The 71,430-nt window shown below is 37.3% G+C and overlaps 4 protein-coding genes and 2 long non-coding RNA genes across 11 annotated transcripts in view; 4 read left to right on the forward strand and 2 right to left on the reverse strand.

The window, feature by feature from the left end:
- The first annotated feature begins 1,802 nt into the window (after positions 1 to 1,802).
- LOC131781144 (uncharacterized) lies at positions 1,803 to 17,685 on the forward strand. Of its 2 annotated transcripts, none has more exons than XM_066167636.1 (13): positions 1,803 to 1,925; positions 5,995 to 6,934; positions 8,047 to 8,417; positions 8,732 to 8,818; positions 9,127 to 9,820; positions 10,515 to 10,611; positions 11,127 to 11,376; positions 11,868 to 12,668; positions 12,979 to 14,212; positions 14,399 to 14,494; positions 15,286 to 15,542; positions 16,163 to 16,430; positions 16,678 to 17,685. In XM_066167636.1, exons 2-13 carry the CDS (start codon positions 6,010 to 6,012, stop codon positions 16,680 to 16,682), a joined length of 5,085 nt encoding a protein of 1,694 aa, XP_066023733.1. In that variant the 5' UTR covers positions 1,803 to 1,925; positions 5,995 to 6,009; the 3' UTR covers positions 16,683 to 17,685. The 2 variants fall into 2 exon arrangements, with proteins under 2 accessions (XP_066023733.1, XP_066023732.1); XM_066167635.1 differs by having other exon boundaries at positions 1,804 to 1,925; positions 10,512 to 10,611; positions 16,678 to 17,684.
- Positions 17,686 to 18,788: 1,103 nt separating this feature from the next.
- On the forward strand, positions 18,789 to 22,855 carry LOC131797868 (uncharacterized). The gene is made up of 4 exons (XR_009341243.2): positions 18,789 to 18,944; positions 19,774 to 19,844; positions 21,820 to 21,927; positions 22,459 to 22,855. It is a non-coding gene; the product is annotated as an uncharacterized lncRNA (long non-coding RNA).
- A 4,228-nt stretch (positions 22,856 to 27,083) lies between these two features.
- On the reverse strand, positions 27,084 to 39,350 carry LOC136280800 (tetratricopeptide repeat protein 28-like). Its single transcript, XM_066166500.1, has 9 exons — positions 39,283 to 39,350; positions 38,278 to 38,345; positions 37,029 to 37,094; positions 34,200 to 34,268; positions 33,898 to 33,963; positions 32,773 to 33,540; positions 32,269 to 32,700; positions 28,307 to 32,199; positions 27,084 to 28,012 (listed from the first exon to the last, which is right to left on the reverse strand). The coding sequence occupies exons 4-9, from the start codon at positions 34,264 to 34,266 to the stop codon at positions 28,001 to 28,003; spliced, it is 5,238 nt and encodes a 1,745-aa protein (XP_066022597.1). The 5' UTR covers positions 34,267 to 34,268; positions 37,029 to 37,094; positions 38,278 to 38,345; positions 39,283 to 39,350; the 3' UTR covers positions 27,084 to 28,000.
- An 8,314-nt stretch (positions 39,351 to 47,664) lies between these two features.
- The window catches only part of LOC131781146 (leucine-rich repeat protein SHOC-2-like), a 45,929-nt gene continuing 22,163 nt past the window's right edge, over positions 47,665 to 71,430 (forward strand). The window contains exon 1 of the mRNA XM_066167671.1: positions 47,665 to 47,776. The gene's annotated coding sequence lies outside the window, so the exon portion shown is untranslated. The remainder of the gene's footprint in view (positions 47,777 to 71,430) is intronic.
- LOC131770579 (uncharacterized) overlaps positions 51,807 to 71,430 on the forward strand; it is a 101,481-nt gene continuing 81,857 nt past the window's right edge. The window contains exons 1-12 of one of the 5 annotated variants that reach the window (XM_066167630.1): positions 51,808 to 51,924; positions 55,985 to 56,927; positions 58,044 to 58,465; positions 59,041 to 59,761; positions 60,361 to 60,469; positions 60,976 to 61,225; positions 61,725 to 62,528; positions 62,830 to 64,063; positions 64,254 to 64,349; positions 65,204 to 65,460; positions 66,100 to 66,367; positions 66,649 to 67,376. In XM_066167630.1, coding sequence (XP_066023727.1) covers positions 56,000 to 56,927; positions 58,044 to 58,465; positions 59,041 to 59,761; positions 60,361 to 60,469; positions 60,976 to 61,225; positions 61,725 to 62,528; positions 62,830 to 64,063; positions 64,254 to 64,349; positions 65,204 to 65,460; positions 66,100 to 66,367; positions 66,649 to 66,653 — 5,094 coding nt within the window. In that variant the 5' untranslated portion in view covers positions 51,808 to 51,924; positions 55,985 to 55,999 and the 3' untranslated portion in view covers positions 66,654 to 67,376. Of the gene's footprint in view, positions 51,925 to 55,984; positions 56,928 to 58,043; positions 58,466 to 59,040; positions 59,762 to 60,360; positions 60,470 to 60,975; positions 61,226 to 61,724; positions 62,529 to 62,829; positions 64,064 to 64,253; positions 64,350 to 65,203; positions 65,461 to 66,099; positions 66,368 to 66,648; positions 67,377 to 71,430 lie in introns of those variants that run through there. The other 4 variants (XM_066167634.1, XM_066167631.1, XM_066167633.1 and 1 more) reach the window with 4 other exon arrangements.
- Positions 68,284 to 71,430, reverse strand: part of LOC131789065 (uncharacterized) — a 5,918-nt gene continuing 2,771 nt past the window's right edge. Inside the window, exons 2-3 of the long non-coding RNA XR_010717640.1 lie at positions 70,728 to 70,826; positions 68,284 to 68,701 (exon numbers count right to left, since the gene is read on the reverse strand). This is a non-coding gene — a long non-coding RNA (uncharacterized lncRNA). The remainder of the gene's footprint in view (positions 68,702 to 70,727; positions 70,827 to 71,430) is intronic.

The following is a 71,430-nucleotide window of genomic DNA, read 5'->3' on the forward strand; positions in this document are numbered from 1 at the left end:
GCAAGCATTTAGTTTAATGTTTGGAGAAAGGTCGTTTTTGAACCTTTACCGCGATAGTCGAACACCGCTAGATTCAATAAGAGACATACTTCTGACACTGATTTATTTTGTTATTGTTCAATGCTCGAGTGTTGGGACGACATGGTACGGTGCGAGTTGTGCGAGGAATGGTTACGCGTGAGCTGTGAGAGATGTAACAGGGCCGTAACGAGGTATATTTTTTCGTCGCTGATCCCGTATTTTTAGGCAAATTTTTAATCCCTGATCCCAAAAGTGATGAAAATTTTGATCCCTGATCCCACAAAATCTAGACGCCTGATCCTTGAGCCCATGGAAAACACGCTGATCCCGATCCCGAGGGCTTTGATCCCGGATCCGAGGCTGTGATCCCTGATCCCACCCTTTTTTAGGCCTTTGATCCCTGATCCCATATACCTCGTTACGACCCTGATGTAAGGCTGCCCCTGCATTCGTCTGCAGACCGCCAGACCTTAGACGTCTTTGTAATTGTTAAGGTGTTATTTCGGATCCCTCAACAGTTAATAATCGTTAAAATTAGAAAATAAGATTGAGTTCGATGTAATAGTCTCCACTTTTGTTAAAACGTAGACATTAATGTTGATTTGCATCCGAAAATAAGCTGAGAGTTCCAATAGTTCAGAATAGACACATTTTTATTTATCTTAGGTTTTACGAACGACTTGCAGCAGGAGTAGTTACTTCGTTCTTGTTCAGAAACTGTTTAATGTTATTTAAGCACAAAGTTATTTTTGTGACTGGACGCAATAGTCTCCACTATTGTTATGACGTTTCGTATCAATGTTGATTCGCATCAGAAGAAGCAAAGATTTATTGTAATAATTTCAATAATTCGAATGCAGTAGTTTGTTCACATCTAATTCTTACTTATACTGTACGACTCGCTCTAATAAATGCGGCAGAATTAGAATGAAATGGCTGTTTTCTTTACCTTTATTGAGAAATATTGTGTTGTGATTGAAAAGAACATCGACAAAAAGCTTGCAAATAGAATTAGTCACCAAATATGATACGAACGATTCTTAAAAGGAAAGTTTGGTAGGGGGGTCCAAACCGCTGTGACACCGGGTCGTATTACAGACCAATTTTTCTTTTTTAAAAAATCGGCTGGAAAATCAATTTGCTTCAGACCGGAAATGAAAATAGATTGAGCTCATAAGGTCGCATTTCAACAAGTGAAATGCAAGTGTGAACCACACGGGGGAAATTTCAGCAGTGAAATTGTGTTCAGTCACGACACTTGCCATACGGCCGAACAAGGTAACAGTAACTCTCAGGTTTTCTTTGTTCGGCGCCCACAACAGGCCAAATTGGGGATGTGTTGCCCAGGTCCTGAAGGAAGGAATACTGCTCACTTCTCGTCATTTAATGGCCGTAATAAGGAAAGGGAGAATCTCGCTTGTCCATGCTGTAGCTTCGAACCGCACGCGATGAAAACGTTAGTGTGAATGATGAAACTTCGCGCTCTTTTCCACGTTCGTGACTTTGCCGTCAATATTGGGAGTCATTACTTTCAACTGTTGACAGCTTTGGCGGCGGGCTCCTTTGGTTTTTCGATATTTGGAAAAATAGGTCAGCCCCATCCAAGCACACCGGTGTCTTTGATGTTTTTTCCCGATTTGGGAATTTTTGAGAAATCACAAATGTGGGTTCGCATTCGAAAACTGATGCGTTGACAGATTTTAGTCCCTGGAGTAAACAATTTTCTGCAAAATTGTCTGTAATGCGACCCAGCCCTTAATCGCGTGATATTTGAGAGGCCTGAAATATTTTGCGGAGGAAGTTTTTCCTCCTCAGAATTAAGGAATGTGCGAGCGGTTAGATTGTCCACAGTCTGTCTTTGGTTTTTGTTTGTTCGCAGCAGTTGTTTTTCATTTTACTGAGAGGTAAGAATTATGTTCAATATAGATAAGAATTTCGCTCACTTGTAAAGTGTAGCCCCGCTAAACTTCTGCAACGCGAACAAAGATAATTCAGCGAAGAACTCACTCTCCGCTCGATCGAACTGAAGTCATTTCCCCTGAAGTGCTTCTGCCGTCGTTTCTGTCAGTTCACTCAAACTCTCTGATATCTTCAATAATCGCTGGTTTCCCTTTGTATTTTAAGTTTGTGGGTTTCTGATCTATTATAATTACAACTTTACCGACGCTTGTCAAATGCAGAACACAACGATTTTAATAAAGTAAAACAAAGGCGCGTTCAGTCCGCCTTCTGCAACAGACGAGTTGAAGTTAAACACTCTTAGGAAAAGGGAAAAGGAAAACAGTGATTGTAGGTTAAGATGGCCTTAACGGGAACTTTTGAAAGAAGATTGTGGTGGGAATGGAAAGAATAAGGGTACAAACTGTTTCTGATCGTTCTGACGTCAATCAGCTCTGATCGTTAATCATTCTGTCTGGTTGTTGTTCAACGTCGATTAGTTTTCAGTTTTTCACGTTAAGCAATGGACGTGTTTGAACGGATGACAAAATACTCGCTTTATTCCACGGATTGTACTTGATTTTATCTGACAGAAGTTAAGTCAAGTTTTGACCTGGATTTGGACAGAAGATGAACTTTATATGAATCAATAAAAGTCATAAACCAGACCTCTAATGGTCCTTGAACAAATAATGTAAGACATTCTGTCATCATTTGTGACATAAGACTGGTCAAGACTAGAAAAATTGAAAATTTAGTTAGAGAATTTGGTCTCTTACTTTCATGTGAAATGTCTCAAATGCACGGACGTGAAAAAATTTAGATATTATTTGTAATGTGTGAAAAGGCCAAATATTTTTATGTTACTGAGTTTAACAAAGGGGTAGAGGCTGGGTAAACTCTGACATTGAAAAGATACAATTCAAATCCTTGGAAACCTTTGAGCTCAGTTATTTGTGATTCATTGAAATCATTCTCAGTAAGATGTATAAGTAACCACATCATACTTGTAATGTGCATTTCAAGCCAGAAAATTTTAATTCCAGTATTTGGCCAGTTGTCTCTTGTTTGCAAAAAGAACAAAAACTTTCCTGCACACATTCAATAATTTTGATTATTACACACAAGACTTGTAATGAAAAAGCTGATTGGTCAAGAGCATTCAATCAATATACAATAGTGTATAATTTATCTTCTTGAGATCAATTTCTGCCTAGTTTCCAGGGCCTTTTGGTGTAGTATTCTCAAACTTTTGCAAACTCAGAGAGAAGCTCAAAATAGGAGAGTGCCTCTTGAAAATGTATAATTAAACAATTATTGAATTCAGTTTTTTTACATCATGCTCAACCTCACCCAATTGCTTATTACCCTAGTGTTAAGACCATGGATAGATTCATGGCTCTGCCATGGTTGTTCACAGGACTTCCTGTTGTCCAATGCTGTTTTTAATAATACTCTTGATTATCAAATCAAGCGAGTGTGATTAATTAATCAAAACTATGACAGAATTTGAGAAGAAACTAGACATCAGTTATACATTTTCATAAAAAACAACAACAACAACAATTAACAGAGACAACAACATGTGCACATGACATGTGTTTTCCACAGGCATGACATGATAATTGTCCCTCTAACTGTCCTATTACACTGTCCAGTTACAAGCATGGCGCCTACACTGTACTATTAGTTCTCAAACTGGGCTGGAGATAACCAGTCATGTTGAAGAATTTTGTCATAGTTTTGATTAACAGATGAAAAGTAATATTTTCAGATGAAAGCTTTTCTTCTTCGACATTTTTTAATTCTGATATTTGCAAATTATTAAGGTCCTGCAAAATAAATAAGGATTTTTGTTTTTTTTTTGCACCGCGATGAGGTAGCCTATATATAAGATCCATGGTTTCAAATTGTGGTTTTTTTTTTTGCAAGTCAATCCTGAGTTTTTCTTTAACCAGTACTTGTTAGTTTGAAAAAGCAACCAATGCATTCAGTACATATTTGGGGACATGAATTATTTTGTTCTTAGGTAAACACTCTCATTCCCTTGACCCTTTCACTCCTAAGATCTCTTTAGTAATTCTCCTTACTGTTTGCCATACCATTCTTATGATGTAAATTTGGAGAATTTGGTATTGGATCAACCAATAATCCTCTGACTGATATTTACCTTTACTCATATCACTTACTTGCTTGATGTTGAATTGATATTTTGTAAGGAGGATTCCTGTCTTGGTCACTCATGCAAGTTGAAGGGTTAAATAATTGTTAGGAGTTTTGAAATTGGTTTATGACTGCTGTTGTAAAATTTTTGACTTGAATTAATTCTGCTGCAAATTAAATGCTTAAGAAGCCAGGCACAATTTATAAAGTTTTGGAGACAGTCCTTGATGGATTTGCAAATTAATGGTGGATCTTAATTTATTTTACAGTAAACTCCCTGTTAATGGACACTCTCATAAGCAGACAGCTCTATTTACGGTTACGTTTTCAATTCCCCATTTTCCTGCCTAGTCAAACTCTGTATTTACACATTCCTGTAAGTGGACTACGCACTCTCTCGCAAATGGAAGCAGACACTTTTAAAAGCAAAAATCAGATTTTGCTCTTTTTTTTGCACTCTCTTGTAATTGGACACCCCAAGTATGATAATTGACTTTTGGGAATGAAAATTGTCTGTAATTTGCAAATCCACAAAAATATGACCTTTAACCGAGCAACAGAAGAGTGGGGATTGGTTTAGTCAAATCTCTATTTGTTCATGGGAAAGCAAGCTGTTAGTTCATTTCATATTAACAAGAATCAGACATAACATTTGTAGTGTCAAGTTAAAGCCATGTTCATTATGGTCCACTTTCCTTCTTGTTCCCCCATAAGTGGACAACCACCCTTCTATTTCTTTGGTGTCCACTTATGGGAATGATTCTTGAGGGTGGACAGCACCACTAACAGACACTTTTACCTACTCCAGAGGGAGTTCTTTTGGGAGATAGTTGACTGAACCAATTGTGTTCTTTATCACTATCCTCAGTTAATTGATATATACTTTTCCTTTTCAAATTCCCTTCTTGGTTAAGCTTTTATTGATAAACATGAATAAAAAATTACAACCAGTTTTCTTTACTCTGTAATTTTGTTTATTTCATCAATAACATTCAATACATAACATAATGAGTACAGCAACTATGGGTGATTTGGATGATATTTCATGCAAAACATGTCTTCAATTAAAAATTGTAGTCTTAAAAGCATCATGCTGCCAGACAAACTCTGTAAAAAAACAAAACAAAACAAAGAGATCTCATTCTGATTATTTTTGTATCTAAACAGTGAATATGTCAGTGAGAAGGACTTATCCAATCAGTCTCTATTAAATGACTTAAGGACCATATTCTGATGAATTCACTCTGTTAATTGCAAGTAAAAATGCCTTACAGAGGATAAAATCAAATAACAGGTTTGACAATTAGCAATTTGATCTGAATATCTACAGCTTAGAAATAATTCCTGTTTTGGTTTATTTACAACTGTCTTTGGTTATCACATCAAAACAAAACCAACCATAGATTTGCACTAATGATTTCTTTCTTGCTGGATATTAATTCTGAAATGAAAGTAGTTCATATGTTTTTGGAAAAGCACCTTGGAGAACTCAGTATACTTAAATTCAAATATCTTTCTTGTTCATGATTGCCTTTTGGTTAACTAGCAAGTATAACTCAAGCAGTTGTTTATGAACACAAAAAATTATACAAAGAGATTTAAGTTGAAATGTTTCTGATGAAAATAAATAACTCAAGAGCCTTTACACATAAGCATCCTTTACTCAAAATGTTTAAAAGAACACTGAAAAGTTGATGGCTTCCAAAGATAATGTACTACGAGGAATAACTTATTACCTTGGTTCAGTAGATGTTAAATCATAAACCTCACTTTTGCCATTTTTGGTTCAATGGTTATTATAAATGCCACAAGAAAGTTAGTTGACAAGTTACTCCCCTTTAATGACAGCTTGTTCATTTTTCATTCTGACAGTCACATTTCGGAGACATGGATTCCCATATTTCTAAAGAAAAGCTGAGATGTAAGATTGTAACAACTTATGGAAGAAAGAAATTACATCTGTCAGAGTGGGATTTGCTTGAGTTGCCTGCAGCTGTGCTGGAATTAACTGAGTTGGAGGAACTTGACCTGTCAGGGAATAAACTTAAAACAATACCTGAAAATCTTGGAAAACTAAATAATATTACAGTGCTTCGTGTAAGTGGAAACCAGCTGTCCATATTCCCTGCAAGTTTGACGCAGCTGAAGAAACTCGAATGGCTGGACATCTCACATAACAAACTAACCACCATCCATGATGATGTTCGTGAGATGGTGGGACTGTGGGGACTGGATCTGAGTTACAACCAGTTGACTGTGTTAAGTCCAGCTATAAAACAGCTGAAGAAACTCAAACGGCTGCGCATCTCACATAACAAACTAACCACCATCCCTGACGCTATTGGTGGGATGGTGGAACTGGAGGTACTGGGTCTGAGTTACAACCAGTTGACTGTGTTAAGTCCAGCTATAAAACAGCTGAAAAAACTCAAACAGCTGAGCATCTCACATAACAAACTAACCACCATCCCCGATGCTATTGGTGAGGTGGTGGCACTGGAGGTACTGGGTCTGAGTTACAACCAGTTGACTGAATTGAGTCCAGCGATAACACAGCTGAAAAAACTCAAATGGCTGGATATCTCACACAACAAACTTACCATCATCTCTGACGCTGTTTGTGAGATGGTGGAACTGTGGGGACTGAATCTGAGTTACAACCAGTTGACTGTGTTAAATCCAGCCATAAAACAGCTGAAGACACTCCAATCGTTGTTTGTGAATGGGAATCCTTTTACAGTTGAAGGAATGAGTAGTGTTATGGAGCTAGAAGATAGAAGAATGATTAACGGAGTATTTTCAGATCTTCAAGGTGAGTAAAGGAAATTTCTATTCACATTAATGTTGTGACATGTGCGTTTACTAAATTGGTTTTAATGATTGACTAGCAAGTGGTTATTCTGCTTGTTAGTGATTATTACAGGCAGCTGGCAATTGTAACACAATAAAGCCTTACAAGAATATGAAGTAAATACTGTCACAGTTACTGTATGATTTAACAACGTTGGCATCACTTAAGAATATGTATTAGAAGTTTTTGTTACTTAACAATTTGGCTGACATTGAAATTTAAGTTCATCAATAAGGAAATATGATTTGATGTGGAATCAAGAGGCTTAATGTTATTACAAATTATTCTATGCAGTTAGGAATTATTGTTTTGAGTTTTGCTTTCTATTTGAGTGGAATTATGAAAGTATAAAATGTATCCCTGAAGTCATTTTACTGTTAGGAATTGTTGTTTTATTTTTGCTTTCTATTTGATTCATTGGAAGTATTTAACAGTTGAATAACTTTTGGCTCCTCAAACAAAATTTATAAACTAATACAAATTGTGAATTAAGTTACAAGAATAAAACTTGAAGTTGTATTTAGTGTGACTGAATTCTGATTATTATTTCCATATAATTTACACTGGTGTTGTCTGCCTAATCTTTTTTAAAACTTACAGTTGTTACACTTTGGAAATATGCGCTTTTTCTTTTTTTTCACAAACAATTAATTGGTTATTGACTCCTCACTACTTTGCAGAATTGATTTAAGTCATTTCCTCTCTCTTGTGTGATCAGTCACGAGTGGTTTTAATTCTTATTGTTATAAAACATTGAGTCAGTTTAGTTTTTAGTGCATGTTCACCAAACTCATCACTACATTTTATGTCAGAAGAATTATTTTGATTGACTGTGTAATTTTTACGTGAGAGTGGAATGTGTTTTCCAAACTAACTTATCCATTAATATCAGAAAAAAAACAATTTTTTTTGTTTAGTTTTTATATACCAGCCTTTAACTCCAATACTATCCATATTAGGCATTTATAGTAGTTGATTTGTCAACTTTTACCTTTGCTTTTTTTTCATTTGTACAAATTTGTCAATGCACAATTTACTTTTTTCTTTGTGTTGTGAAAACCTTTTCTAATTAGGCCAAATAGCAGATCGACGTAAAGTACAGCTAGCTTATGAAAGGGCTTTGAAAGATGGATATATCACAGTTTACCGCAGTAGAATATTACTCATTGGTCAGGATCGAGCTGGTAAAACCAGTTTAAAGAAGAGTTTCCTAGACCTTCCATTTGACCCTGAGGAACAAAGCACTGAGGGGATTGAAGTAGATCCTTCAAAGTGTGAGATTGATGTTCATCAAGCTGCAAGGAACTGGCAGTCCATTGGTGAGAATAAACCAGGACTGTTGGAATGTTCTAAAGATGTGGCAAAGACTGTTGTAGAGAAAATTTTTATACAAGATGAAAGTTCAGAAGATGCAGAAGAGGGATCTTTTTATGTCTACAAATTTGTAAGAGTTTTACAAATATTCTTCACAAACATGTTTAAGGCAGCTTTTAATGACAGTATAATTAAAATATGCTTAATATCAAATAAAGATTATGTGAACCTTAAAGTGAAGCAAAAATTGAATTTTTTTTTAATGATTTTTTTACTTTGCAGTGGTTTTAGCAATAACTTCTCTCCCAGTATAGTACTTTTGTTTGGTTTAATTTACGTCAAACTTTGGCATAGTTATTTCAGAAGTGTAATTAGTTCGCCGGCTAAACTGAATCACTGTGTTACTTAAAGTAATTAATTCACCTTATTTGATACTTTACTCAGGTTGAGAATAGAGATTACTGGTCAGTTCATGCTATGCAGAACATCAGCATTGAACAGACAATGGACTGCATCTCAGATGAGCCCAAGGTAATCATTGATGTTGCTCAACCCCCTGATACTGTGAAGCATGTTCATCAGTGATTGAAGTATCTCCAAGGCAAAGACATCAAAAGTGGTTTATTCAAAGAAGAATCCTATGTTATGGATATTTGGGACTTTGCAGGGCAGCACCTGTACTATGCCAGTTATCCTATCTTCTTATCACAGCAAGCATTGTATTTAATTTACGTCAAACTTTGGCATAATTATTTCAGAAGTGCAATTAGTTTGCTGGCTAAACTGAATCACCGTGTTACTTAAAGTAATTAATTTCCCCTTATTTGATACTTACTCAGGTTGAGGATAAAGGAGATTACCCATCAGTAGATGCTATGCACAACATTAGCCTTGAACACACAATGGGCTGCATCCCAGATGAGCCCAAGGTAATTATCGATGTTGGTCAACCCCCTGATACTGTGAAGCATGTTCATCAGTGGTTGGAGTATCTCCGAGGCAAAGATGTCAAAAATGGTTTATTCAAAGAAGAATCCTATGTTATGGATATTTGGGACTTTGCAGGGCAACACCTGTACTATGCCAGCCATCCTATCTTCTTATCACAGCGAGCATTGTACATATTGGTGCACAATCTCAGCAAGCCTTTGGATGCTGCAGCTGAGCCCTGCATGAGACAAGGGAGTAATGATGTGAAATTGGAAAACCCTAACAGTGAAACAAACATGGAGAATTTGCTGTCATGGCTGGCTACAGTACACAGTGTTGCCCTGGCAAACGATGACAAAGATGATGATGCACAACATAGGCTTCCCTACCTCCGTCCCCCGGTGTTTATTGTTGGAACACATGCTGACAAACCAGTTGAAGACATAGCAGTTGTAAAAAAACAAATACAGGAGAGAATTTCTGGTATGGAATATGAGAAGCATGTGATCAGACCCTTATTCTGCATTGACAACACTGAGAGGCCAAACTTGATCAAGAAATTTATCCAGAAGATTCAAAAGCAGAGAGGAAAACATAAAACAGGTAAGATATTTGATGTCATACTGTATCCTTGACAATGTGTTACTTGCAGTAATTGATGGTTTTATATTTGTTTACTATAGCTTGTCTTTACATCAATTCCAAGAACACTTAATTTGTGGCCATTTTTTTGTTTAATCAAAGACTCATTTCTGACTCGCCATGGGAAAATGGACACTAATGGTTTTCATTTAAACTGCGAAACCATTTACTATCTGTTTAAATCCATTTAAATGGTTCATGAAAGTGTTTAAATGATTTGCTTATCCATTTAAAGAAATTTGCATCCATTTAACCCCTATGCTAAAACGTTTAAGCGTTGTGCTTGTCAGTTTAAAAATTTTGCATTCATTTAGGTTGGATTGGTAAGGGAAGGATACCATCCTGTTGAATGACTTTAGGCTTATAGTGCAAGCTTAAATTAGAGTTATTTAATTTTTTTATTAGCTGAAGTCTTCCTAGCTTTCATTTAATTTATGTACCAGTATCACCATGCATACTGGGGCATATAAATTTTTGCTGACAGATCCATTAATTTCAGAGTTTGAAATAAGGAACAGAAGATGATTTGGGGAGCTATGTTGTCAGCTATAACATATCTGCAATCACACATGTATGATACAAACTATTCTCATTGTAATCTCATGTTTCTGTGTTACATTATGTTTTGCATTCATTTTCTAAACATATCCAGCAGAGGAAGAAGGAAAAGCAGATGGAATAAAAGAATTGCAGAACAAAATCCTGGAGGTGTTGAGGCAGGAGCCTTATATGGGGGAGAGGATACCTGTCAGGTAAGCAAAAGTAACATTTTATCTGGCAAACCTCAATTCATGGACTTTGGGATCAATGTTTTTCATGTATTCAAGTGGTTATGAAGAGTTTTTTTGAAGAGCAGTCAGTGTTTTCAGTATTACTGTATATGCATTTAAATGTATATGAACACAAAAATATTGTACCTACCCTAGTTTGAAGTTCATCAAAATTCTTAAAACATAAGACTGTACGAATACACAGCAGTCATATAAATTCCAGCAAATAAAACTCTTATTCATGACATCGTGACAATATTGTGTTTTTTAGAAAGGTGTGAATGTCTGATGGATATTTGAGAAGGCACAGCTCTTTGAATTGAGATTGCTTATGTGAAAAAATATAACCATGTTTGAATTCTCCTAATGTGTGGAGAAAGCTAGATCAAGAGAATAGATGAATTACCACTGGAAGACTACAAATAAGCTCATGTCTGATTGAAGTTTATATCCAATTTTAAACCCTAAAGCATTTTAATTATTCTGTTGCCTTCTAGATGGTTTTTGTTCGAAAAGGTGATTGAAGCTTTGGTGGCTAAACAGATTTATCACAGAAATCTGCAACAACTTGAGCACTATGCAAAGAAAGATTGTTTCATGAAAGATGCAAAAGAGTTTGAGTCCATGATCAGTTTTTACCATGGCCTGGGGATGATAATCAAGCACCGCAGTACAGTTGTACTAAAGGCTCAGTGGTTGATTGATCTGTTCAAACAGCTGATAACCATTCCACCTTTCAATAAACAGGTAGGAAAGAAATTTCATTTTTGAAAGGACCTAACTTAGAAAATGTTCGATAATTTAGACCAACAGAAAATGAGAGTGATATATTTTTTTAATAAATCAGCAACTAATGCAACAGCTGTAACTCTTTGATCTTTACAATTGTTGGACCTCAAATTATTTCATGTACCTTTTGCAGCTTTTCAAGTCATAAACTGATTTAGCCTTTTTGCTTTACAAGAGATTTGCATTAACTTGCCACCACTAACAATAATTGTAGTCACACAAGTGAACAGTTCTTTTTACTTGTGCTTAATGGCTTGTGCGGTGGTAAATAACGACTAATAATCACCTCTGAGGAGCCTGAGATACAAAATTGCACATTAAGAGTGTAATTTCCGACCATTTAGATACATTGATTTTGTAGTTCTTGTACATACGTGTTGAAAACATTCAAAAGGAACATTTAGTGGACTTCTCTTATTTGGAATTCCTGTTATTTATATATTTTGTAGAATGCTCGATATGCTAATTTCTGGCGGGAGCTTGAAGGAAGTGGCATCCTTAGCATGGAACATGTTGATTACGTGTTCTCCAGCTTTATTCAACCAGGAATCATTAGAGAAGACATTCTGGACATGATGGAGCAATTTGGTTTGATCGCTAAGTTCTCAGTTTCCCCAAATGAGGAGAAGTACTTTGTACCAGCTCAGTTGAAGTCATCACCAGTAGAACTCTGTAAGATGGAACCATCACCAACTGATCCATGTCCATTGTATCTCCTCTTTGTCCATGGCTTTGTCCCTCATGGTCTCTTCTTGCAGCTTGTCTCGCGATCCATTCATTGGTGTTCAAAGACATGGGCCACACATCAACCCACCCTGTACCAAAATGGAGCATGGTTCATCATTGGAAAAGATATTCATGATTTTGTCCTCATATGCAAAACAGGATTTGTGAAGGTAATCTTGAGACAAAAAGCACAAAGTCATCAGGTTGTAGGACAGAACTCCATCGAACTAGCAACTCTTGTTCGTGAATTTCTTGAAGACACCCTAAAGAATTTGTCACAAGAAATGCCCTACCTGAGGGGACTGCAGTATAGGCTGTGTGTTGCATGTCCTAACTGTCATCAAAGGACAGATGAAATGCGTCGTGCATGCTCAGACCACATGAAAACCACTTGCACACACAAGGACTGCCTCCACCTCATTGATGCAAACGAAGGTCAGCCGGACATCTGTAAGCGAAAACCTTGGGATATGATAGAAACAGTTTGTGGATTGAAGAAATGGTTCTTGAAAAGAAGAAGTCAGGTATAATTGACTGTAATGATCTTTCAAGCAAAGATTTCTAGCCTCAGTTTCATGTTTGCTTTGCTCCTCTAATTTACTTGATGTGAATATCAATTGGGCTGTTATCAGTGTTGAGAAAGGGAGCCCTGATAGGTTGTCTTCAGTTTTAAATATAAGTCAGAGAATTTGTAACAAGATGAAATTATTTTTGAATTCTATACTTTTTCGTCTTACCTTGGTAAAGTATTGATCAATTAAAATTTATATGACCACAACCAAAGTTTTTTCAATGTAGTTACCATAATCTTATATGACCCTTTTTTTTCTTCAGGGTTTGTCCTCTTCAAATGTAGCTGCTAGATCACATGATAAAGCGAGTGAAATCAATCCGATGAAGTCTGCCACAGCATTGAAGGTGACTCTCCTGGGCAGTGAGTGGAGTTCGTCAATGGGGGGCTTGTCCACTATCAATAGACAGCTTGCCATTCTGTTGGCCAAACATTCTGAAGTGGATGTTACTCTCCTTGTCCCACAGTTTGCCTGTTCTGATGACGAGAGGAGAATGGCATCTAGTCACAATGTTTCTATCCAAGACGCCGAGAAACTTGCAGGCTTCAGTGATCCTCTTGAATGGTTGAGTTTTCCACCAAGAGACCTTGACATTGACTTTGTGCTGGGTCATGGTGCAAAGCTTGGTAAGCAAGCCCAAGTTATCAGAAAGTATCACAGTTGCAAGTGGATTCAGGTGGTGCACACTGCACCTGAAGAACTAGGAATGTACAAAGACTATCCCATGGCCATTTCCAAAGGTGAAGATAAGAGAACAACTGAAGTGGAGTTGTGTAAGTTGGCAGATGCTGTGGTAGCAGTTGGACCAAAGTTGACAAAGGCATACTCTTCTTACTTGCGCTCATGTGAGAAGCACCAAGATATAATTCAACTGACACCAAGCACGTTCATTGAGTTTTCTGACGTTAAACAAGCTGCAGTTGACATGGACAACTTTAAGGTTCTAACGTTTGGCCGTGGTGACCCAGAGGACTTCAGCTTGAAGGGCTATGATATCTCTGCCAGAGCAATAGTTGAACTGAAAGACAGGTCTTATCATCTGACTTTCGTGGGTGCACCTGACGGTAAACAGGATGAGGTAGCAAAGAATTTACTCAAGAGTGGAATTGATAAAAAGCAGCTGGCGGTGAATAAATTTGTGCAAAGTAAAGAGAGATTGAAAGAATTATTTTGTGAAGTAGATCTCTGCATCATGCCCTCTAGAACAGAGGGGTTTGGTTTGACGGCTTTAGAAGCATTGTCTGCTGGTCTTCCCATTCTTGTCAGTGGAAACTCAGGATTTGGTGAAGCACTGTGCACTGTACCATCAGGAAAATCATTCGTGGTGGAGTCTGAGGACCCTCAGGAGTGGGCAAAGGCAATTGCTTGTGTCCGACAGAAGAAAAGATCAGATCGACTTCAAGATATTCAACAGCTGAGGAGGTCATATGAAGAGAAGTTTAGCTGGGAGAAGCAGTGTGACAGTCTTGTGGAAAAGATGTGGGACATAGTTCATGGTGAGAATGTTTTGAATATCCTTCAAAAAGTATTTTGGGGGGCTACTCGGCTTTTGGTCTCATCAACTGGGTTGAAAAGCATGAACACCCATATAAAAAAGATGTTAAATATGAATAGTAATCATTCGTTTTATCCTCTTGTTGATTATACTGTTATTAAAATAAAAGCTTCTTTCTATTTTTTAGCTTCTAAAAGACAAGACACAAGTTTCAGAGCTCGGCAGGTCAAAGTTGTTGACACGTCAACTGAACAACTAACAGTGGATTCATTACTGACTCCAAGTGAGTAAAAGAATTTAATAACACATAATTGATATCCCCAAAGAAGTACAGACAGGTTACAAGGAGATCCAGTAATTTTCTTTCCTTGACTTTTGACTTCAGGCTAGCTATGCTTCGTAAAAACTTAGTAAGGTACTTTTTACTTATGAGACATGTTTTTACCTATACCCCTGCACTCTTCAGTCACAAACGTAAGACATGTAAAAACAAATTTGATTTTCTTTCACTTCCAGATCTGGATGGAGGGTTTAGTGTTATTTATTTCTTTGAGTCATTTGAAGTTTTCACCCAATTCGAAACTACCATAAATTGTCTGAAACCAGGCCTGAAACAAGGAGACATGGGGAACTCTTACTGTCCATATCAAAATCAGTTTATGTTCTATTCACAACACAATTGTCTGTCAAAACAATATTGAAGTAATCACATATTCATACAGTAGAGGAAATATGTCAGAAAATTTTTGAAGCCTGTACTTTTTTTCCAGGATTCCTCTTTCCAGTTACACAGATAAGTCAGAGTGTAGACCTCGTCATTAATTTTTCTTCTCTGCTTCTTCTTCTCTTGATTATTGGTGTATTCATTCACAGGCAGAAATCGAAGCTAAAAAGTAACTTAATTGACAGCTACAACTTCCTTTTTAAGGCTGAGTTGTTGGATAAAACAGCAGAAGTCTGGTGGTTGAGGCTCTTTTCTTTTTTACCCTAAAAGTTTCTCTAACTAGACTGAGAATTGTTAGTTTCCAGCAGATGATTATGCAGTTAGATTAATAAAGACCTTGTATTTTTTAGGTTCTCTCAAACGAATCATCCAGGAACTTCACCAGATGCAACTGGATGCAAGCAAAGTCAAGAGCAGAACAGATCTATCTTTGGGGCTGAGGAATATTGCATCAGATAGGGGCTTCAGAATATCTGACAACGAAGGATTAGGAAATTGCATGTTCTATGCCTTGTCTGAACAACTGGAAATTGTTAAGGGAATCAAAATCCCACATTGCGAATTAAGACAAATCTTGGTTCAGTACCTCAGGGATAACCCAAAACTTGTAAGTTGATGTTAGTATGTCTAACAGAATATGTCACGTGATGCTATTTAAAGAGTATGATAAAGGTTTAGTGATAATACAGGCCACTTGGCCAACACCACCATAACCTATCCCAGTGTTCACAGCATGAAGTGACCAGGAGTGCTGTTACTTCTCCTGTGTGGAATGATGATATTTTTTTCAGGAGCTCTGAAACCAGCTTGTACCCTTGGTGGAAAGGTGAACCTGAAATATCTAACTTTATTATTTAAGAAGGCAAAGGGTGACATTGGTTACAGTTAAATTCATATGTTACTTAATCTGGGGTCCAAAGAGGCAGGCCACCACAGTTTTAGTCATTTGAATATTTCAGTTTCAAAAACTTTCCCTCTAGACTTCCATCAGATAACAGAATTGTGGTCATTCTCTCAATGATGGATCTTTCTTGTTGTTTACAAAGTATTTTGGAATTTAGACAGACATTTTGAAAAAGTAACACAATTTGTACTATGAAGTAAATTGCTATTTAAAGGTCATCTCGAACCATTCTCATAAAATTACTCCCTGACTCGTACTCTACGAACTCAAGTTTCGATCAACAATCCTTTTATGTGTCCTTCTTTAACTGGTTCTTCTCACAGCCAGATGGAACAGATCTGTTTCACTTTGTCCATGGACATCAAACATGGAATGGATACCTGGCACACATGGAACAAGATGGCACTTGGGGTGATCATGTGATCCTGTGTGCTGCAGCAAACTACTTTAAAACATTCATTCATGTGGTCAGCAGTCTATCTCATAGCAATGATGTAATCATAACGCCATATTGTCCAGTTGACAAAAGCAAACCTCTTGTGCTGGGACATATTCATGAGGTGCACTATGTTAGCCTTCAACCTGTGCAAGGTACAGCTCATTACATTACTCCAATTTACTGTTATTTCTGTTTTATAATGATATTAGTTAGTTAGGATCCTCAATCTTCATTGTAAGACCAAGTTGACGACAGTCACCCTTGTTGTTCTTTGATTTCCCCATTTCCATAATGTCATGCTTCATCACTGGCTCCCATTGCAATAATTAAATGCAAGTCATGCACTCTATTGTTCTCCCTTGCCATTTAATCACAGTGTTCTGATTATTGTGTTTACAGGTTAAAGTGGCAGGCCCCTACAGTCACTTTGATCGGCCTTTGTGAAGAGTGCGGCCTAGCAGAGTGACTTTACAGGCATACAGACTATTGATGCAAATTGAACAACTAGAGCCTTCTTCATCCTGATTTATCCAATGTAAACTTCAAAACTTTAGATTTGATTTCAGAGGTGAAATGTATCATATGAAAAGAAAAACAATCCAAATGACAAGGGATGCAAAGAAATGACATCACACTGTTAAAAGTTATCATAACTATACAAAAGTGTCTACAGGAAACAAAACACTATCACCAATATGAATAGGGGATTTGAAACAGGAACTCAGTTACTCTTAATTTTAATGGACCAACAAAAATATTTACTGCTACATACCATGTGTATGTACAACTTTGAATCTACCTCTCACCCTTTTAACTGCCACAAATGGATGTTTTAATTTTGGAAGCAGCTTGTTCCATTTTCAGCCCATTCATGCCATTTAGGAAATGGATCAGTGCTAATTGATGATCTAACATTAAATTGTATGTTAAGGAAAAATCGTAAGACTCTCTATTTATTGTAATTGTTTTAGTGTAGTAGGAAATGTTTTTGTAAAGGGTAGTTGTTTATGAATATATATAATGATGGACTGTAATGAAATCTGTATTTTGCACTGAAACTTTGCAAAATTCTTAAATTTAACAACAGTGATTCCATATAGTTTTTAATCATCTGTCACCTTATATGAGCACAGAAATTAGCTTTAATAATAACTGAATGCATGTGATCACTGCAATATTTATGACGAAATTTGCCAAGAAAAAAGCAATCTATAGATACTTTTAAGCTTTCCTACAATTGACCCCTCCCTCCTCCTATTAAAAATGGTGATATCATTATCTGTTACTTAGGCATTAGTAGACCAACATATCAGATATACATATTTTTAAATCATCTAGTGGTATGAAATATTTGAGATCTCATAAGTATTACAAGACAACAATATTGTAAAAATGGAAGTTAGCAAAAATAAATGTCTTTACAAAGTCTGTTAATATTTACTGGTTGCAGTTTGTGATAACTTGTATGTAGTGGAGCCCTAATTACTGCGCGGTTGTTGTAAAGGTTTTTCATGAGGATCAATGGTTGTACTGTATTTAGCTCAATACTCTATCTTTGAAAATGTATTGATCACAATTTCACTTAGTAATTTACACCTCTAACCCCCAGGGTTTGTGCCGCAGCATTTGGTTAGAGAATACGTTCCTACATTTTATCTCTGGGTATTCTTTGGGTGTTTGTATCAGGCAGCGCATAAAGCAAGTCCTGCATGAGCGGTCTGTTAATTATTTCAAATGCAATGTAGTCTGTTTACATATGCGCCGCAGCCGCACTGTATTTTAGTAAGTTTTGGGCTATCTCTAAATATGAAGGGTTCTAGAATCCAATGTACTTCTTTTGTTAACTCTCATTCATGACCTAGGAACTGTGTAACTTTTGACTGACATACTACTTAATAGTTTTTTGTTTAACCTCAAAATATTTTGAATTGTGTTGTTCCAGAAGATATTGATATTGACTGCAACTGGAAAAATCTCGAGTGCACAACTGTCGCTTATATCGATAATCTTAACTAACTCCTTGCCCTTGGTTTTCATTCTTGTACTGTGTATTAGGTAACATATATACACCATTCACAGCCTGGCTGCCACACGGTGACTTCAATATTTCCTGAGACAACACATGTCAATATTCCTTTACTTTAAGAAACTAGGAAGAGATGGAGGTCTCAAATTTGGCAAGTTAATACTTGGTAAAGAATTGTGAAAATTTTTTTAACTTACAGTGGTGGTGCCAATAAATTACGTTCCGGAGATAAAAATGTTTATCCATGTGATGCTGTTGCAATATATCCGCATCATATGTTTATCCATCAGTTGCAGGCGAAGTAAATACACGAGTAACTATCTTCCCTCCTGTAGTATTCCGCCGCGAAGGTTGGAGGAGTTCATTTTCGTAACCATGGTTATGGACACACCTCCGTCACACCTCCTTATTGCTCCAATGAGAGTTTGCGTTCAGCTTTCCCAGAATGCCAGTGCAATTATCTAGCCAGAAGTTCATTTTTACTTCAAAGTTTGCATGTAAACGCGTATGCTTTGTATTTCTTCTTCTATTAACCGTAAAATGTCTATTTTGTATTGGAGATCATGTGCTAGCCTTGGGGATGGAGGGTGGAGTTTTTTCTTGCAAGTCTTTACGACCGATTTTAACTCATTCAGAAGAGGTAAGTGCAAAGTAGTTCGCAGCTTGGTCAGCCAGGAGTCGTATGAAAATTATTCCTTCGTTGCTTTGGTCAGTTAGCCTCTCTCGCTTCTCGTTTGTTTTTGTTACTGACGCTTATTGATAAAAACTGTTAATGACGATGAAAAAATTCACGTTTAAATGATTTGCCTTTGATACTTATTTGTATGTTCATCCTCGGAACTGTCTTAAAGTAATCGTTCCATGTTTTCGCTATCGAGGGCTTCTAACAATTCAATAAAGAACAGAGTTATTGTGGAAACTGTGAGATAGCCGTTTTGAGGGGAGCTGTTGGGCAGTACATGTAATACACACGCTACCCTACGAGTCAGTGGCACCGATGCATAAATCAGCCCATGTGGTGGAATCTCCACAGGCATTATCACTAAACATGTGTATGATGATTTATGGTTTTCAATCCTATTGAAATTTATCCAAGCTAGTTCTTTTAGGTGAAAGACTTAGGATAACTGACTCAATTAGTTATCAATTGTTTGCTCTAATACTCTCACAATTCTGCAAAAACATCGGGTTTTTTAATTGGTTATATCCTCCATACTGGGGGCTATACCATTTTTTGAACAGTTAGGAAAATCAACTTTGGGTTGCACTATGTCAAGGTAGGCTTGAGGTAAATACTGATTTGGTTCTTACTTGTTTGGTAGTTTTCCATGCAGATGGTGGTTTCCACTAAAACGACCATAACCCATGCATTTCTGTTTTGAAAGGGACCAAATTACTAAAATTTAAAAGGTTAGTCCAAGTGCAATACAGTAAACCACTTGCTAACATTACTTACTCTTGTTCTACAGAGGAATATTGGTCATCAGTTGTTTTTGTAAGGAACTCAAGAAAAAGTTCTCCATTACGGCCCTCAGGCTTGGTAAGAAGTTATTATTTGCAGTTATAGGTGAATTCATATGCTGCAATGACAGTTATGAAATGAATGAAAGACAGTTGATTTCATTTTGATGTTTTAAATAAAAATTTAAGATGACGTGGTGGGCATGGCCACCACGTCCACCGCCCTGGCCACTGCCACCATGCTCCCCTCTTCCTCCTCCCTTGCCTCCTCCTCTTCTGTAGAGAGAGGCACACTCCTTGTAAGAGTGGCCTCTCTCTCCACAGTTGAAACATTTTTTATTTCTTTGAGAGAAAATTAAAAGAAAAAATTTGATTAAAAGTTGCAATAGGAAAATGCTCTTACAAGGAGATGTTACCCAACTGACAACTATACTCACAAGATCTAAATTAATAAACCTGTTACCCTAAAATCCCTATTTGTATTATCATAGATTTTTATCTTTCCTCCCATGTCTGGGTACTGCAACTTTTTTTGTAATTGAAATAAAATAGTTGTTGTATATATGTTTATGTATTGGAAACTGTTGCAATGGACCTTCAAGGGTTTTTTTATTTGATCTATATTTAATTTTAATTTCTTTGTCAACAGTAGATAAAATATTCATAAAGTATTGCCTTTCTTTTTCTTCTCACCTTTCAATCTCTGAGAAATTATCTTAATCTTTTCTATATGAGAATTGTTAAGAAATGGAATTTGTTTTAATGCAAATAGGGATTTACATTCATTTGTTAGGTAGTATCATTTTTGGCTCTAATCGAATGAACAATGTATTTTCACAGTTGTTAGCTTTCAGTCTCTGTTGGACAGTGAGTAAAATACTTAGTATGTATGAAATTAAAACATACCAAGGAAAGTGCTTGAACAATTATTATCCATTTGTTGCACTGATTTAAAAAAAAAACTCATTAGTTCACTGCACTCACCCATTTATTTATTTTCTTTTTTAATGCAATTAAACTCATTCGTGCACACTTTTCATGGAATAATCTATATTTATTACTGATTGAAAAATATCTCTTGGGCCCTGTATTGTTTCTAAAATTTAATTTCTTTTTTCATGAGCATGATGAATTTTAGATTTTCTGAATTCTGTGGAAAATGACATTTAAAATAAATGTTAGCCTAGTTTATTGCAATGTCAGTTGTTGACAAGTTAATTTGCCATTTCAATTCTTCCACCCCTTCTTTTTTTTGCTATTTTTCTTGTCCAAATCTCTTTTCTGAGAAAAAAAAGTCCCCCAAATTTTCATATGGCAGTAGTTCATTCTCTGGAATCTCAAAGGTTATTCTGGTCAATGGAATTAAGGACTGCTTGCCCTCTTTGAGGTTCTCAATATTAGCTAGTATTTTGGCATGGCTTAGAAAAGACAACTTGACAATGATTTTTGGTTGAGCATTAAAACAATCTTAAGCATATTCTCAGTACTACTAAAGAACAAACTGTAGTGTTGTCAGTTGAGTGATCAGTCAGCTCTCTGATTCTGGGAATCAAAAGGCTGCACCATGATTCAATGTAGTTGGCTGTTAGAGAAGACAAGCTGGGAATTTGAACATGGTGATATTTTTATTAGTTATGGACAGCACTATTTATAGTTTTGATTGAGCATTAATTAATCTAATATTGCTAAGTTTTAGCAGCTTGGTCTTGGTTTTGGTTTGAAAATGACAAATGAAAAATAGAAACAAACAAATGCACATTTTGAGATTAGGGAGTATCACAGTCCCAACAGTGCTTTTAATTTATTTCTTTGAGTTTTTTTTTTATTTTGTATTTTTATTTTCAGTAAATCACACTAGGGGCAAAAGGGTGCCCATTGCCAAATTTTTGACTCAGCAGGAGACAATCCTTGAACAGCTAAGGTTACTCTCTGTAATCCCAAAGTGCAGCAGCAAACACATTTACTGCTGCAGTATATTTTCACCACTAATTCTCTAAGGGCTGACAGAAAAATAGAGATCTTTGGATTGTTGAGTTCTATACTTCTCTTTTCAGGCTACATTCTGAGCACCCCTTTGAATGGAGCTCTTAGAGTCTAACAGAAATATTACAGCAGATCACACCACCATAGTGCTGCGACAGCTGACATTCGGCTGATCTCCGGTGAGACTTTCATCACACCTTTATTACACTTTGATCATTTGATAAGTTGTCATCACAGACATTTGACTTGCCTATCCATTTTTTTTCGTGACCACTAGATTTTTTCTTCTTTTGATTCAATTCAAGCAACCCATTCTACATTTAATTTAATCATATGTTGCGTCATGCTGGAGAAAATACGAAACAAAAGGAGACAAATTAACATAAAAAAAATAATAATCTGAAGACAAATTTGTCCTGAAGAATTCATTTAAAGCAGCAACTACATATGATCGCTATTCTACCCAGGGAAAAAGCCTTTGAAAATCGGGAGTATTATGTAAGCTTTATTAAAAATAAATTAACAAACCAAACCTCATGTACCTTATTCTTTCATTCGTGATATTCTTTAATTCTAGGTTTCAAATAACTTTCCGATTAGGTAATTTGTCAGGGGTACGATTAATAAGAGCAATGTTCAGGAAAAAATTGTGGGCTTATTTGTTTTGGAACACTTTTTGACCATTTTTTTTTTCTTCATCCATTTGAAAGTACTTCATGGAATCCAACTTAAAACAACTATTCAACGAAGTGGAGCTGGCTAGTGGTTGATAATAATATTCCTGCAACGATTACAATATGTTCGGGGGCAAATCCAGCGCGAGTTGCTGGGAAGTGGCTGGCAAAGGATATTCAGCGTTTGAGTAGCCACTCAGAGCTCATATTCATCTTTTTGTACTATAGCATGTCAAGAATTTAAAGAAAGCAACAAAGCTTTTAAGTCTGTAATACATGTTTCAACAGAAACTTCTGTCATCTTCAGTTAATTAATGTTCAAAGCGTTGGAAGTTGAATTATGTAGTGCATAGAACAATGCTAATTATGATAAATAGTGACAACAATAAAAGAGGTAAAGCATGAAAGTGTGAGAATTAAAAGGATAGTTTCAGATTTACATGGTGTAATTGTTGATTCATGGATGGTTGTTCTCTTTGAATATGAGTAGCCTCTTTTATCTTGAGTTGAAAACCGGTAGAGGTGTGATCTAAAACATGGAAGTTATCTGCTGAACACAAAGCGCGACAATGCAGAATCTTTCAGATGCTTGAAAATGCGAGAGGCCCTGTCACTGACTAAGTGCTCTCTAGCACGTGTGGAAAAATGCCGGCAGGTTTCACCTACGTATCACGCATTACAGCCAGCACATACAAACTTATAAACCACACGTGAACGGAGCCCGTCAGCGACAGGGTTTTCCACACCAGACAAGAAGCCGATTTGGAAGGAAGATAAAACTAGTTTAATATCCAAGTCATTGCAATAGCGCTTAATAAAATGGCGAATCTTTTTTTTGATTGATAGCAAAAAAGTGGCCCATTTAGGGTAGCTTAAAGTAAAACCTAGGTGAAGTGGTAGGAAGAGAACCCCGGGGATGATGATTGCCTTGGGTCCCAATGATGTAACGGTTTATAATCTTCTCGATTAAATGAGCAGGGAAAAGATTCATTTTTAGAATATCAATAAGTTTGTTAATGTCCTCGTGAAACCCTAACCAGGTGTTATTAATCTTGTAGGCCCTATCAACGAGAGTCTTAATGAGACCCACTTTGTAAGAGTACATGGTGAAGCTGAAATAATTAGTTAGTAACCCAGTGGGTTGGTAACCAGACTGAGTTTCTTATCTGTGCATTGCCTCGATGTGACCGCGAGATGCCTCAATCGTGAATGGTACATTTTAATGTTGAATTGAATTGAATCAATTCTCCTTTTTATTTAGTATTTTTTCAGGTTTTCTACTTCCGTATGTATGTTGGCATTGTAATACTGGGTGCTCTTCACGGGCTGTTACTCCTTCCAGTTTCGCTAAGTTACGTTGGCCCAGCTCCCCGAAAAATTCCTCCCACAGCGACTTCGTCAGATCACACGGCCGTTTCTGAGCGCACGCCTTTAATAAAGGCGTAACTGAGTATCAATGTAAAATAAATTTTAGCCGTAACTTTAACCTTTTTCCGCTTAGGTATTCAAATTTCGCGTGCATCTCGGCGTTGTTTTGATCGGCGCGTAGCATGGTCTCTTGTTTCTTCCTGTACTTCTGAGTTATGTGGGCCCGATGTCTTCAAAGGCAGTGGCGGTGTTGGAATACGAGTCATCGTTAAGGCAACGATGATGAAAGGAAACTTGCTCTATTCTGAACCAGTGGAATCCAGTGACCTTGGACTGTTAAACTGAAATTGTCATTGCACATGATATTTTGTCTTTTTATGTTATTTAAAGCCTATTATAATAACGCAAAATCAATTTAAGAATAAGAAAAAAGAATGGCAAATTAACACTGATCTTAAAGCGAAGAAGCTTTTGAAAGCTGTGTTTTGTGAGTGGTGTTTGTTGCATTTGAGGAGAAAAATAAAGTTCCTAGCCTTCTACTTCTGTTGTTTTTGTTCCCATGGAACAGAACATGCTAGCTTATGAACAGTCGAACGAAAGGAATGAAAGAAATCTTTTTATAACATAGCTAGTAAATTTGCGTAATCAAATTCAATTGCGCGAGCGTGCTTCATATTCCTATTGTGCACGTTCATGACGTCAGCAAACAAATCCCTCGAGAAGAAGATTTTCCATCGGGTTGATAATGTTATAAAAAAATTGTTTCATTCGTCAACTGTGCGTTCATCGAGATATGAAGCACTTGGGAAGTTTGGAGAGCACTCAAGAAGCTAGAGTTGCTCTCGGCTACGCCTCGAGCAACTCTTACGCATCTTTCGTGCTCTCCAAACTTCCCGCGTGCTTCATATCTCGATGAACGCACGCTGACGTATGAACCAATTGTTAATGGCGCCGCTCACGTTGTTGTTTTATTTTTTCTGTTTTTATTTTGTTGTCCTTTTTTTTTTCTCTCCATTGGATTTATTGGTAAAAATAATGTCGTTGATTCCCAGGTTTTTTTTTAGGACCTTAACCCTTAAACTCCCAAGATCTCATTATTAATTCTCTTTACTATCTTTCATACATTTCTCATAATGTCAATTTGGAGAATTTGGTACCAGATCAACTAATAATCCCTTAATTAATATTTTAGTTTATTCTCATGCTCAATATCTTGCTTGTTATTGTATTGATATTGTAAGGAGAATTTCTCTCTTGGTCGCTCATGGGAGGTAAAGGGTTAATAATCTTGTTTGAGAAGCTTTTCTCCTGCTGTTCGTTTGTTGCATCGCAAAGAGCTTGGAGGATGGGAGAGTGGGTGAAAGAGATCAAGTTGGTCAGCGGTGATAAACTACGTATTCAAACCAGCACTACAGTCGACGGGTATGCGCGAGAGGATAAGTTCTTGTCGACCGTGCGCCAATTTCCCGCGCGTTGAGAATTCGCTTCTCCTCCAGCTAAGAAAAGACACTATTCAATAGACTAATGAGTGACATCTCGCATCCTGTTTAAGAGTCAATTTCCGATAAACACAGCGTGTTGGCTGGATACACGTAAACACATGCTGCAGTACTTTTTCGATGTACCTAATATACTGTTAGCGCACAGCCATCGCACGCAAAAAACTTTCACCTCAAATACATGACGCGTCGTATCATCGAAATTTCGAGGAAAAATGTCTTGCGCACAGGCATTTTTTCTTATTAAAACGTGTCCGCAAATTTGCAAGGCTCCAGCCGCATGCAAACATTTGAAGCTGAAGCGATGATTGTGAGCAAAACCATACGATACTTAAGTAGACTTTAAGAACTAAACAGATTATATTTCATAAAACAACCTTTTTGTTTGTAACCTCTTCGCACTCAATTTTTCATCAAAAATATAAGTGGTTAAATGACATCGATATAAGCTATTCTACGGTGGGTAGATCAAGTCAAATTTTTTGATACGCCGAAAATGTCTGAGAAAACGGGGAAGAAAACTTAGTCTAGCCATAAACTAGGGAAATTATTACTTTTGGCTCCAATATCTTTAAAATTCGTCATGTGATATAAACCCTCGAGCTTTCAAGGGTGACTACAAAGTCGCCCACAATCTTGACGCAGCTAGGGAGGGGTAATTAAAACTTTATACTCACTCCTTCAGGTCGTGTTGAAATGTATTAATACAGATGTACCGCTAAATAATTTACCAGGACAGAAGAAACCAATTTAGGAATGAAGGAGGGACTACTGGTAACATGGTGGGTTAGGAACACGTTCTAAATCTATTTGGCGCATTTTGGAGCACTGATTGGGGAATGAAATTATTGTCACTTCCAAGCAACCTTGGGGCTAGTTCATTTTTTTCTTTTTTTATGGTTGTTTCTACTGTAACTGCCTCATACACCGGGGCTAAGGCATTTTTCTACTTCCTTTTTGCCAATAAAGTGCGTAGGAGGATGGGACCCAAGCTTCCTCGGACCCCTATTCCTACGGAAATTATTTACACAGCCGCTGTTTTAACAGCAGGGTTTGGTCATACTGGTCATACTTTCAGAGTTTCCTGACTTTTCGGGTCTGGTTAACTGCCTTTTAAAAGCAAAGGACTCGCACTTCGCACTGCCTCGCGCGCTTGCCTCTGGTCGACTGCAAAACGCAACTGAGATACGCCTGTTCTGCAGGTGATTTAAAATCGCTTAAAATCCAAGCGACAGCGCTGTCCTTACACATGTCTCTTCCAGGTTCATCCTTGGTTCACTTATTTTTCTACGTCGTGTTTTGTCGGTTTTTTTTCTTTTTACCCTTTAAAGCGCCACCTTCTAAAAACTGTTTAGATTCCAAATCTTGCATGTCACCTCATTATAAGTCGGTCCATGAGTTTAACGAAAAGTTCAGTCTTCTGTCACAGATAGCCTTGGGTTCAGGCATAACTTCCATGAGTGACCAAGACAGAATTTCTCCTCACAATATCAAGACAATATCAAGAAGACAAGTGAGGAGAATAAAGAAAAGTTTTAATTAGGGATTATAGGTTGATCCAAACCCGAATTGTCCTAACTAACACCAAAGGAATTGACTGGGAGACAGAAAGGAGAATTACTTATAAGATCTTGGAAGTGAAAAGGTTAACGAATAACACGTAAGCGCGCGCTATTCAAAGTGATCGTCGCCAGAAATTCTCTTAATTTTGTCATTGACTTACTCCTCCCTTCCAACAAAATGTCAAATGACTTGCCTCATTTTTGACATTCAAATGCTTCTTTATTGAACTTACGAAATAGGTAAACAACTAATTAGGAGTGACTAAGTACATCACTAGGCTTCAGCTTTCTCGCACAGTTTGAACTTCTATCGATGCCTTGTATAATGCACAATTGTGAAATCGGCCAATAGATGGAAACATAACCCTTTTTAAATCCTCGTTTCGCTGTTGTGCTATTAATTTTAACAGTATATCTAAAATGCATCGTGATGCTTGAACAATGAGCATAACTTATCGCATTCAAACGTAAAGGAAAACTTAGTCTAGATATTGGTGAGAGAAAGATTAAATCCGGGCCATAAAGGTAAAAATCTGTTATTTAAGTCCTGAAAAACAATGTTTCCGATACAAAAAAAAGAGCTTTGATAAGCAATGCCCAAGTAAAAATCCTCAAAAAAGTTTATGACAGAAAACTAACTAACATACTCGAGCAATCAGACAACCTATTATTCTCAAAGGTCTATGGATATGGTTGTAATAGCTTTATATCAGTCATCTGGCAAAAACCGATCGAGAGAAAATCTGTAAAAAAAATCTCTGGAAATCACCTTAAAGAGTCTCAACTTTGACGTTAATGTGACGCCCACATTAACGTCCATGTTAGATTAAAAATATAACTTTCTATATTGCTGGTCATGATAATTTCAAGACATCTCATTAAAAGAAAAATTACACGAAAATCAGTTTGAGTAAGATATTAAGGATCAAAACATTTGAAAGTTCTTTTCCTTTAGAGTATCCAAAATCCTTCAAGCTCGTAAGAACAGTTCAGACGGGTGACAAGTCAAGTTTTGACTCTCTGTTGACTCTCCCTGCTTTAAAAAGAAGACTCTTGACAAAGTTTTCATCAGTAGCTTACTGCTTTCTGATCCAAATATCATCGTTAACTTCCTCGGGTTTGGTCCTTGTTCTGATATAGTTGCAATGCTCACTGCCTCAGCTGAAAAGTAAGAGTAAAATTTAGGAAGGATCGTTGAGTTGCCATCGAGTGTTTTCCTTGGCTATGCAAAATTAAACAATACACCGGAAAACTGGATAGTTATAGAGAAAATCTTATCTTTTTTTCATTCTTATCATGGTTATCATCGTAAATGTTGCAGCGACTGCATTTCATCTCAATTTGCTCGAGCAACCAAAAATTCCTAACTCCATTGAAAGAAAAACAACATACAACAACTATAATTTTGATTTATGTCACTTGGTATTGAAAAAATGTTATAAACAGAGTAATTACATGGTTCAGAGTCTGAATTTCCTTGAAATCCAGGTTGACGTCATCACCAATGAGTACAAATGGTGCCCAGTACTTCACCTCCTCGTACTTTTCGATTTCTCTCATACACTTCATGGCCTGCTGGAGAGCTTCGCTTGCCTTCTTGCCCTTAGCAAGTGCATCGTAGAAGAAACTCATGAACTCCAGGGTTCCCTCGTCATCAATTGCCCATAAGGTTGCCACAACAGATCTGGCACCGGCACCCAAAAATGCTCGTGCGATGCCGACCACACCCTCGGCCATGACCTCCCCACGAGCACTGTGAGGACAACTCAGTACAACCAGTCGAGCCCGCAGCCCAGCTTCTAGGACATCTTCCATCGTCAGTAGATAGTCTTTTTCTTCTGGCTGAGAGTTCTTCCTTGTAGTGTTTGGTGCCAAGATAACTTCCCCAGTTTCCATTTTACCGTGCGCTGCAATGTGCACTAACGCCACTGATGACATTCGTTTTAACACCTCATCTTTTGTAGCCTTTTCTCCAGTGAGAGGGGAATGATTGAGGATGCGTCCAATCATCTCCACTTCTTTTCTTGCTCCCGGAAGTTGCACTAAACGTCTTCCCTGGTAGATGATATCTCTGAAACATGGGTCGCCAACCAGCAATGCACCACTCTTCGCGTGGAAGTCAGCTGGGCAATCATGTATTTGTTGTAAGGTCGTCAAGGACGGAAGCACACGAATTGTGAAAGAATCATTTAGACACGATGACCTCGAGTCCTCCAATGCGGCATAAGGTACAAGGCAAAATGGCCCCTCTGGAACGACAGTTAGCTCGTTGCCTTCGATCAGATCAGCGATAGGACTAACGATGATGTCACGAAGCTTCTGCAGAGCACTTGATTGTGAGTACCTCACATCATCTCGGATCATATCTTTGGTCACTTGATCCTCTTTTGGCGAATCAGCTGAAGGATTTCCGCGTGTGACAGCATCTCCCCTAAAATTCTCTATAAGGGCAGTTTTGTTCAGTAGCTGGATGAAAGATTCCAATTCTTCCTCACACTTATAATTGTTCACGTGAATCTTTCTCATTTGGATATTATCTTCACTGAGGCAAACCCAGAAGTAAACGCACGGTCCACTGATAGCTATGAAAACTGTGCTTGATGGAACAGAACTCAGGGAAAGGTACGAACCGCTCCTCCTGGAAGTATCTTCAGGCTGATATCTTGCGTCCATGAGATCTCTCAGAGCTTGAGCACGTCCTTTTTCTGCGGCAAGAAGAGCGTTCACAACTTTACCTTGAATGAGGCTTATACGCCACAAACCTTTGTATGCACTTTGGTGCTGATTACGATAGCAAATCTTCCACGTATCTTGAAATTGAAGACCGGCCCTGATATCATCATACACCTCTACACTCGAGTAATAGTAGGTAAAGGCCCTCATGGGATCTCCTTGGCACTCGAAACTTATACCGAGGGAACCGAGTGAGCATGCCTCTCCAGCCTTGTCTCCTACTTCTTTGGATATTTCTAGGTGACGTTGGTACGACTCAATTGCCCTTTTAAACTCTCCTTGACCGAGAAGAATTCTGCCGAGATGGCAATAACTGATTCCCTCTCCAGCCTTGTCTCCCACTTCTTTCACAATTTCTAGATGACGTTGCTGATACTCGATTGCTGTTTTAAACTTCCCTAGACCTTGATAAGCGATGCCGAGATTGCCATAGCTGATTCCCTCTCCGGCCTTGTCTCCCACATCTTTAGCAATTTCTAGATGACGTTCCTGGTACTCGATTGCTATTTTGAACTGTCCTAGACCTTGATAAGCGTTGCCGAGATTGCCATAGCTTCTTCCCACTCCGGCCTTGTCTCCCACTTCTTTTGCAATTTCTAGATAACGGTTGTGATACTCGATTGCTGTTTTGAACTCTCCTAGACATTGATAAGCGTTGCCAAGATTGCCATAACTGATTCCCTCTCCAGCATTGTCTCCCACATCTTTAGCAATTTCCAGATGACGTTGATGGTACTCGATTGCTGTTTCGAACTGTCCTAGACCTTGATAAGCATTGCCGAGATTGCCATAACTTTGTCCCTCTCCAGCCTTGTCTCCTACTTCTTTAGCAATTTCTAGATGACGTTCCTGGTACTCGATTGCCGTTTTGAACTGTCCTAGACCTTGATAAGCGTTGCCGATATTGCCATAGCTTTTTCCCTCTCCGACCTTGTCTCCCACCTCTTTAGCAATTTCTAGATAACGGTTGTGGTACTCGATTGCTGTTTCAAACTCTCCTAGACCATGATAAGCATTGCCAAGATTGCCATAACTGATTCCCTGTCCGGCCTTGTCTTCCAGTTCTTTAGCAATCTCTAAATGACGTTGCTGGTACTCGATTGCTGTTTTGAACTGTCCTAGACCTTGATAGGCGTTGCCGAGATTGCCATAACTTCTTCCCTCTCCAGCCTTGTCTCTCTCTTTCTTAGCAATTTCTAGAGAATGCTGATGGCACTTGATGGCTGTTTTGAACAGTCCTAGTCCTTGATAAGCGTTGCCGAGATTGCCATAACTTCGTCCCTCTCCAGCCTTGTCTCCTACTTCTTTAGCAATTTCTAGATGACGTTCCTGGTACTCGATTGCCGTTTTGAACTGTCCTAGACCTTGATAAGCGTTGCCGAGATTGCCATAGCTTTTTCCCTCTCCAACCTTGTCTCCCACCTCTTTAGCAATTTCTAGATAACGGTTGTGGTACTCGATTGCTGTTTCAAACTCTCCTAGACCATGATAAGCATTGCCAAGATTGCAATAACTGATTCCCTGTCCGGCCTTGTCTTCCAGTTCTTTGGCAATCTCTAAATGACGTTGCTGGTACTCGATTGCTGTTTTGAACTGTCCTAGACCTTGATAGGCGTTGCCTAAATTGCCATAACTTCGTCCCTCTCCAGCCTTGTCTCTCTCTTTCTTAGCAATTTCTAGAGAATGCTGATGGCACTTGATGGCTGTTTTGAACAGTCCTAGTCCTTGATAAGCGTTGCCGAGATTGCCATAACTTTTTCCCTCTCCGACTTTGTCTCCCACGTCTTTAGCAATTTCTAGATAACGGTTGTGGTACTCGATTGCTGTTTCAAACTCTCCTAGACCTTGATAAGCGTTGCCGAGATTGCCATAGCTTTTTCCCTCTCCGACCTTGTCTCCCACCTCTTTAGCAATTTCTAGATAACGGTTGTGGTACTCGATTGCTGTTTTGAACTCTCCTAGACCATGATAAGCGTTGCCAAGATTGCCATAACTGATTCCCTGTCCGGCTTTGTCTTCCAGTTCTTTGGCAATCTCTAAATGACGTTGCTGGTACTCGATTGCCGTTTTGAACTGTCCTAGACCATGATAGGCGTTGCCGAGATTGCCATAACTTCGTCCCTCTCCAGACTTGTCTCCCTCTTTTTTGGCAATTTCCAGAGACTGCTGATGGCACTTGATGGCTGTTTTGAACAGTCCCAGACCTTGATAAGCGTTGCCGAGATTGCCATAACTTTTTCCCTCTCCGACTTTGTCCCCCACGTCTTTAGCAATTTCTAGATAACGGTTGTGGTACTCAATTGCTGTTTCAAACTCTCCTAGACCTTGATAAGCGTTGCCGAGATTGCCATAGCTTCTTCCCTCTCCGGCCTTGTCTCCCACCTCTTTAGCAATTTCTAGATAACGGTTGTGGTACTCGATTGCTGTTTTGAACTCTCCTAGACCATGATAAGCGTTGCCAAGATTGCCATAACTGATTCCCTGTCCGGCTTTGTCTTCCAGTTCTTTGGCAATCTCTAAATGACGTTGCTGGTACTCGATTGCCGTTTTGAACTGTCCTAGACCATGATAGGCGTTGCCGAGATTGCCATAACTGATTCCCTCTCCGGCGTTGTCTCCCATTTCTTTAGCAATTTCAAGATGACGTTGATGGTACTCGATTGCTGTTTCAAACTGTCCTAGACCTTGATAAGCGTTGCCGAGATTGAAATAAATTTGTCTCTTTCCAGCCTTGTCTCCCACTTCTTTCGCAATTTCAAGATGACGGTTGTGGTACTCGATTGCTGTTTCGAACTGTCCTAGACCTCGATAAGCATTGCCGAGATTGCCATAACTTTGTCCCTCTCCAGCCTTGTCTCCCACCTCTTTAGCAATTTCTAGATAATGTTTCTGGTACTTGATTGCTGTTTTGAACTGTCCTAGACCATGATAGGCGTTGCCGAGATTGCCATAACTTCGTCCCTCTCCAGCTTTGTCTCTCTCTTTCTTAGCAATTTCCAGAGAATGCTGATGGTACTCGATTGCTGTTTTGAGCTGTCTTAGACCTTGATGGGCGTTGCCAAGATTGCCATAACTTTGTCCCTCTCCGGCCTTATCTCCCACTTCTTTAGCAATCTCTAGATGACGTTCCTGGTACTCGATTGCTGTTTTGAACTGTCCTAGACCATGATAGGCGTTGCCGAGATTACCATAACTTCGTCCCTCTCCGGCCTTGTCTCCAACTTCTTTAGCAATTCCTAAATAACGGTTGTGGTACTCGATTGCTATTTGGAACTGTCCTAGACCATGATAGGCGTTGCCGAGACTGCCATAACTTCGTCCCTCTCCAGCCTTGTCTACTTGTTTCTTAGCAATTTCCAGAGAATGTTGATGGTACTTGATTGCTGTTTTGAATTGTCGTAGACCTTGATAAGCGTTGCTGAGATTGCCATAACTTTTTCCTTCTCCGGCCTTGTCTTTCATTTCTTTAGCAATTTCTAGATGACATTGGTGGTGCTCAATTGCTGTTCTGAACTGCCGTAGACCTTGATAAGCCTTGCCGAGATTGCCATAACTTTGTCCCTCTCCGGCCTTGTCCCCCACTTCTTTAGCAATTCTTAGACAACGGTTGTGGTACTCGATTGCTGTTTTGAACTGTCCTAGACCTTGAAAAGCGTTGCCGAGATTGCCATAACTTCTTCTCTCCCTGGCCTTGTCTCCCACTTCTTTAGCAAATTCAAGATGACGTTTGTGGTACTCGATTGCTGTTTTTAATTTTCCTAGACTTTGATATGCGTTACCGAGATTGCCATAACTGATTCCTGCTCCGGTCTTGTCTCCCACTTCTTTAGCAATTTCTAGATGACGTTGGTGGTACTCGATTGCTGCTTTGAGTTGTCCTAGACCATGATAAGCGTTGCCGAGATTGCCATAACGTCTTCCCTCTCCGGCCTGGTTTCTCACTTCTTTAGCAATTTCTAGATGACGAAGCAGACCTTTACTATTCTTATCAATCTCAAAACTTGTCAAGAATATAGAAAACATGATTAAATGTACAAAAATGTAACGGAAATGTGTGTTTCAACAATGATTAGAATATTAGGCAGAACAATTAAATTAGGTAAAAAGTTTTGGTTTTCACGTCCCTTGCAATTAACATTTTCGTGGTGACCAAATCACCCTGGTTCATGTTCGACCATGAGTGCTCTACTTTCAAAGATAAAGCTTATTGACTCTCAGCAAGCTATTCCCAGAGCGGTAGAAATTTTTTATATAACTATTTCAAAAACTACACGTGGTCGCCTTAAAAAAATTATTTCCCCTTGTTGTCTCACCTCTTGAGGTGTCATCGTATATCTCCAGTTTTGAATCACTTGACGTAAACTGGCTTTTCTTTGTCGCTGAAATTACCAAGCGGAAAATATATCGATCTTTTCAGTGATCACAACTATGAGCAATTCCAACATGCGCAGTATCCTCGTCACCCAGAATACCAACCTAGTTATTAGATTCCGTAAAACCTTTAAGTGTAAATGTTTCAAAAATAAGTGCACATGATTAAAGATGTACTTAACTATTCGACCAAAAGGCCTAACAACTACTTCAAAACTATCATATAACGGTCTTCTTCTCTCACCTGTGACTGGAGGCTCAATGTTCAAGTCCAGTTCTTCCCCCGTTGTTGGAAAATTACTTTCTGCCATAGCTGGAAATTAAATGGAGTCGATTTTAATGCGCTAGAAATCATGGTTAAAAATCAAAGAAGGAGACTGAAATGAAAGTAATCTAAAGAGAACGTCGAGAAAAAAATAAAAGTCCCAAAGTTTCCTCTGTCACGCTATCGTGGTAGCGTGACAGCTCGAGTCACGTTCCGCTGTGTTGACTTAACTGGACGTAGAAGGAAAGCCTTTCGACCAATATTTGAACCGATAAACTCTAACTGGTGATAACTAAAGACACCTAAGACTCCTTACAGTTAGTATATTTTACTTAAACATAATGCATGGATAACTTTTTTTTTAATTTTTTATCATTATTATTATCATCATTAAAGTCTTTTTTTTTTTTGCGAACCACTTGGCCCTTTTAACCTAAAAGTTCGTTTTAAGTATAAAGTTGGCATTAACTGTCAAGGGTCCAAGTACTCACTACTGAATCATTAAGGCAAACACAAGCGAGGTTTTGCGTAACCTTCACGAATTCTACCAACACCCTTCCCCCTCGGCCTATTACGCAAAGAACCACGTTCACACACCATCACTCAGACACACCTATCCACCAAAGGTCTAAGTTATTTCATAAAGCGCATCTGTAAAAATTTGCACAAAGCTACAGAAAATTCCATAAATTTTCTTTTGAAGGTGCTTATAAAATATGAAAAACTGAAAGTAGCTGGCCCATAAAAAATTATGTCGGGGAAAGTAAGTAATAAATAGTCTGTTCCTGTACGATTTTGAAGGGGATATTCGGGAAATTTTTATCGTCCTTCAGATTAAGATTCTGCACCATTATTAGCTTTCACTGAGCCGTCATTCACCTCGCAGCGTACGATGTAAGCACGCAAACATAAATGCCAATTTATACCTTTGCGCGAAAAGCATATCTACTAAAACCGATTTCTGACCGAAAATCGGTTAGAAATAACACGACTAACCACCTAGAGGATGCGTAAATTGAATTGCTCAAGACCAAAAAAATTTACTTCCAGTCAAGGTCAATGTTTTTATTGTGCCAATTTTCGAAGAGGAAGTCGAATGATGCTCACAAGCTTTCAAGAATCCAAAATAATTAACCGTGACGTTGGCGAGGTTTCGTTTTCGTATATGTTCAATAATTCGTATGAGTAACTACCTTGTGGATATGTAGTTTGAATAGTTGAAGACAAATATTTAGTTCCTATGAATGTCTACAAGTTTTGCGGAGGAGGTCGAATAATGTTCGCAGGACTTCTAAGAACTAAAATAATTAATAGCGACGTCGGCGAGGTTCCGCTTTCATACGTAATAAAGAATTGGTTGTCATTGTGGTTCTATCCTTAAAATTTCACTTTTGTTAGCTTTTTATCACGATACTCCAATTTCTCGACCCAAGAGTGCGAAATGTGTTGTTTCTTAATTCCCGCTAACATTCCACAAAAAAAAACCAAATGATTGAAGCCGATTAAATAACCCGTACACCGACATAGACCATTAATTTTTGTCACATGAGTGAACAGTCAGATTTTTCCGAGTCAAAGATACGTCTTTAGTCAAAACAAAGAACAGCTCGAGGAGCATCTTGTGTTGCATGTAATTCTTTTTTTTTTCCATGTAACAATTTCTTATTGCTTAGGGTTTAGCTTCAAGGTCCTTAAGAATGCAGAAAAGAAACTTGGCCATCTCTATCTCATGCTTAGTCAGTAATGCACATATCTATAGGGGTTTTACATACCCGCACAAAGATGCGAAATTTACCACCGAGTGTTGATGATATCGCTCACTCTTTCGATGAAATATTAAAACTCGAGAAGATCATAGATAAATTTTTATCAAGCAGTGAATATGTATCATCCTATTTATCATATATATAGATATCGAGATTAAACTTGAAACATATATAATTTTGAAACACATTTTAAAAGCACCGAACAGCGCGGGAGAAATCTACCGCACTGAAACTCACCTCGCCGAAAAGCTACCTCTAATTCGGACATTAAAATTTGACAAAATCTTGTTACAAGAAATACTTCTCTTTATTTAAAGTTGAATTCAATCTTAGAAACGTTCGTAGATAAAAGCAGTTTCGGAAAGTATTACCGTAATGTTTATAAATCCGATTATCATGACGTTGATATCTTAACATGTGAAGACGTACATGTAAATGACACGTGCAGTATAGATGTAATTTTTTTGTTCCATGCGAATCTATAATACTATCACAGTTACAATAAATAGCGAATTTTGCGACATAAAAATTGCTGCCGCGATCTAAAGATCTTTTTCATGGAAATGCATTGCATTTTTGTTTGTTTGCTTTGTTTTGTTTTATTTTACTTCGTTTCGTTTTCGAGAAATATTGGCTGGTTTCGACATTGACAAGAGCTATAAGTACAACAGGTCATCCAGCTCTGTCACGCTCTCATCACGTGCGATCACACACTGTTAACTTTTTAACTCCCAAGATCATACTCGTGATTGACAAATCTGACTCTCGCATCGCAGTCGTCCGATTTTGTGAGATTACAGACCGAATAGGACTCCACTCAATCCTATTACCATTATTAATCATATGAGAGAAATCAATGGAATTTTTTAACGTGATGTAAGTGAAATATTTCATATCTGACAGCAGTAAATCAAGAAAACTCGATTGAAATTAAACCTAATTGTTTCCAGGCGCAAGGAACATTAGATTACGCGCTTTCATTTTGAGAAACATGAGCTCTAAACAGCTGTCATAAACTGGAATTTAAAAAATTGAATCGTACCTGTTAAACTGTCTTCCTCTGAAGCTCCCTATTCTCCAAACGATGCTTTTTGTTATTTCTAAATCCCTGAAAATACCAAGAACAATGTTTTGTTTTACAACAATATCGATGAAAACATGAAATATTCTATATTCACTCGTTTAAAACATTTACTAGTCTCTTTTCATGCCCAGTGTCGTGAGTAAAAGTTCCTTTTCTATTTCAAGAAAGTTGTTTGTTTGTTTTTATTTTTTATTACTATTTGTTTAAATGTTTCTGCGTGACGATTATTTCATTCCGTGATTAAAATTCAGCTATTTCCCTCTCAGTGGAAAACACTCGCAATTCCTTTTTCTCCTCAGAGCAGGACACTCTCTGCCATTACTGGATCAAAAAGAATGATTTCAAACCGTGAGTTACATATCGTACCAATATCATTTTTCTTCGAGTGATCACCACGAATCTTACTGGTTTGATATCGAGGTCATAACGAGAAGGGTAGCTCCATATTTACAAGAAACCATGAATTATTTTGTTTATTAGACAAACACTGTAGTCCTTTACTTGCAAAAAAAGTGGACTATACTAAAAAATGAGAATTTGATATTCCTTCATCCCCCTGACAAAGTGGCGCGAAAGACGAGTGACGTGTAAGCAGCTGATTGGCGATATAAATCACTGCAGTTTATATGACAAATGTTTTTTATCAACTTTCCTTGAAAAAAGCGTTACGATTTTCTCCAATTTTCATTTTCCGCTTTTGCCGTGACAACTTCGTAAAGTTACTAAAAATAAGAACTGTGAACTTATACCTTCTTCCCGCCAATTCTGCACTTAGGATGTTTGCAGTCAAAAGTGAAAAAAATCTGTAGTCAAATATGATGGTGCTATATAGATCTCATCCCAATACGATTATTTTTCAAACAATGAAATGTGTTCCTTCCTTCCAAGAAACAGATCCTGATTTGCATTTGATTTCACACGCAGTTGAGTCCCAACAAGATTAAAAGGACACCCATCACTAACTGCCTCTCACATGAAGGAAGTATTTTGTTTACATCAAGATACTTCCTTTTATGAGATACATTTTTCTGTTCTGAACGATTATAATTTTTTTTGGCTGAATATTGCATTGCAATCTACTTTGTGAGAACAAGTTGCATATCATGGTTTATAATCGGAGTAATACAGTAGTCTGTATATTTTTTTCAGAATTTTCCACTTCTCTCGATTACAATATGCTATTTATTACTTCATTGGCTTTCCTCACCTTAAGAATGCCGCATTAAATTCCAATAAAGCTCTTTTCCAGGACGGATACTCGACTTCTCGTCGTAACTAACGAAGAAGAGAGTCAAATCGTTTCGCGTTTTGATTACATTAAACTCAGAATACCATATGTACTCTTCCTAGAGAAACATCTGCTGAAGTTATACAAGTATTCTCTACTTGGAAATTCCATGCATCTCTGTGCATAGAAAAACCTCAGTGCATATTACAGGAATTTTATGAATTAAATGTTTTTAATCAGTTTTTCCTAGCTCTCTCTCTCTGAGCCCAGCATTTTCTGACGCGTTCGAATTCATTAACTGAGGCTATTTACTGAGGTGCATGTGAGACAAACGGCACACATGATATTGGAATCAGTAATATCAATAGAATATCAGTTGATAAACTCGTGGTAATGTTTAGTTTCATAGATTCTTCATGGGTATGTAAATAAACTACCTTAAGATCTCTTCATGATGATAATCTATATGTCAGCATTGAGAAATAATTTTGTAGTTTAGACTGATAAAGAGAGGGGCTTAATTTTTTTTCTCGGTCGTCGGAGAAAGAACGATTTTGATTATTTTCACGTGTGTGTAAAAGAGAAAAAAATATAGCCTGTTCGGAGGAATTTATGTCTAGACCTGCAGATTTAGATTTTTGAATATTTTTCATTCGACAATGGAGCTCAAAATTCACTTTCTTTCTTTATCTATTTTCAAACATGACACTTAACCACATTTCAGATCTTAGCATTGTGCGTATGTAAACAGAGCGTATGTCCTGGCTCATTAACAAGAGCTGTAAGGCTCTGAGGTCAAACTTTCAGATCGTAAAATCCTCGAGTGAATTCATTCTTTCTCCCACGTTCGTGATGAGTAAGTAAGATCGATATTTCTTTCATTCTTTAGACTCATGTTTCAAATTATTTATATTTGTATCTTTAGTCAATACCCGTTTATCTCATTCATTGCATTGGGTCGCTATTAACTTATTCTGTCCTCACCTTAACTCCTGTAAAAATGTGACTTGCCCCACACGTGTGTAACAAAACGGTGCACTTGGTAACACCAGCAGTTTTAAAGAAGCTGAATACCAGCTCATCTCACCCGAAACAGAAAATCATTTGCTTATTTCGTGATACATGATCCGATTTGGGGCTATGCTATTTCGCTATTAGAACGCCAAGTTGAGAATAGGCGTCACATAACATTTCTTAGTTTTTCATTTTCATTAATCCAGAGTATCGTACAATGATATAAACTTCCAAATTTTTTTCCGCTGGTGTGGTGTGTCGTTAAACTGCCGCCTCATTGGGTTGTATGTCGCCGAACTACCTTTCAGGAGGTCGAGGGTTCAAGCCTAAGACTGGATGTGGGAAGATATTTAAGAGCTGCGAATTTCAGGGCACACCACACAAATAGAATGACTGAACAGAAACGATTAGAGACAAAAGAGAGTACGAAATATTCAGTACTAGAAATAGCGACTTCAACTTTATTCCGTTTAACATTTTCAGACAACTTACAGGACTCTTCTGTAATTTAATCATTCATACAACGTGCCACAGCTGAGAGTTCTTTGGCCGAACTAAGAGTCCTTTTACAGCCAGTTAAAAAGAACATCGTAAAAATATCGATCAATCACCTTAGAACTTCGATCAGGAGTACAAGTGGGAAGGGGGTTTAACCCAATAACTCCCAAGATCTCATTAGTAATTCTCCCTACGGTCTGTCATAAAATGCTCATGATTTCAATTTGGAAAATTTGGTATTGGATCAACTTGTACTCCCCTAATTTAGTTTTCTTCTTTATTCTCCCAACTTGTCTGCTTGATTCTGTGTTGATATTGTAAGGAGAAGTTCTGTCTTGGTCACTTATAGGAGTTAAAGGGCTAATCGGACAAGGGACGAGAGGGTTCACCCTTTTTTGTCGAGGGACAAAAAAAATATTAAGAATTGTAATACGACAGTAGTAGCAGGTGCATTTTCACGCCGTTATAAACTCCTTCCTATATATGACACTATAGACAGATGTGAACCTCTCATACAAGACTACAACAGGGTTGAAAGTTTTGGAATAGAAGATTGAGGCGAGCAAGGCTAATAACCCTTCGAATTGTTACCTCAACAGGCATTTCTGATTTTATTACTGGGTGAACTGATTTGAAAAAAATATTATCTGGATCAGGTCGGTGTAGCGAATCTATGGTTTGCATCTTCAAGGGAAACACAACTTTTTTTTTTGGCTTCTCTGGCACACCGCGATATTTGACGAGAGAGAGATTTTGAAAGAGCGTGACAGCAAGGAACCAGCGGTTGATCGCCTGGTGAGACATGCGTGGTAGCCGGAATGCATGGGCCCAAGGGCGACTTTTAACAAAACAAGAAAAATCAATAAACAAACAGACAAAAATTAGGTAAAAAGTAAACAAAACAAAGCAAACACGACGATGAGATTTCGGTCCGTATGAAATATTCGGTCAAACCAACTAAAAACCCCCTCTGTGATTCAACTAGGGAAGCTGGGTGCTAATGTAGGTCGCAGCCGTCGTTTGATATCGTAACGCAACGTCCTCTTTCCCCTCCAAGAGATGGCGTTGCGGGACGTGACAAAAAACGGCAAAGGAGACCGGGTAGATGCTCCTTCACACTTCTTAAACAATTTCACCTTTTTTCACCTGCGTCGAATATGCTCTAAATGTGTTTAGCGTGGAATCACAAAACGAATCCGAAAAAAAGACGAGTGAAACAAACTTCAGACATTACAAACTACACTTTCTCAAATCGTAAAACAAGTTGGGCAAGCTAGACATAATGTTCTGTATTTTTGAGAAAAGACAAACAAACAAACAAACACGGAAGCAAAAACAAAAAAGTGACAGCTTGTCACTACATGTTACACTGGTAGCACACTTAACCACCTAATATTTTATATTTCTCGAAAAAAAAAAGTACAAAACCAAAGCGAAATAACTCACCAGCAGAACTCTGATCCTCTGGATGCGCGTTTTATACACATAGTCCCGATGACTCTGGAGAGAACAAAATAAAAGATGATCCTTTAATCGACAAATAACTACCGAAAGTAAACAATTTCTATATTCCCGCCATTACGAAAATGACTGGTTCGAACTGATAGGGGTAAAGTGTAGCAATATTGTGGAAACCTAAATGGCAAATGATAAAATGACTAAAATAGCCACCAAATTTACCAGAATGTTTTGTACTTCATTGTCATCATCTTCTGATAGGCTTCAGTATCTTCAATATGCAACTTCTTTACTAAAATTGCCAATGCCATCGATATTGCTGACCTCGGTGCGTACCATATTTTTTACAATTACTGACGCGATCTCTTTGCATGATTTTGACAACAATCATCAACTATTATGAAACGTTTTAATGCAAACATGATAATAAATGATAGTGAACCAAAGTTAAAACTATCATCAACTATCACGACTGTTTGAACAGGGCTAACATCACATTGCATTGATATCATTAGGAGGGCATTTCGCATCGCAAAAAAAGTTTTGCCTCAAACTTTGCCTATTACCTGTATTTGGTAGTAAATAAATAAAACCACATTGGTTTCTGGAAATACGTTAAGGAATTTTTTTGAGACCTCTCAATAATCAAAGCTGCAAAAGGCCCTTGTTTGACCTCATGCGACATCGAAAATTTTAAAAGTCGACAAGCTTACTTCTCGTAACATCACATGCAGCAAGAAATCGTTTGTATACCTAATTTTGATATCTAAGGAGTTTGGAAAGTATGATTTTGATATTTTTTTATTCAGAGGTTCGCCATAATTTATTAAAAAACACCCGTTAGACAGCTTTCTGAAATTGGTCAAAAGTACTCTTTCCTTCATGGATGATATTTCTCAAGTCCAGAACAAACCATTAAAAACTCCGGTTGATTTCTTCTAATAAGATGTTCGAAAGCATAGAAATGTAAAACATCTTGCATTTATCGATTTCCTTCGCCGTAATGACTTCAAACTTTTTATGATTTTGCTAGACAGCAGTGTTATGCAAATTAGTCTGTTGGGAAACTCCGACCGCTCTATTGGTAGCTTCATAAATCTTAGATTTTAATCATTTTAAAAAGAAACGGTAGTAGGGCAAAGCTTTTAGAACACACTGACTGACACATTTAAACATTTTAACGGGCTAAAATCTGGAGAATGATTCTGTCTTGTGACGGAAAAGATGAACAAAACGTATCGAATATCATATTGATTAGCGTTCGGTCAACGTTTTAAGGAGGAACTCTTGTAAAAAATCGGTTTCTGTTCTTTTAAATTTGACTTAAGAGAGCATATTAAAACCTGTATGAACATTTAAAACCAAACACAGCATTTTATTTAGTGTAACCGGCGATAACAGCACTAGGCTACGAGCAGTCCCTCTTTTTCGGCGAAGTCCGTCGCGCAAGTCGGAAAATTCAGTGAAGAAAAGATTGATGTTAGTACCTCACTCCGTTCTCGGCAGCGCGCTCACATCTTCACGTAATTCAGGTGCGTACTTCTCCAGTCAAACTAAGGCAAAGATAACGTGATTTCTGGCTCGGAATTCTATTCCAGTTCTTCCAAGCTTATAGCTGTGTTTTAATTTTTTTGACTCGCACGACGGGCTTCGCCGAAAAGGAGGGACTACTCATAATCTATAACAGTACATACTTAAATTCACCGTGACCAGTGACTCATTCACGTAATTCAGGTGCGTACTTCTCCAGTCTAAATAAGGCAAAAATAACGTGATTTCTCGCTCGGAATTCTATCCTAGTTCTTCCAAGCTTATAGCCGTGTTTGCGTTTGATGGGAGCAGAGAGATATCGCACTTTAGATCAGCGAGAGGAAATGTCAAAGATCCAGTGCAAGTTTTCAGTGCATGCATTTTCAGCATCGCTTCTTTGCGGCTTCTTGTTTTCCGGTATGACATTTCACATCAAGAGGGACGGTTTATTCAGATTTTCGGTATCACAAGACTACTTAACCGCGAATTGACCGAATTTCTCTCGATGCAAGAATTATAGCAAGCTAAGGCAACATTCCAAGATTTGCCAGATATAATTTTTTACCCTGTTTCGTGTGGGAAATTAAGAATCTTAGCCGACTAAACAGATCATCACTGCAGCATAAAATAAGCTTTTCGGTAAAAGCCACTGAGCTACTTCGTTCTATTTTTCCCAGAAAGAGGCCAGCGTATAAGTGTGTTTTGAACCAATGTCTCCGGGAAGAAGACCCCTCGATTTTCATTGCACTTCAATAGTTTGAATGTAGTATGTTGTTCATACATAACCGATATCCCAGACATTCACTGCTACCAAGATACTTACCCTAACTCGTAGTAAATTTCTGATAACGTTGTTAGAGTCACCGAAGTAATAGGAAAATTTCCCCCACACATGCACACTTGGCAAACAAACCTTCGACAAGTCAGACAGTTGATTAGAGCCAATCGAAAGTACAAATTTTCACTTGCAACTGGTGACTGATCGCTGTCTCCAAGATGCTTTACAACAAATGAACACTTTTCTTCACCAACCACAATCACAATCTCAAGTGCGAGAATTAACTTTGGATAATACTTTTATTACGTTTGCACACAATTATTTTTGGTCCACGACAAATTAAATTCTGATGCAATGTTACTTGTCCCAGCCTCCTGATTAATTCAGTTTTAGTGTTCTGGGTGTCGCCAAAAGGGATACTGCAATCACCAGTGTTTTGGGTACGGGGATACCCAAAACACCGTGATACCGCGCGCCGCTCTATGATACTGTGGCCTGGTTCAAACTCGATCCATTCCATTAACTGAAAAGCTGCTCATTTCTCTCGAGCCATTTAATTTGAGCTTCATGTTATTAAAAACGAGTAACGGTGAGAAAATAAATACGTCAAGCTTCATTGACTAATTTGTACTATCAAATAAAAAAACAAAAAAACAAAAACAAGACAGCGACAACAACAGCAAAAGAATACGTCAAGATAAATAAACGTTTAATTGTTTGACTCACGATGAAAGAGTCAGGCTAATCAGTCGTGTATTGATCACGATCTTTCGGCTCCTGTGCTGCACGTCCTTGTCAGCATTTATCTATGAACCACACTGGGCAAGAACACAATTGGAAGTTTTGCCTTATTTAAATACTAGAATATTATAACCATGCCATGGGTGCTTAGTGTTAAGGGGGGTAAGTTTTAAAAGAAACTCTGGTGCTACGTAAATGGGAAAGTATAGCAGGTAATTTAGTGTTAAAAACTGAGTTGAAAACGTAAATTGGCCACCGTAAAGAGTTAAAAGGCTGACGTTTCGTCAGAGCGATTGGAGGAATTATGGGTTGTAGTGACGAGAAAACAATAATAAATTAGTTGAATGAAAAGCGCTCGTTGATACCGCGGGGATTAAGAGTGCCGATTTGGAAGATAAATTTTTGTTCTAGCGTTTTGCGGCTTTCCGAATTGCCTAGATGTAAGGAAAGGCCGCAAACTGCCATATGTTGATTAGAATGATTAGGGAGATTGAAGTGTCTAACGACATGTGTGGATGCGTCCTTATCATTTAATTCTACGTCGCGAAGGTGTTCTTGGAATCGGTCACCTAGTCGTCTTCTTGTTTCACCATTGTATAACTTATTGCAATATTGTAATATATTGCGATTTGTGCTTAGTTTTAGTTCTAAATTCAGTGCACTTTTAGAGAAATTCAGATATACGTTTTCCCTGTTTTACCCCGCGGCAAAAATAACCGAAACTGTACCGAGATAAAAAGCCCCTCCCTGTTGAGATATTTTAGGGAATTTTTTTATTACCTTAATATTTTTTCAATCTTTTCCTAGTTTTTGCCAATTTTTTGTTTTGTCTTTTTCCTCCTTTTCGTATTTTTATGATTTTTGTTTTTTTTTCTATGATTTTGTCTTTTCGTTTTAGTTCTTGGTTTTTGTTTATTTGTTTGTGTTTTAAATTTCCTTTTTCTACCATTTACTCGTAGTCATTTGAAAGCCCTTAAACACTCGCTTCACGTTAACTCTAAGCAAATTTTGCCTCTCATCAGATTATTATCTATGACTCATTAATTTCAATTACCTTCGTCTTCCGTAAATTTATAATAGCGTCGTTGATTCTTTGTTTTCCTTTGTCAATCAACATTCATCTCCTTCCCCTAGATTAAAATCAGCTACGAGTTACACATCGATATAGAAGCACCTGCTTTCCTTACCAACAAAATGATGGCCAATACTGGACAACTTTCACTTTCTTTGCAGTTCCTTGTCCTCCACCTAGGCATTATGGGTCAAAACTTCCGACAAACATGTATATTTTTGTGATAGAGCTGAACAACTTTTGCACTTGTCACGAACTTGCATTAGCCTGGATCTGAAACCATAACATCATCTTAAATAAATTGAACAGCGGCGCGGTTCGATGATGTGTACATGTCTCAGTGAAAACAAGTAGATAGTGCAAGCTTAAAAGTTTCGCCACAGACCGTTCCATAATTGGAGGCCAAAATACTCCGTGAACACCATATTTTATCACTTCCTTTTTCTCACAGCAATACCAATTTGAGCCGATTGCGCTCCCATTGTGTGGAAATTTGTGCTGCTCGGTGCCAAGAGATAATCGTCTTCTTAAAAGGGATCCAACGGATGAGTGTTTAGCACAACGTACCGGAAATTTTTAGTTGTCGCCATTTTAGCAAGCGTCCACTGTTGCTATGGATTCACGAGCGAGCTGGAGGCATCTCCAAACGTTATTAGGCTCTGTCTCCTCTCTTGATTTCTCAAATTAGAGTGCGCGGACTACAAAGTTCTGGACAGTACTGACAGAAAAATTAATTACGAAGCAGGGTGGGAATGTGACGACGATGTCGTCCGAGGATGGTTCCGTTTCACCGGAGCAGCAGGTTCAAGGATGGCTACGAGATCGTGCATCGCCGGGCAGGTGTAACCCGCAAATTTCGGTCTGGTTAAATTGCAAAGATCCATCTGTTGCCGACGGAGTGGTGATAAGTAGCTCTGCTAATTCTTTATTTACTAATTCTTGGGCTTTTCTTTTTGGTAGCGAATTCACAAACAAAACGATGTTTCGATTTTTCCGTAAAAAAAGGCTGTTTCTGCAGATTAATCAACTTGCAAAAAAAAAAAAAAGAAACGTTGTTCTTTGCTTAAACACAACAAAAGAGCGGTAAGAATACGTGTGCGCCACATCGAGAAATATCAAACCCTCGGTGAAACCGATAACTTTCCTTTCACAGATAGATTTTGGAGGTACTTGCCGAGAAGCGACAAAGTTCTTACTCATGGAACTGGAAGGCCCTGTGACTATGATATAGTAAGGGGTAAAGCGCTACGTGAGGACAAGGTGTCAAACACCGTTTATTCCGAAAAAATGGAATGAGCTACTTCCAAACTTAAGACCTCCATCCGTGGCAGTTTAAAAAGCGAGGGGTAGATTCAAATATCAAATGAAGAGACTCCCCGAACGAGTAAGACTTGTGAAGATATGGTCGCGGTGATACTCGCAATAAAGCAGAAAATTAATATCAGGAGATTATTGAGGAGCTTGCATGCACTCTTCTGGCATCCTGATGAGTTCCTTACTTGTTTTTGACAAAAAATATGCGAAGAGGATCGCCTGCAAACAACTCATGAGATTCTCATTACATCTAAACAACTTAAGTCAGTCCTATAAGGGGAACGAGTTGAATTACAGTTGAATTGTTGTTGGGTTGAAATGTCATCAGAATCCCGACATCGTGCGGTATTGAACAAAACGAAATCTTTGGTCGAGTTCTTTTAGGTTTGCAAATAGTTTCTTTATTGGTTATCACATTCTTCACCAATTCAAACATTTGTCAACTTTGGAGAATATTACTACGTTATGTTTTCCTAATATTTGTATTAACTCCCCCTTGAAAGCTTATTTCGATTACATTACAAAGCCATTTGTTGAAATGAATAACATTTTCAGTATAGGAGCTTGTTATTGTCCTTGTTCTGTTAGAAAAATTGTCGCTACCTAAGTTTAAATAACGCTACTTGAGTAATACATAAACAGGGTAAGAATTAGGAGAGCCGAAGTACTCAATTTATGCAACACTTGGGGATGTAAGCGTCTTGTGGGCTGTTTCGACTTTTTTTGAAATGAGTAGCCTAAGGATTATACAAGAATCCAGCGCTAAACAAAGTATATCACCAGAAGGACAGCGTTTACAGCGAGAGCAAGTCGACGAAGCCGTATCTTGCGTGACAAATACTGAGTAAACTCGTGGCTACAATCATTGCATAATCACTCCTAATTTATGCATCGTGCTCTTTCAGCACGGTAACTCCATATGTAAATTTCCCTTAGTCACGTGACGTTTGAGGAAGTTAAACGAATTGCTTGAATCAAGGAGTGTCTATATCGAGCTCAGTGGTTAGATATTGTCTGCAATCTGTGTTAGATTTTTGTTAATTCGCTGGAGTTGTTGGTTACTTTACTGAGAGGTAAGAATTATATTAAATATAGATAAGAATTTAGCCCACATTATAGTGTAGCCTCGCCAGACGGCACGTACTAAAACCCGAAACAGCGAAACGAAACCACCGAAACAAGCGAAACTACCGAAACGAAACCACCGTAACGACCGAAACGAAACCACCACAATAACCAAAACGAAACAACCGTAACGACCAAAACAAACCACTACAACATGGCAATCGAGAAAACGATCCTCCCGTGAGTTAGATTAGACCATAATCGAAACGAGACGAATGGGTTTCATTTTATTATCATTGCTGTCAAAGCAAACTTTATTGCGACGTAGGAAATCTACATACTAGCCACCTGAACTACATGATAAGCTGATAGCTTCGTGTTATTCCTTGAAGTTTCTTTCAATACCATCGTATACTTTATTTAAATACTTTATTTGAAAAGTATTTATGTCTATAACCTTTAGATCTCTGGTTCAATTCCGGTCTAGCCATCCTTTCAATGATGAAATTTCAAAGTTCACTGATATATCAGTTTATAACCTTTGGATTTTATCGATGGTTCGCTTCATATATTTCACAGATATATATGTTTGTATTAATGTTTGAATTTATTTATTATGTATCAGTCATATGGTGGGTCGAACTTGATTTTGATGTGGGGGTAAGTTACTGGGTCGAAAATGAAATGGGGTGAAACTGGCGGATACCAATTCATGTGCGATCGATTTTTGAGATTATTCGTGATGTGTGAAAAGGCCAAATATTTTCATTTGACTGAGTGTTAGAGAGGGGTATAAGGGACCCTCTGTCAATGAAAAGATAGAATTTAAATTCTTAGAAACCTTTGAGCTCAGTTCTTTGTGATTAATTATTAATCGTTCTCGGTAAGATATATAAGTAACCACATCATACTTGTAATGTGCATTTCAAGCCAAAAATTTTAATTCCAGTATTTGGCCAGTTGTCTCTTGTTTGCGGAAAGAAGAAAAACTTTCCCTTCCATATTCAATAATTTTGATTTTTCTACATAGGACTTGCTATGAAAAAGCTGATTTATCAAGAGCATTCAATCAATAAACAGTAGTGTGTGAAGTTGACATGATAAAATGCAATATCTGAAGCTTATGCTGCATTTATCAAGATTATCATTTAGAAATCAATGTCTGCCTGCCTATTCTAAAACTTTTGAAAACTCAGAGAAGCTCGAAATAGCTGAATGCCTCTAGAATATGTATAATAAAACAATTATTGAATTCAGTTTTTGATATCATATCAACCTCATTCAAAAATTGCTTATTACCCTGGTGTCAAGACCATGGATAGACCCTGGTCAATCATAGCTCTGCCATGGTTGTTCACAGGACTTCCTGTTGTCCAATTCTGTTTGTAATAATACTCTTGATTAACAAATCAGACAACTGTTATCAATTAATCAAAACTGTGACAAAATTGGAGAAAGAAACTAGACATCAGTTATATGTTTTCAATTTTTTACGTCTAACGGCTAAATTTTTTTGGCCGTTTTATGGCTAACGGTTATCCCCATTGAACATTCTTTCTACAACTGTTACTTTAAAGCTTGCATCAGGTAAAAGTAAAAGAGAATTTATATCGATAAATTATTCATTCTATGATCCAGATCGTTTTAAATTATCTCCTTCTGTTTTTGTAGAGATACTTCGTAAATGCACGTCCGCTCCAATGCAAATCTTGCATCGGCTCATCATACTTTAGGTTACCTAAATTTCAGTCTCATTTTACAACGCCTCTAAATAAAGTAGATAGGGTTGTCCCCCGAAATTCTATCGATCTACTTTTAGAATTATGGCAAGGTAAGACAACGTTCCGAAATTGTCCAGTTAAAACTTTTTACCCTGTTTCTTGTGGGAGATTAAAAATCTTAGCCCAAAATTCAGGGATACCCGAAACACCGTGACACCGCGCGTCGCTCTGTAACACTGCGGCCTGGCGCAAACTCGATCCATTCCAAGCCATTTCATTTGAACTCCATGTTATTAAAAAGGAGCAATGGTGAGAAAAATAGATACGTCAAGCTTCATTGACTAGTTTGTACTATAAAAAAAACACAAGACAGCGACAACAACAAAAAAAGAATACGTTAAGATAAATGAAAGTTTAATCGTTTGTCTCACGATGAAAGAGTCAGGCTAATCAATCGTGTATTGATCACGGCCTTTCGACTCCTATGCTGCACGTCCTCGTCAGCATTTATCTATGAACCACGACGGGAAAGAACACAATTGGAAGTTAAAACATATTTAAATACTAGAATATTATAACCAACCATAGGTGCTTAGTTTTAAGGGGGGCAAGTTTTAAACTCTGGTGCTACGTCAATGGGAGAGTATAGCAGGTAATTTAGTGTTAACAACTGAGTTGAAAACGTAAATTGGCCACCATAAAGAGTCAAAAGGCCGACGTTTTGGGGCGTTAGCCTTTCGTCAGAGCGATTGGAAGAGTTGTGGGTTGTAGTGACGAGAAAACAATAATAAATTAGTTGAATGAAAAGCGCTCGTTGATACCGTGGGGATTAAGAGTGCCGATTTGGAAGATAAATTTTTGTTCTAGCGTTTTGCGGCTTTCAGAACTGCCGAGATGTAAGGAAAGGCCGTAAACTGCCATATGTTGTTTGGAATGATTAGGGAGATTGAAGTGTCTAACGACATGTTTGGATGCGTCCTTGTCATTTAATTCTACGTCGCGAAGGTGTTCTCGGAATCGGTCACCTATTGTAATATACTGCGATGTGCGCTTAGTTTTGGTTCTAAATTTAGTGCACTTTTAGAGAAATTCAGATAAACCTTTTCCCTGTTTTACCCCGCGGCAAAAATAACCGAAACTGTACCGAGATAAATGGCCGTTATTAATGTTTCTGTCAGCACTATTTATGGAACGGGAAAGCTGTGACTATGATATATAGTTATGGGTAAAGCGCTACGTGAGGAAAAGGCGTCAAACACCGTTTATTTTGAAGAAATTGAATGAGCTGCCTCCAAAATTAAAGCACCCATCCGTGGCAGTTAAAAAAGTGAGGGATAGACTCGAATATCATATCAAATAAAGATATTTGTGGAGATAACTCCTTGAACGATAAGATATGATGACGTCCCTCACCTGGCGATGGTACTTCTCAAGATACGGTCGCGGTGATACTCGCAATAAAGCAGAAAATAATTATCAGGAGATTACTATGGAGCTTGCACACACTTTTCTGGCATCCTGATGAGTTCCTTACTCGTTTTGACAAAAAATATGCGAAAAACATCGCCCGCGAATGACTGACAAGATGATATTATTATATCTAAACAGCTGAAGTCAGTCCTATAAGGGGAACGATAAGAATTGCTGTTGCGTTGAAAAGTCGTCAGAATTCCGACGTCGTGCGTGGTATTAAACAAAACGAAATTGTTGGTCGAGTTCTTTTAGGTTTGCAAGTAGTTTCTTTATCGGCTATGACATTCGTCACTTATTCAAATATTTATCAACTTTGAAGAATATTACTACGTTATGTTTTCCTCATATTTGTATTAACTCTCCCTTGAAAGCTTATTTCGATTACATTAAAAAGCCATTTGTTACAATTAATAGTATTTTCATTATAGGACCTTGTTGTTGTCCTTGATCTGTTACTAAAAGTGTCGCTACCTAAATTGAAATAACGCTACTTGAGTCATAGTTAAACAGTGTAAGAATTAGGAGACCTGAAATACTCAATTTACGTAACGTTACACTTGGGGATGTAAGCTTGTTGGCTTTTTTTTTTTTTTTTTTTAATTGGTTGCCTAAAGATTACATAAGAATCCAGCACCGAACAAAGCATGTCAACGGAAGGACAGCGTCTACAGCGAGAGCACTATTCAACGAAGCCGTACCTTGCGTGATAAATACTGAGTAACCACATGGCTTCAATTGCATAATCAGTCATAATTTATTTACCGTGCTATTTTCGGCACGGCAACTGAATGTAAACAAGCCGTTGGTCGCGTGACGTTTGAGAAGCCTGAAATATTTTTGGAGGGGGTTAAATAAATTGAGTGAATTAAGGAGTGTCCACTTGAGCAGAGACGTTAGATTGTCAGCGATCTGTATTTGGATTTTCGTTTGTTCACTGCAGGATTTGTTCACACTGCTGAGTGGTAAGAATTATGTTCCATATAGATAAGAATTTAGCTCACTTCTAAAATGTAGCCTCGCCAGACTTCTGCGACGCGAACAGAGATAATTCTGCCAAGAACTCACACTCTCCGCTCGATCGAACTGAAGTCATTTCCCCTGAAGTGCTTCTGCCGCCATTTCTTTCAGGTCACACAAACTTTCTGATATCTCCAGTATTCGCTGGTTTCCCTTTGTATTTTGAGTGTGTGGGTTTCTGATCTATTATAATTTCAACTTTAGCGACACTCGTCAAATGCAAAGCACGAAGACATAACGATTTTGATAAAGTAAAACAAAGGCGCCTTCAGTCGTCCTTCTGCATGAGACGAGTTTAAGTTACACACTCTCAGCAACAGGGAAAAGGAAAACAGTGATTGTCAGTTAAGATGGCCTTAACGGGAAGTTTTGATCGAAGATTCTCTCAGGAATGGAAAGAATAAAGGGACAAACTGTTTCTGATCGTCTTGAAGAAAATCAGCTCTGATCATTAATCCTTCTGTCTGGTAGTTGTTCAGTTTTCAGTTTTTCGCGTTAAGCAATGGAAGTGTTTGAACTGATGACAAAATACTCGCTTAATTCCATGGAGTGTAGTTGATTTCATCAGACAGAAGTTAGAGACGAACTCAAAATCTCTTGAATCTGTAAAGTAACCAAATTGATGCTTGATTGCTTTGATCTAAATGCAGGTATGTCAGGTATTTGATAAAATAAATTAAACTTGCTCGCTGTCTGCTTCAGTGATTGACAAGAGGGTCCCGTATACTCTTTATGTGAAACACGATTGGGCGATTTTTTTCCTCGTGAATCGTGAATTAATTTTTTTCCTTTTCTTGAATCGTGATTAAAGATAATAAGATCTTTTTAGGTCCACGTGAAGTAATTTATTTAGTTAAACGTGACCCGTGAATGAAGAACTGAATTAAACGTGATTCGTGAACTATTTTGTATTGCACGATGAATTCCCAGCTTTTTAATGGTTTTAAAAATGTATTATTCTAGAACAGTAGTGGTTAGGTTTTGACCAGGGTTGTGACAGGACATGAACTTTACATGGATTAATAGAAGTCATAAAACAGACCTCTAATGGTCCTTGAACAAATAATATAAGACATTCTGTCATCATTTGTCACTTAAGACTGTTCAAGACTAGGAAAATTGAAAATTTAGTTAGGGAATTTGGTCTCTTACTTTCATGTGAAATGTCTCAAATGCGTGAACGTGAAAAAACTTTGATATTATTCGTGATGTGTGAAAAGGCCAAATATTTTTATGTGACTGAGTTTTACAAAGGGGTATAAGTCCGAACCTCTGACAATGAAAAGATACAATTCAAATTCCTGGAAAACTTTGAACTCAGTTCTTTGTGATTCATTAACAATCTTTCTCATTAATATGTATAAGTACCACATCATACTTGTAATGTGCATTTCAAGCCAAAAGAATTCAATTCCAGTATTAAATGGCCAGTTGTCTCTTGGTTGCTAAAAAAACAAAAAAATTCCTGTATATCTTCAATAATTTTGATTATTATAAATAAGATTTACAATGAAAAAGCTGATTGGTCAAGAGCATTCAATCAATATCCATAGTGTGTGAAGTTGACATGATAAAATGCAATATCTGAGGCTTATACTGCATTTATCTTCTCAAGATCAATGTCTGCCTAGTTTCCAAGACCTTACAGTTTAGTGTTCTCAAAATTTTGCAAACCAAGAGAGATGCTCAAAATAGCTGAATGCCTCTAAAAAATTTATAACAAAACGATTATTTAATTCAGTTTTTTATATCATGCTCAACCTCATTCAATAATTGCTAATTACCCCGGTGTCAAGACCATGGATAGACCATGGTCATCCATGTTTCTGCTATGGTTGTTCACAGGACTTCCTGTTGTCCAATTCTGTTTGTAATAATACTCTTGATAAAAAAATCAGACAACTGTTATCAATTAATCACAATATAATAAAATCTGAGAAAGAAACTATAGACATCCATTATACATTTTCATAAAAAACAACAACAACAACAATTAACTCGACAAAATACAAGACAACAGTGTGCACACATCACACATTCTGTCCCCTTCCACAGGCATGACATGATAATTGTCCCTTTAATGGTCCTATAACACGGTCCAATTACAAGCATGACACATACACTGTACTATAGGTGCTCAAATTGGGCTGGAGATAACCAATCATGTTCAAGAATTTTGTTATAGTTTTGATTAACAGATGAAAAGTTATATTTTCAGATGAAAGTTTTTCCTCCTCAACATTTTTTAATTCTGATATTTGCAAATTATTAAGCCCTGAAAAGGAAGTAAGGATTTTTTTATTGCACTGAGACAGGGTAGCCTATATTAAAGATCCATGGTTTTCAAAATGGTTGATTTTTTTTTTGCAAGTCAACCCTGAGTTTTTTTTTAACCATTACTTGTTTGTTTGAAAAAGCAACAAATGCATTCAGTGCACATTTGGGGAAATGAATTATTTTGTTCTTAGTTAAACACTCTCATTCCCTTGACCCTTCCACTCCCAAGATCTCTTCAGTAATTCTCCTTACTGTTTGCCATACCATTCTTATGATGTAAGTTTGGAGAATTTGGTATTGGATCAACTAATAATCCTCTAACTGATATTTTCCTTTGTTCATATCACTTACAATATCTGCTTGATGTTGTGTTGATATTTTGTAAGGAGAATTCCTGTATTGGTCACTCATGCAAGGTGAAGGGTTGAATAAATATGTTATACATGAGTTTTGATGTTGGTTAATGATTACAGTTGTAAAATTTTTAACTTGAATTCATTTTGCTGAAAATTAAATATTCAAGAAGCCAGGCACAATTTTTAAAGTTTTGGAGACAGTCCCTGATAGATTTGTTAATTAATGAAGGATCTTAATTTATTTTAAAGTCAACTCTCTGCTAATGGACACTCTCGTAGGTGGCCAGTTCTAATTATGGACACTTTTTTCAATCCCTCATTTTTCTGCTTAGTACCAATTGAGTTTTTTATCACTATCCTCATTTAATTGATATATACTTTTTCTTTTCACATTCCCTTCTTAGTTAAGCTTTTATTGATAAACATGAATAAGAAATTACAACCAGTTTTCATTACTCTTTGTTATTTTTATTATTTCATCAACAACATTCAATACATAACATAATGAGTACAGCAACTATGGGTGATTTGGATGATATTTCATGCAAAACATGTCTTCAATTGAAAATTGTAATCTTAAAACCATCATGGTGCTAGACAAACTCTGTAAAAAAAAAAAAGCAAACAAAACAAAGAGCTCTCATTCTGATTATTTTTGTATCAAAACAGTGAATATGTCAGTGAGAAGAACTTATCCAATCAGTCTTTATTAAATAACTAGGACCATATTCTGATGAATTCACTCTGTTAATTACAAGTAAAAATAGCTTACTGAGGATAAAATCAAACAACAGATCTGAAAATTAACAACTTGTTCTGAATATCTACAGCTTAGAAATCATTCATGCTTTGGTTTATTTACAACTGTCTTAGGTTATCACATGAAAACAAAACCAACCATAGATTTGCCCTAATTATTTCTTTCCTGTTGGATATTAATTTTGAAATGGAAGTAGTAATTCGTATGTTTTTGGAAAAACAGCTTGGAAAACTCAGTGTATTTAAATTCAAATATCTTTCTTGTTCATAATTGCCTTTTCGTTAACATCTATAACTCAAGCAATTGTTTATGAACACAAAAATTATACAATTAGATTTAAGTTGAAATGTTTCTGATGAAAATAAATAACTCAAGACCCTTTACGCATAAGCATCCGGTCCTTTACTCAAAATGTTTAAAAGAACACTGAAGGGTGGATGGTTTCCAAAGATAATGTATTACGAGGAATAAATCATTACCTTGGTTCAGTAGATGTTAAATTATAAACCTCATTCTTGCCAATTTTTGGTTCGATTGTTATTATAAATGCCACAAGAAAGTTAGTTCAAGTTACTCACCTTTAATGACAGCTTGTTTTTTTCGTTCTGACAGTTACATCACTAAGACATGGATTCCCATATTTCTAAAGAAAAGCTGAGAAGTAAGATTGTAACAGATCTTTTCGGAAGAAAAACATTAAATCTATCAGAGCGGGATTTGCTTGAATTGCCTGAAGCGGTGCAGGAATTAACTGAGTTGGACGAACTTGACCTGTCAGGGAATAAACTTAAAACAATACCTGAAAATGTTGGAAAACTAAATAATATTACGGTACTTGATGTAAGGGGAAACCAGCTGTCCATATTCCCAGCAAGTTTGACACAGCTGAAGAAACTCGTATGGCTGAACATCTCACATAACAAACTAACCACCATCTCTGATGCTATTGGTGAGATGGTGGCACTGGAGAGACTGGATCTGAGTTACAACCAGTTGACTGTGTTAAGTCCAGCTAGAAAACAGCTGAAGAAACTCAAAGGGCTGGACATCTCACATAACAAACTAACCACCATCTCTGATGCTATTGGTGAGATGGTGGCACTGGAGGGACTGGATCTGAGTTACAACCAGTTGACTGTGTTAAGTCCAGCTATAAAACAGCTGAAGAAACTCAAACGGCTGTACATCTCACATAACAAACTAACCACCATCTCTGATGCTATTGGTGAGATGGTGGCACTGGAGGGACTGGATCTGAGTTACAACCAGTTGACTGTGTTAAATCCAGCCATAAATCAGCTGAAGAAACTCGAATGGCTGTTCATCTCACATAACAAACTAACCACCATCTCTGATGCTATTGGTGAGATGGTGGCACTGGAGACACTGGATCTGAGTTACAACCAGTTGACTGTGTTAAATCCAGCCATAAATCAGCTGAAGAAACTCAAATCGTTGTTTGTAAATGGGAATCCTTTTACAGTTGAAGGAATGAGAAGTGTTGCGGAGCTAGAAGATAAAGGAATAATTGACCGAGTATATTCAGATCTCCAAGGTGAGTAAAGGAAATTTCTGTTCACATTATTGTTGTGACGTGTGCATTTACTAACTTGGTTCTAATGATTGACTTGCAAGTGGTTATTCTGCTTGTTACTGATTATTACAGGTAGCTGGCGATAGGTAAACTGTAAATACTGTCAGTTTTTGTGTGGTTTAACAAAGTTGGCATCACTTGAGAAATACATGACATTTGTAACGGAAGTTTATGTTCTATATTGGAAAGCTTTATTTTAACAATTTGGCTGACATTGAAATTTAAGTTCATCAATAAGGAAATATGATTTGATGTGGAATCAAGAGAGTAAATGTTATTACAAATCATTCTATGCAGTTAGGCATCATTGTTTTGAGTTTTGCTTTCTATTTGACTGGAATAAAGAAAGGATAAAATGTATCCCAAGTCATTTCATTGATAGAAATTGTTGTTTTATTTTTGCTTTCTATTTGCATTCAATGAAAGTGTTCAAAAATTGAATAACTTGTAGCTTGTGAAACAAAATTTATAAACTAATACAATTTGTGAATTAAGTTACAGGAATAGAACTTGAATTTGTTTTAAGCATGACTAAATTCTGATTGTTATTTCCATATCACTGGTGATTTTTGTGCAATGTTTTTTACACTTGTAGTTGTTACCTTTTGGATATAAGCACTTTTTCTTTCTCTTTTACCAACAATTAATTGGTTATTGACTCTTCACTACTTAGAAGAACTGATTTAAGTCATTGCCTCTCTCTTTTGTGTGATCAGTCACAAGTGGTTCTAATTCTTAATGTTATAAAACATTGAGTCAGTTTAGTTTTGGTGTGCATGTTCACCAAACTCATCACTACATTTCATGCCAGGAGAATTATTTTGATTGACTGTGTAATTTTTATGTGAGAGTGGAATAAATGTGTTTTCCAAACTCACTAATGCATTAATATCAGAAAAAAAAATTTGTGATGGTTTAGTTTTTATATACCAGCCTTTAACTCCAACATTATTCATGTTGGATATTTATAGTAGTTGATTTGTAAACTTTTAACTTTGCTTTTTTTCAATTATTTTGTACAAATTTTTCAGTGCAGAAATTTCTTTTTTCTTTGTGTTGTGAAAACTCTCTAATAAGACCAAATAGCAGATCAACGCAAAGTACAGCTGGCTTATGAAAGGGCTTTGAAAGATGGATATGTCACAGTTTACCGCAGTAGAATATTACTCATTGGTCAGGATCGAGCTGGTAAAACCAGTTTAAAGAAGAGTCTCCTAGGCCTTCCATTTGACTCTGAAGAACAAAGCACTGAGGGGATTGAAGTAGATCCTTCAAAGTGTGAAATTGATGTTGACCAAGCTGCAAGGAACTGGCAGTCCATTGGTGAGATTAAACCAGGACTGTTGGAATGTTCTAAAGATGTGGCAAAGACTGTTGTGGAGAAAATTTTTATACAAGATAAGACTTCAGAAGAAGATTTGGAGAAAGATTCAGTCCACATTTCACCTGCAGATTTTGAAGAGGGATCTTTTGATGGTTACAAATATGGCAGAAAAAAGGTGATGTCAGAATTCTAAAAACATTCTTTACAAGTACGTGTAAGGCAGCTTTTTAATGACAGTATAGTTTAAAATGCTTAATGTCAAATAAAGATTATGTAAACCTTAAAGTGAAGCAAAAATTAAGATTGTTTTATTATTTTTTTTAATTGATTTTGTTTTTTTACTTTGCAATGGTCTTAGCCAAAAAGCAGGGAACTGCTCATAGTCTAAACAATAATTTCCCTCCCAGTGTAGTACTTTCATTTTATTTAATTTACATCAAACTTTGGCATAATTATTTCAGACATGTAATTAGTTTGCTGGCTAAACTGAATCACTGTGGTACTTAACTCTTTCACTCCCAGATCAAATTTGCCATTCTCCTTACTATAAAGTACATAATTTGCATAAAAGTAGTTCAGAGATTTTAGTATTGGATCAACTTATTATCCCCAAATTGTTTTTCTTCTATATTCTCATCACTTATCTGGTTGATATTGTATTGATATTGTAAGGAGAAATTCTGTCTTGGTCACTCATGGGAGTTAAAGGGTTAAAGTAATTAATTTCACCTTCTTTGATACTTTACTCAGGTTGAGGATAAAGGAGATAACCTGTCAGTAGATGCTACTCACAACATAAGCATTGAACACTCAATAGACTGCACCTCAGATGAGCCCAAGGTAATTATTGATGTTGCTCAACCCCCTGATACTGTGAAGCATGTTCATCAGTGGTTGGAGTATCTCCAAAGCAAAGACACAAAAAGTGGTTCATTCAAAGAAGAATCCTTTATTATGGACATCTGGGACTTTGCAGGGCAGCACCTGTACTATGCCAGCCATCCTATCTTCTTATCACAGCGCGCACTGTACATACTGGTGCACAATCTCAGCAAGCCTTTGGATGCTACAGCTGAGCCCTGCATGAGACAAGGGAGTAATGATGTGAAATTGGAAAACCCTAACAATGAAACAAACATGGAGAATTTGCTGTCATGGCTGGCTACAGTACACGGTGTTTCCCTGGCATCTGATGACCCAGATGATGGTGCACAACATAAGCTGCCCTACCTCCGTCCTCCAGTGTTTATTGTTGGAACACATGCTGACAAACCAGTTGAAGACATAGAAGTAATAAAGAAACAAATACAGGAGAGAATTTCTGGCATGGAATATGAGAAGCATGTGGTCAGACCCTTATTCTGCATTGATAACACTGAGAGACCAAACTTGATTGACAACAGTCAAGGACAAAACCTAATTAAGAAATTTATCCAGAAGATTCGAAAGCAGAGAGAAAAACATAAAACAGGTAAGATATCTCATGTCATATTGTATCCTTAACAATGTGTTACTTGCAGTAATTGATGGTTTTGTAATTGCATACTAGCTCGTCTATGGGTCAATTCCAAGAACACTTAATTTGTGACCATTTCCTTTTAATCAAAGGCCCATTTGGTAGATGGTTGACAGGCATTGAGCATACAATAATTATTGTCTGACTCATATTTACATGTCATCCAGCAGTTCTGCTGTGTGTCATTATAATTTTAAAAAGTTTGGTAGACCTTAGGATACCACCCTGGTTGAATGAGTTCAGGCTTATAAAGGGAGCTAGTCAGAGTTGTTGCAGTTGCTTTTTTTTTATTAGTTGCACTCTTCTTAGCTTTCAGCTACTTTATGTACCAGCATCGCTATACTGAGGCCTATAAATTTTTGCTAACAGATTCATTAATCTCAGAGTTTAAAATAAGGAACAGAAGGTGATTTTGGGAAAAAGGAGAATTATCTTCTGAGCTATGTTGTCAGCTACAGCATAAAATATCTGTTGTCACACATGTATGATACAAACTATTCTCATTGTATGCACATGTTTCTGTATTACATTATGCTTTGAATTCATTTCCTAAGCATATACAGCTGAGGAAGAAGGAAAAGGAGATGGAATAGATGAATTGCAGAACAGAATCCTGGAGGTATTGAGGCAGGAGCCTTATGTGGGGGAGAAAATACCTGTCAGGTAAACCAAAATATCTTTTTACCTGGCAAACCTCATTTCATGGACTTTGGGATTAATATTTTATTTAAACCATCATGAATAGTACTTTGAAGAGCAGTCAGTGTTTTCAGCATAACTGTATATGTATGTAAATGTATGTGAAAACAAAAATAACTCATCTCCACTAGTTTGAAGTTATTGAAACCCTTAAAAACATCAGACTGTACAAATACACAGCAGTTATTTATGTGCAAACAAACAGAACTCTAATTCATGACATTGTGACAATACTATTTCTTTAAAAAGGTGTGAATGTCTGATGGATATTTGAGAAGGCACAGCTCTTTGAGTGGAGAATGTTTGTGTGAAAAACATAACCATGTTTGAATTTTCCTAAAGTTTGGAGATAGCTAGACCAAGAAAATAGATGAATTAACACTGGAAGACTACAAATTAATACATGTCTGACTGAAGTTAATATCCAATTTAAAACCCTAATACATTTTAATTATTCTGTTGCCTTCTAGATGGTTTTTGTTTGAAAAGGTGATTGAAGCTTTGCTGGCCAAACAGATTTATTACAGAAATCTGCAACAACTTGAGCACTATGCTAGGAAAGATTGTTTCATGAAAGATGCAAAAGAGTTTGAGGCCATGATCAGTTTTTATCATGGCCTTGGGATGATAATCAAGCACCGCAGTACAGTTGTACTTAAGGCTCAGTGGTTGATTGATCTGTTCAAACAGCTGATAACCATTCCACCTTTCAATGAACAGGTGAGAAAAAAAATTTCATTTTTGGAAAGCCTTACCTGCAAAATGGTCATTCATTTAGATCATTAGAAAATGAGTGTGACATTTTTTTAAATAAATAGGCAACTAATGCAACAGCTGTGATGCTTTGATCTTTACAACTGCTGAACCCAAGTTATTTTGTGTACATTTTGCAGCTTTTCAGGTCATAAATTGATTTAGCCTTTTTACTTTACAACAGACTTGCATTGACTTGCTACCATTCACAATCATTGTATTCATACAAGTGAATAGTTCTTTTGCATGTGCTAATTGGCTTCTGCAGTAGTGAATAACAACTAATAGTCACCTCTGAGCAGCCCAAGATACAAAATTGCACGTTAAGAGTGTAATTTCTGACCATTTTGGTACACTGATTGAAATAAACTTTTCTAGTTTCTGTACATATACGTGGCGAACATTCAAAAGGAACATTTAGTGGACTTCTCTAATCTGGAATTGCTGTCATTTACATATTTTGTAGACTCCTTTATATGCTAAGTACTGGCAGGAACTTGAAGCAAGTGGCATCCTTAGCATGGAACATGTTGATCATGTGTTCTCCAGCTTTATCACGGGAGGAATCGTTAAGGCAGACATCCTTGATATGATGGAGCGATTTGGTTTGATCGCTAAGTTCTCAGCTTCCCCAACTGACGAGAAGTACTTTGTACCAGCTCAGTTGAAGTCATCGCCTGTAGAACTTTGTAAAATGGAATTATCATTAACTGACCCTTGTCCATTGTATCTCCTCTTTGTCCATGGCTTTGTCCCTCATGGTCTTTTCTTGCAGCTTGTCTCCCGATGTATTCGTTGGTGTTCAGAGACATGGGCCACGCATCAACCCACCCTGTACCAAAATGGAGCATGGTTTATTATTGGGAGAGATATTCATGATTTTGTCCTCATATGCAAAACAGGATTTGTGAAGGTAACCTTGAGACAAAGAGAAGCACAAAGTGATCAGGCCGAAGGACGGAACTCCATCGAACTAGCAACTCTTGTTCGTGAATTTCTTGAAGACACCCTAAAGAATTTGTCACAAGAAATGCCATACCTGAGAGGAATGAAGTATAGGCTGTGTGTTGCATGTCCTTACTGTCATCAAGGGGCAGAAGAAACACGTCGTGCATGCTCAGACCAAGTAAAAACCACTTGTACACACAAGGACTGCTTCCACCTCATTGATGCAAACGAAGGTCAGCCGGACATCTGTAAGCGAAAACCTTGCAATAAGGTAGCACCAGTTTGTGGATTAAAGAAATGGTTCTTGAAAAGAAGAAGCCAGGTATGATTGATTATAGTGATTTTTCACGAAAAGATTTCTGGCCTCAGTTTCATCTTTGCTTTGCTCCCCTAATTTACTTGATGTGAATATCAATTGGACTGTTATCAGTGGTGAGAAAGGGAGCCTTGATAGGTTGTCTTCAGTTTTAAATATACGTCAGAAAATTTCTAACAAGATGAAATTATTTTTGAATTTTATACTCTTTTGTTTTTCTTTGGTAAAGTATTGATTAATAAAAATTTTGTATGACCACACTAAAAGTTTTTTTTTTTTTATAATCCTATATGACCTTTTTCTTCAGGTGTTGTCCTCTTCAAATGTAGTTGCTAGATCATATGATGAAGCAAGTGAAATCAATCCAAAGAAGTCTGCCACAGCATTGAAGGTGACTCTCCTTGGCAGTGAGTGGAGTTCGTCAATGGGAGGCTTGTCCACCATCAACAGACAGCTTGCCATTCTGTTGGCCAAACACTCTGACGTGGACGTTACTCTCCTTGTCCCACAGTTTGCCTGTTCTGAAGAAGAGAGGAGAATGGCTCGAATTCACAATGTATCCCTCAGAGAGGCACAAAAACGTCCAGGCTATGCCAACTCCCTTGACTGGCTGAGTGCTCCACCGAGAGATCTGGACATTGACATAGTACTGGGTCATGGAGCAAAGCTTGGTAAACAAGCCCAATTTATTAGAGAATCGCACCAGTGCAAGTGGATACAGGTGGTGCACACTGCACCTGAAGAACTCGCAATACACAAAAACTATCCCAAGGCTATTTCCAAGGGTCAAGATAAGAATTTAACGGAAGTGGCGTTGTGTGAGTTGGCAGATGCTGTGTTGGCAGTTGGACCAAAGCTAACAGAGGCTTTCTCCGTTCAGCTCGGCTCATGCAAGAGTGAGGACGACATCCTTCAACTGACTCCTGGAATATTCCGTGAGTTCTCTGACGTAAAACAAGCCCTTAACGAGCGTAAGAAGTTCAAGGTACTGACGTTTGGCCGTGGTGACTCAGAGGACTTCAGCTTGAAGGGCTATGATATATCTGCTAGAGCAATAACTGAACTAAAAGACAGGTCTTACTGTCTCATCTTCGTGGGTGCACCTGACAGTGAACAGGATGAGGTAGCAGAGGATTTGCTGAAGAGTGGAATTGATAAAAGGCAACTGACCGTCAGAAAATTCATAAAAAGCAAAGAGAGCTTGAAAAAATTATTTTATGAAGTTGATCTCTGCATCATGCCCTCCAGAACAGAGGGGTTTGGTCTGACAGCATTAGAAGCGTTGTCTGCTGGTCTTCCCATTCTTGTCAGTGGAAACTCGGGATTTGGTGAAGCACTGTGCACTTTACCATCAGGCAAATCATTCGTGGTGGAGTCTGAGGACCCTAAGGAGTGGGCAAAGGCAATTGCTGGTGTCCGACAGAAGGAGAGATCAGATCGACTTCAAGATATTCAACAACTGAGGAGTTCATATGAAGAGAAGTTTAGCTGGGAGGAGCAGTGTGACAGTCTTGTGGAGAAGATGTGGGACATAGTTCATGGTGAGACTGTTTTGAATATCCTTCAAAAAGTGTTTTAGGGGGCTACTCGGCTTTCGATCTCTTATTAACTGTGGCGGAAAGTATGAACACCTCGTATAAAATAGATGTTAAACATGAATAGTAATCAGTTGTTTTATTCTGTTCTTGATTGCTGTAATATTAAAACAAAAGTTTCTTTCTATCTTTTTAGCTTCTAAAAGACGAGACACAAGTTTCAGAGCTCGGCAGGCCGAAGTTTTTGACACGTCAACCGAACAACTAACAGTTGATACATTACTGACTCCAAGTGAGTAAATGAATTTAATAATACATGATAATTGACATCCTTTAAGAAGTACAGACAGGTAACAAGGAGATTCAGCAATTTTCTTTCCTTAACTTTTGACTTCAGGCCAGCTATGCTTTGTAAAAACTTTATAGTAAGGTACTTTTACTTATGAGACACTATGTACTTATGTTTTTATTTATATCCCTGCACACTTCAGTCGCAAACGTAAGACGTGTAGAAGAAATTTGATTGTCTTATACTTTCTGATCTGGACGGACGGCTTAGTGTTATTCATTTCTTTGGGTCATTTGAAGTTTTCATCCCATTGCAATTGGAAACTATCATAAATTGTCTGAAACAGGGAGACATAGGCATTTCTTCTGCTTTTTCTCAAAACAAAACCAAAGTTTAAATACTGTGCCTATCAAAACCAGTTTATGTTCTATTCACGATACAATTGTCTTTTGAAACAACATTGGAATAATCACATATTCATGTGGTACAGGAAATACATCTGTACATTTTTGAAGCCCGTACTTTTTTTCGAGGATTCCGTTTTCCAGTTACACAGATATATCAGAGTGTAGACCTTGTCGCTAATTTTTCTTCTCTGCTTCTTCTCTCTTGATTATTAGTGTATTCATTCACAGACAGAAATGGAAGTTAAAAAGTAACTTAATTGACAGCTACAGCTTCCTTTTTAAGGCTGAGTTGTTCGACCAAACAGCTGAAGTCTGGAGCTTGAAGCTCTTTTCCTTTTTACCCTGAAAGTTTCTCTTACTAGATTGGGAATTGTTAATTTCCAGCAGACGATTGTTTCGCTTTTTTCTTTCTTTATGCAGTTAGATTAATGAAAACGTTCTATGTTCTAGGTTCTCTCGACCGAATCATCCAGGAACTTCAGCAGATGCAACTAAATGCAAGCAAAGTCAAGAGAAGAACAGATCTATCATTGGGGCTGAGGAATATTGCATCAGACAGGGGCTTCAGAATATCTGACAATCAAGGATTAGGAAATTGCATGTTCTATGCCTTGTCCGAACAACTGGAAATTGTTAGGGGAATCAAAATCCCACATGGCGAATTAAGACAAATCTTGGTTCAGTACCTCAGGGGTGACCCAAAACTTGTAAGTTGATGTTAGTATGTCTAACAGAGTATGTCACGTGAAGTTATTTTAAGAGTGTGATAAAGTTTCAGTGATAATACAGGCCACTTGGCCAACACCACCAGAACCTATTCCAGTGTTCACAGCGTGAAGTGACCAGGAGTTCTGTTAGTCTTCCTGTATAGAATGATGGTTTTTTTTTCAGGAGCTCTGATACCAGCTTGTACCCTTGGTGGAAAAGAGAACTTGAAACATTTAACTTTATTATTTAAGAAACCACACAGTGACGTTGGTTATAGTTAAATTCATATGTTGCTTGATGTTTTGTCCAGAAAAGCAGCCCTCCACGGTTTTAGTCATTTGAATATTTCAGTGTCAAAAAAGCACCCTTTAAACCTCTATCAGATGACAGAATTCTGGTCGTTTTCTTAATGATGGATCTTTCTTGTTGTTTTCCTGTTGTTTGCAAAGTATTTTGGAATATACACGGACGTTCTGAAAGACTCTTCAATCACAAAACTTGTTACTATACAGTAAATTGCTAATTACAGGTCGTCTCGTACCATTCTCATAAAATTACTCCCTGACTCGTACTCCACGCGCTCAAGTTCCTATCAACAATACTTTTAAGTTTCCTTCTTTAACTGATCTTTCTTACAGCCGGATGGAACAGATCTGTTTGACTTTGTACATGGACATCAAACATGGACTGAATACCTAGTACACATGGAACAAGATGGCGCTTGGGGTGATCACGTGATTCTGTGTGCCGCAGCAAACTGCTTTAAAACGTGCATTCGTGTGGTCAGCAGTCTATCCCATAGCAATGATATAATCATTACGCCACATTGTCCAGTTGACGAAAGCAAACCTCTTGTGCTGGGACATATTCATGAGGTGCATTATGTCAGCCTTCAACCCGTGCAAGGTACAGCTCATTACATTACTGCAATTAAATGTAATTTCTGTTTTATAGTGATATTTGTTAGGTAGGATCCTGAATCTTCTTTTTAATGCGGAGTTGACAACAGTCACCCTTTTTCTTGTTCGATTTTTTACTTAGCTCATTTAACACACATCAGGAAGTTTCTGATTTTCATAGTTTCATGCTTCATCGCTGGCTCTCATCTCAACAATCAAACGCAATTCATGCACTCTATTGTTCTCCTTTGCCGTTTAATCACAGTGTTTTGATTATTGTGTTTACAGTTTGAAATGGCAAACCCCCAGCAGTCACGTTGATCGTCCCCTTATGAAAAGCCCGGCCTTGCAGAATGGCTCTCTAAGCATACAGACTATTGATGCAAATTGGCCAACTTGAGCTTTCTTCAGCTGAATTTATCTAATGTGAACTGTGAACTCTTAGATTTAATTCGAGGTTCTATAATATTAGTTTTCCAATGTATCGCATGAAAAGGAAAACAACCCAAATGACAAAGGGTGTAAAGAACAGACATCACACTGTGAAAAGTTATCGTAACTATACAAAAGTGTACATGTCTACGGGGAAGAAAACACCAATGGGAAACTTTATTTAGGGGATTCGAAACATGAACAGAACTCGGTTACTCTTAATTTTAATGTTCTAACAAAAGTATTTATTGCTACGTACAATCTGTATGTACAACTGAATAAAAACTCTGTACAATTGCTGAAATTCCTCTCGCGAGTAGCGAGCGCTTAAGAAAATACAGATGGCGAGCAACGAGCACTTTAGAAAAATACAGATGGCGAGCAACGAGCGCTTTAGAAAAATGCAGATGGCGAGCAGCGAGCACTTCGAGTACAGAATTGAATATTTGTAATCTAGTGGAGTGAATCTGTTACAAAAATAAATCAAAGAGAACAAATGGACGAAATAATAGCGAAACACGTTTGTTTTGAAACTTTGTAATTTTCCTAGCCGTCCCATACAGAAATAAAATGTCAAACAACGACTTCCTCTTGAGTAATGAAACTTCAACAGCAATTTAGTCGCGTTTTTAATTTGAACTGAACAAAACGTCCAAGTTTTACCACACGTCGCCGTAATGAAATCTTAACTCCCTCAGTTCAAGCGCAACAACAATCTCGAGAAACTTCACCCCGGGATTCCGGGGTTGTAAGACTGAATGTAAACGCGGGCTAATTTCGATGATGGCTTGGTGAGTTACCTCACTTACCTACTTTTTCGAAATGGTGTTTAACGCTTTTTCCTCACGTAGCGCTTTACCTATAACTGTGTCATAGTCACACGGCTTTCCCGCTCCATGAATAAGAACTTTATTGCTTCCTCGGCGAGTACCTCCAAAATATATCTGTGAAAGGAAAGTTATCGGTTTCGCCGAGGGTTAGATTTTTTTTTTGCCACAGATGGAAGTTTTAATTTTTGAAGCAGCTCATCACGGCATTGCATTTTTTCGAAGTAAACGGTGTTTAGCGCCCTTGTCCGAAATGAACCCTAAGTTCGGGTCCTATTTGCAATCAACAACATGCATTTCTTTGTTTTGTACTCCAAAGTAAAATTTTCATAGTCTTGGTTTGCCTTATACCTGAGCTTATTTGAGTCTCTCGAAAGATTTGGTTTCGTTGTTTGAAAAAAAACCCTTGCAACACCTTCCAATCATCAGAACTAACTACAGATCTGTCACTCTATTCAACACACAGAAAGTGGGCTTATAATTGTTTTTTGTTTTGTTTTGTTTAAAAGTAAATGGGCCTTTAACAGTTCAATTAAAAGTTCAATAACAAGCCACCAAACAATAAAACTTGACTTTTTCATGATCATATACCCTGTAATCTCATGGGTTCAACTACCCAGCACACTGGCTTCTATTTCAGTTTTAAAATAAAATCTCACATTTTACAAGCTGGATTTGTACACAGGAAATGACATAACCATATGTAGGGTGACTAAAAATGGAATCATAGGATGGTCACCATTTTAGAATAAGCTTTATACTCAGTATGAGTAAGTCTAACACAGTTCACATTAGCCATAATTTGCTTTTAATTCATCAATTCTACCATGATGTTAGCTTTTCCAAGTACCTGAATAAACAAAACAAATAAAAAGCCTTAAAGATCACAGCATTCAAAATGAGCACAGGGGCTTCCATTACATTCTTTTTAAGTTTCCACAAGCCTAAATGTCTCCTTAAAACATTTTTTATCCCAGACAAAAAGTGAGTGGGTTCCCTGTGACATCTTCTGGTTCTGAACTTTGCTGCAAAAGGTGCAGTTGTTCTCTCTTTTCAAGTCTTTACACTTTAACTTTCTTTGCCTGCAACAAAAATACATACATCATAAAAAGTAAGTGCAGGATAAATCTTTTAGAATTCCTATTTTACTAACATCTTGTTGCAGAGTAAACAAAAAGGCCAGGCACACCAGGTTTTCTGTCATTTGAACATTAACTTTCTCTAATCCTCAAACCCCAAATAGTGACATGCCACTCATTTCTCCTTCCAATACTATTCCTAAATTATCATTATTATCATAAGAATACAGGAAATGATCACTAACAAAAAAAGCTCTTGATTGTTGAGCAAATTCTCCTTGTAAGAACACAGAGAAAAGTATGGAGAATATACATATATATTGATGTTAGAGTGTAAAGGGTTAAAAACAGACAATAGGGAATGCATGTGTATAGATTAAGGATTCTAGAATATCATTATGGTTCTACAATTTCCTTGGCTGACAGAGTGTTCTTGTAGGAATTGGCACATGTGAGCACAGAGGAGCAGATGGGAAATGTATGTAACAGCATAAAAGTTACATGAGCATCATCTTCCAAATATGATGAATTTCATTTCTTTTTTCTATCGCTCAATTCCACAAATCTAATTTTATCACAAATGTGTTTGTAAGGGAAATCTCATGAGCTCAAGTACATCTCTTAATTCAAAGGCATCAGTGATGTTTACAAAGCTTTGGTAAATGAACCAGCCATTGGAGTGCTTTTTAGAAAACGTTCAAAACATCTAATGAGTAACCATAAATTATGAAATGTAAGAGCTGTTTCATATGTTTTATATATGATATGTTTTAATCAAAACCTCATACAAATACTGCTCTTTGTACATTCCTGGTGCACATTTCTCAAAACATTTTCAACCAGTTGGAAAATGCCTTAAGATAATTATATTGTTTGATTTGATCATTCATTAGAATGCAGAGGAGGATGGACACATCAAATTTTAATGTTTTCTTTTAACTACTAAAAAGTTTATTGTTGTTTAGTTCTCTTTAACCCTTTAACTCCCACAAGTGATTGACATGTAACTTCTCCCTATAAAATCCATTCATCATCTAGCAAAGAGGTAAGGAGAATACTTAAACTTATCAGGCAGAAGTTGTTTTCTTGACTTAACACCAAATTCTTGTAACTTATTTAAAAGGAAATGTGTAGCAGCTAGAGGGGAGAATTAACAATCAGATCTTGGAAGTGAAAGGGTTAAAAGCTTTAATTTCAAGCCAGTGTGTAGTATGGAAATCCTGTATTGCACTTAATAAGTTATTTTTCAATTCATTCACAATAGACAAATCAGGAATGAAACATTTTGTTTCAGTATATAGTGAATATTATTACATTATTTTAGGTAAGTAGTATTTGAACTTTATAAGTAGAAAAAGCACAGCAGTCCTATGTCTGAGTGACTTGCTGTAGTCTCTTAATTATCTTCAGTCCCTAATTTTTGCTGATGACTGTTAATTAAAATCAGGAGGAAAATAATAAAAAAGGACACCGACAATTTGAGAATGAAAAATTTAAACCCCATCCCTCTCTCACTGTAGGATAGTACCTACTGATAAAAGGATGAACATGATTAATTCTGATTAAAGCTGACTAATTTGAGAGTATAAGAGTTAGTTTGAGAGTACATGTTTAAGTATGTAAATACTACAAATTCTTTTGCAATTGTTTAAAATCACAATGTTACACCTCCCAACTCAAAAGCCATTTTTTATTTGACCCTAATTGTTCCCTTTGGCTTCAGTTCAAGGAACATTTAAGAGTCTTGGGAAAAGAAAACTCACTGTATCCCTTGAAGCCAGTCATTAACTGCTTATGTTTAACAAAGTTTGAACTGAAACAAACTCTGGACAACTAAGCCGAAGAATATGTTGCATGATAAAGCAAAGGCTTTCTTTTTTATCACCCCACTCTCTGAAAGGACACTTTTGTGCCCCCATTTGACTATCTTATCATGACAATTGCGTTTGTGCTTTAAAACTAACATGATATCCAAGCTAATTAAACACAGAAAGAAAAGAGAGCCTGATCAGTCTACCAGAAAACTTACTGCTTGTCTTATACAGCCTTTAAGTGCTTGAAACTCCTTATCACAGGCATGCTTGGTAATGTTGTCTTTCTGGGAGACACAGCTTCCATAAAGAAGGGCCTGAAAATAAAAACAACAACAACAATTAGGAAAATAAAATACCTAAAACAACTTGAAGACCAATTTTTGTTTGAGCATTAACCCTATAACTCCTAGGATCTAATTGTTAATTCTCCTCTCTAGCTGCTGCATATTTCATTGTAAATTAGTTGTAAGAATTTGGTGTTTGATCAAGATAAAAACTTCTACCTGATACATTTGAATACTCTCATTACCTGTTTGTTGAATAGTGGATGAATATTGTAGGGAGAAGTTACATGTGAATCACTTCTAGGAGTTAAAGGGTTAAAACAATCTCAGGCATATTCTAAGCAACACCTAAAACAAACTGAGTAAGGTTTTCAGTTGAGTGAGTCAATTCTCAGATCTTGGAGCTAAAAGGATCAAGATTTCAGGTAGTTGATTAAGAGGAGACAATTTGGGACAGATTTGAATGCTATAGTGATCTTTTTACTCATTATACACAGAGCTATTTATAAATTTGATTGAGCCTAAAAACAATATAATATTTCTAAACTTTTCCATGACCTTGGTGTGTGTGATTGACTAAAATATTAACATTATCTAATAAAGCAATTAGAGACAAAAACAGCAATTTGGTTTC

This window comes from Pocillopora verrucosa, chromosome 5 (genome assembly GCF_036669915.1).
Source record: "Pocillopora verrucosa isolate sample1 chromosome 5, ASM3666991v2, whole genome shotgun sequence".
Classification (NCBI taxonomy): domain Eukaryota; kingdom Metazoa; phylum Cnidaria; class Anthozoa; order Scleractinia; family Pocilloporidae; genus Pocillopora; species Pocillopora verrucosa.

Excerpts from the sequence above, each read along its gene's own strand:
- LOC136280800 (XM_066166500.1), bottom strand. The coding sequence starts at position 34,266 with ATGGCAGAAAGTAATTTTCCAACAACGGGGGAAGAACTGGACTTGAAC. Across the intron at positions 33,541-33,897 it reads ATACGATGACACCTCAAGAG|AAATTGCTAAAGAAGTGAGA; the intron begins GTGAGACAACAA and ends TTCGTCATCTAG. Across the intron at positions 32,701-32,772 it reads CGGAGAGGGACGAAGTTATG|AGATTGCTAAAGAAGTGGGA; the intron begins GTAATCTCGGCA and ends AACGTCATCTAG.
- LOC131781144 (XM_066167635.1), top strand. The coding sequence starts at position 6,010 with ATGGATTCCCATATTTCTAAAGAAAAGCTGAGATGTAAGATTGTAACA. Across the intron at positions 8,819-9,126 it reads GCATCTCAGATGAGCCCAAG|GTTGAGGATAAAGGAGATTA; the intron begins GTAATCATTGAT and ends ATACTTACTCAG. Across the intron at positions 14,495-15,285 it reads GGATTCATTACTGACTCCAA|GTTCTCTCAAACGAATCATC; the intron begins GTGAGTAAAAGA and ends TGTATTTTTTAG.